Below are 70869 nucleotides of genomic sequence, written 5' to 3'. Positions count from 1 at the left end.
TGGTTCCTTTAAGATATTTAATAATTCTTTTAACTAAAGATAAATGGGACTCTTTTGCACAAGTTTGATAATGTGCACACACACTTACTGCAAATAAAATACCAAGTTTGCTTGCAGTTAAGTAGAGTAGGCTACCTATCATGCTTCGATAATATTTTAAGTTAATTGATTTACCATTTTCGTCACTATCTAGATTAATGTTACTGGCCATAGGTGTTTTAATTTTTTTTTTGAGTTTTCCATACCAAACTTTCTAAGTAGGTCCTTTGTGTATTTAGTTTGATGTACATAGTTACCATCTTTAGTTTGTTTGATTTAAAGATTCAAAAAATAGTTTAATTCACCAACCTAACTCATTTCAAATTCATTTCCCATTAAAGTTACAAATTATTTTAAGAATTTTGAGTTGGTTGAGCCAAATACTATATCATCTACATAGATCTGGGCTATGAAAATGTCAGTATTAAAGGTTTTAATGAAAAGCATAGGATCAATTTGACCTTCTTGTTATGATTCCGCAAGTACACGAATTCGTCGTCAGTAATATATAAGATTCTCGAACCACAGGGACTGTTGATTAAGCATTAGAGATGTCACAAAGTAAATTATCTAGACGGTCAAAAGTTGGCTTTGGCGCTTGCAAACTAACGAGAGTGATTGAAGAGAGAAAGAGAAGGATGAGAGAATCGATCTTAGAGAGAATCGAGCTTTGGGAAATGAATTCTAGGATTTCGGTTTCGTTGTGGTGGAACCTGATGTATCATGTTCTATCTTTTCCTCATTGTCATTTGACATGCATTCGTCGAAAGTTAAAGTTGCTATCTTTAAGCACTAAACTGAGAAAATCTCTATGAAATCCTATTACGGTTAACCCCTGGCACTAAGACACCTCGGTAGATCACAAGAATGCAAATCCAATCAATATCATTAAGGATAGAGATAAGGGTTTAGTTCGGTCTCTTACTTCGTTATGGAGAAATTGCCTCTCCTTTCAAGGGAGTATCCTAGATGTCCATGAACGGGTTACCTCTGTCACTAGGGCCCCTCCGGTGTACGATCTAAGATCCTTTCTTTACAAAATTAACAATTCCTACACAATCGATCAATATGATGAAATAATCTCAGCAAGTCTCATGCATATCAAATAGAAACAAAGCAAGCAAAATCATCCAATAAGTAAAGGCATAAACATGAGTCTTACATCAAACCCTATCTAAAACTACTCCCTACATCCATAGAAAAGGAGATTTACTCCATTGTGAGGGAAGAACAACTCCAAAACATAAAGTAAAGAATACTTACAACCCTTGATGTGAGAAGAAGGGGAAGAAGAGATGCTTGCCGAGGTTTTCGACGTCTTGGGGATGCCTCCTTGCTCTGGAGATGGACGGAACATCAAGGGACGACGATGGATGAAGCTCTAGGATTTCCCCCGAAGGGGGAACCTTTTCCCAATGAGAGGGATGAAGTCTCGAACCAAAGATGCCTCCAAGAATAGGATTCTGGACCCTTTTATAAGTTAGGGCATGGGCATCACACGTCCCATGCCACGGCCGTGCGAGATCCGCACGGCCAACACTTTCCTCCCTTTGGGTTGAGTGGCACGGTCATGCGAGATCCACACGGTCGTGTCTTCCTTCGCCTCTGGCCGCACTACACGGACGTGTAGATATGACACGGTCGTGTTCTCTTTTGTCTCTGGTCATGCTGCACGGTCGTGCCAATTAGCACGGCCGCGTGGATCTGAGGCTCTGCTTCTGGGGCATGGCTGTGCAGGATTGCCCTACCGTGCATTGCTTGGCTGTGGTCGTGGGGGGCACAGACGTGCAGGATTGCACTGCCGTGCATTGTTTGGCTACGGTCGTGGGGGGCACGGTCGTGCAGGTTTACATGACCATGTATGGATCCTCCTCTGTTTGGCCGCATGGCCATGCAAGAGTTGCACAGTCGTGCCATGTTCTTCTTCTATTTGGCCACACGGCCGTGCGAGGTTGCATGGCCATGCTCTTTGCCTCGTTCCAGTGTGTCAACGATTGTTATTTTTTCTCCGAAAGTTGTCCTTGTCAATACAAAACCAAACAAAGAGCAGATCTCCGAACAAAAGAGTATTTATGCTGAATATATGCTAAGAGAGGTGAATATGCAGAGAATATACGTGAATAAAGTAAGTGAATGTGCGTCAAAATATGTGTAAATGATCATAAGATCTACACACATCACTTCTTTAAACCCTTTCAATTTTAGAAAGCTAGATAGTCTTTCATACCAGACCCTAGGTGCTTGTTTCACACCATACAATGCCTTTTTTAGTTTAAAAACATAGTTTGGGTTTTCGAGATCTTTAAAACCAGGCGGTTGACTTACGTAAACTTCTTCTTTAATTTGCCCATTTAAGAAAGCGGATTTAACATCCGTTTGGTATAATTTGAATCCTTTATATGCTGGGTAGGCTAGCAACATTCTAATTGATTCAAGTCTAGCTACCGGGGCATAAGTCTCGTCGTAATCTAGTCCTTCAACTTGACTAAACCCTTTGGCAACTAGTCGGACTTTATTCCTTATGATTTCTCCAAGATCATCTAATTTATTTCGAAACACCCATTTGGTGTCAATGACTGTCTTTCCTTTTGGTGGAGGGACTAGATCCCAAACTTGATTTCTTTCAAATTGACCTAACTCTTCTTGCATCGTAATTACCCAATCGGGCTCTAACAATGCATCATTAATGGTTTTAGGTTCAATTTTGGATATTAGTGCTATTTGACTTAAGTTTCTAAAGGCAGATCTTGTTTGCACCCTTCATTCAGGATTACCTATGATTTGGTCAATCGGATGATTAGGTTTTGATTTTAAAATTCATGGATTAGAATTTTCAGGTTGTTTGATTTGTGTTAATTGTTCCTCTTCCTCTTGATTGGATGAACCTAGTTAAGTAATGATATTATTTTCATCAAAAGTTACATTGATGGTTTCTTCAATTTTCAAAGTGGTCTTGTTATAAACCCTATAGGCTCTGCTTGTAGATGAATAACCAAGAAAAATTCCTTGTTGAGTCCTTGAAGTGAATTTCCCTAAATAATCTTTAAGGTTTAAAATATACACATTACATCCAAATACTTTAAAATATTTTTATGTTAGGAATTTTATTAAAATAAATTTCATAAGATGTTTTATTTTGATTTTTGTTAATTATAATTCTATTTTGGACATAACAAGCTATATTAATAGCTTCAGCCCAAAAATATTTCGGTAAATTATATTCATTTAACATTGTTCTTGCAGCTTCCTGTAAAGTTATATTTTTGCGTTCTACTAGACCATTTTGTTCTGGAGTTTTTGGGCATGAAAATTCATAGTGATACCATTTTCTAAGCAATAATTAGTAAAATATTGATTTTTGAACTCCCCTCCATTATCACTTCTAATTTTCTTAATTTTAATTTCTTTTTCATTTTCTATTTGTTTGCAGAAATTTCTAAATGTCTCAAAAGTTTCAGTTTTATTAGATAAGAATTTAACCCAAGTGTATTTCGAATAATCATCAATAATTACTAAACAGTAAAGGCTTTCATTTAATGATTGTATAACATGGGAGTCAAATAAATCTAAATGTAAGAGTTCAAGTATTTTATTAGTTCTATTTTGATTAGTTAATTTATAAGTTGATTTAATTTGTTTTCCTTGTTGACAGGAATTACAAAACTTATTTTCAGGATTTCCTAATTTTGGTAGACCCTTAACTAATCCATTTTTGTTTAATTTTAGTAAATTCCTAATATGGGTGTGAGCTAATCTCCTATGTCACAACCATGTATCTTCTTGATGTGTTAAAAAACACTTTGGTAATATTTTATGTAGATTAATTGAGTATATATTATTATCTCTAAATCCTTTTAACAATATTTTAGCTGAATCATTATAACTTATTAAACATTCAGAAGAAAGAAATTTGACCTTAAATCCTGAATCACATAATTGACTTATACTAAGCAAATTATAATGAAAATATTCAATAAATAAAACCTTTTTAATTGATATATTAGATTGTAATTGAATTTCACCTGTACCAATTACCTTTAGTTTGTCATTATTTCCAAAGGCAACTGATCCTAGGTTTTTGAACTTGATATTGGTAAATTTGTGTTGATCCCCAGTCATATGTCTGGAGCAACTACTGTCCAAAATATATTTATCGAGAACTTTGGATTCCTACAAAAAACGTAGGATTTAAACCAAAGTTTGGTTAAAAGATGAATATAATTAAGTGGGTAAATTTTTAGAATTTTGAATTATATTGTTGATTTAGTTGTATTAATATAATACTAGGGTTGAATTAGTTTAATTAAGTTTGAATATTATTTAGTGTTTAAAATAATTTTAAGTTTTAAAAATAATTTCTAATTAAGTTTTAAAATAATTTAATTAAGTTTTTAAAAATAATTTTAATTAAGTTTTAAAATAAGTTAATTAAGTTTTTAAAATAATTTTTTAATTAAGTTTTAAAATAATTTAATTAAATTTTAAAAATAATTTTTAATTAAGTTTTAAAATAATTTAATTAAATTTTAAAAATAATTTAATTAAGTTTTTTTAAATAATTTAATTAAGTTTTAAGAATAATTTAATTAAGTTTTAAAATTTTTTGAAATGAATTAATTACATTTGAAAGTAAATTAATTAAGTTTAAATTTAATTTAGTTTGAAATTAATTAAGTTTGAAATTAATTAATTTATTATAGTTTTAAATTATGTTTTTAATTAAGTTTGAAATTAATTTAGTAAGTTTGAATTTAATTTAGTTTGAACGTAAGTTTGAAATTAATTAATTTATTATAGTTTTAAATTATGTTTTTAATTAAGTTTGAAATTAATTAAAATTTGAAAAAGGTTATTGAATCCATGTTAGATTCAAACTTAACTTTGGGTTAATTAAACAAGTTTCTTAAGGATAAGTTTTCAGTTCAGTGGCGAGACATATGACCTTCTTATATATCAAAGGTGGGCCACTTGTTGAATATTTTCCAAAATAGTCCTGCCCAAAAAACTTAATACTAGGTTTTGGTCCAACTAGCCCATGTTTGACTGGGGTAGCTTCGATCAGATTTACTAAGTCTAGTGCACCAGGTAGAATACACAAGATTCAGTCTAGACATGCCTTCGACAAAGCTTCTTTGACGTACTATCATCCCAATACATTCCGATGCTATGTTGTAGAGTTTGGTAAACCTTTTTAACTAACCGTTCTAAGTAAACCTAATCCTAAGTGTGTAAGATTAATTAATCAAGTTGGTTGAACTGTTTTTCTAATTGCTCCCCTTGAGTCATAGCTTAGGTATGGTCTATCTAAGTAATGAATCTGACTTTTAGGGATCAAGTAGATATTTGGTTTAATTGGTTTGGTTAAATATTTTATTTGGACTGATGCTTGGACTTGACTTCTAACATTTTAACTAATTAATGACAAATATGGTTTGTTTGTTTGGTTTGGTTTATAGCCAAGTCCTGATTTATTGTACACGGCTCGTTGCGATTCAAGTACCATATTTAGACACTTGGATCCCAGTTCAAACTTTTCCAACGTTTTCTTGAGTCGCTCGACTTAACCTTTCAAGTTGGAATTTTCTTCCTCAAGTTTTGCAACTTGAGTGAAGTTCTGACTTGAACTTGGTTGGTCGAGTCACTCAAGTTAACTTGATCCTTAAGGTGGTCTATTTCCTTAAGTAGCAAGTTATTTTATTTTTCAAATTTTGATAATTTTCTAAACAAATATTTAACAACTTTAAGTAAATTTGACTTTGAATAAATCGTTACCATATTTGGACCTTCGGAAACGGATGCGGATCCGTGGCTTCTCTCGGACTCGATGTCGATCTCGGAATCGCTGTAGTTTTCGGACTCGTACTCTTCCTCGGAATCGAATTCTTTGTTTCTTGCCATAAAGGCAAGATGGCTAGAATGCTTCGGTTCTTCTGCATCGGATTCCTCGGAGGATGACTCGTCCCATGTCGCATGGAGGGCTTTCTTTCTTCTTGTCGACTTGGGCCTTTCTTCCTTTCGATTTGGGCATTCATTTTTGAAATGTCCCTTCTTATTGCACCCGTAACAAATCATTTCTGATTTGTTTTGCATCTGGTTAAGTGGTGTCTATTTGGCACTTCTTCTGAATTTCTTCTTCATCAGCAATCTTCGGACCATGTTGACTAGTTCTTCTTCATTTGTTGAGTCAGAGTCTGACTCACTTTCTGTCTTATTCTTTGTTCTTGATTTGGTTTCCTTGCTTGGGCCTGCATACAAAGCAACTCCTTTCTCGACATGGCTCACGTTAGATTGTTCGTGTAATTCTAATTCACAAAATAACTCATCTAACTTAAGAATTGAAAGATCCTTAGAAACTTTGTAAGCATCTACAATTGATGCCCACAAAGCATTTCGCAGAAAGGCATTTAGTGCGTACCTTATTGTGTCGCGGTTCTCTAGATTGTGTCCGATCAGATGGAGGCAGTTGAGAATGTCCTTTAGTCGAGCGTGTAGTTGCAAAGCCGTTTCTCAATGAAGCATTTTAATGTTAAATAAATTGTTTAATAAAAGGTCTCTTTTATTTACCTTTGACTCGTTAGTCCCCTCGTGTAGTTTTACCAGACAGTCCCACAGTTCTTTAGCATTGTCGTAGGGGCCAACTCAGTTCAACTCCTCCATTATGAGTCCACACTGAATGGTGTTGATCGCCTTATAGTTTAGTTGTGCCTTCTTGATCATTGGAGGAGTCCACTCTTCAGGTTCTAGTTGTATTCCATCTTTTGTTGGAGGTGTGTAGCCTTTCAGTATCGTAAACCACAGTTCAATATTAGACTTAAGGTAACACTCCATCCTGTTCTTCCAATAGCTGAAGTTTTTCCCTTTGAATAGAGGAGGTCGGATGGTACTGTATCCCTCTTGGTAGGAATTTGACATTATTCACTACAAGAAAATAGCAAAACAAATTTTCAAGACTCTCGTCTTGGGATTAGTAGTGCTGGAAAAGAAATAAGAAAAAGAAAGAGAATATCTTAAAAGAAAAAGACAGAAAGAGTTTTAAAAGTACTATGAAAAACGGTTAAGTATTTGTAGAGTTACAAGGCTCTGATGTCAATTGTTGGATCGAATGAGTGTGATAGAGGAGGGGGGGGGGGATATCGCGCTTTTAAAACTTTTCTTTTACTCGTTAAAAATAAAGTCGTGCAGTGAAAAAATAACGAACAATTCGATTACTTGGTTCGGAGCCTAGGTCGACTTCTACTCCAAGGTCCGCGATCCTTGATCGCACCGATGAACAATTCACTAAGATTCTTCTTTCCAAAAATCTCGAAAAGAAGTAATGCGTACAGTATACAATAATATAAGATAGTAACAACCTACTATCTTATATAAGTTTAAGTACAATGCACAAACAAAATATACCGACAGTATGTGAAGTTGAAACTTGGTCGGCACTTGCTTGCGTATAGATGACTTGTAGAGCAATAGCGTGAATAGCGGCAGTTGGCATAGAGATGGACCCCACAGATTTCGTTACACAGCCTCAAACCTCGAGCTCTCTTTTATAAGAATCATCGATGTTCGATCGACCGATCCCTGGGTTCGGTCGACCGAACCAGCTCCCTTCCTTCCTGGCTGAGATCCGATGCTGATTCGATCTTCGAAAATTAATGCCCATTAAGGGTTCGGTCGATCGATCCCCCTGTCTGGTTGATCGAACAGGCTCCTTCCTTGTTCGTCGAGATTTACCAATATTTGCATTTATTGTGCCTTTAATATTGATCGTTCGGTCGATCGATACTCTGGTTCGGTCGATCTATCAGTGTAGTTTCCTTCGTTGTTGATCATTACTGATTGAATTGATCTGTGCTGAGTCAACCTGGTTCGATCGACCGATCCCTTCGTTCGGTCGATCGATCAGGTCATAACCTGCAAAACAGTGTTAGACAAAATATCCCTGCAACACAAAGGTTAGCCCAGTAATATATAATGCATGAGTAATACTAGACAGTAGAACTTGTCTTGATCTCAACTTGGAAACCTTCCCGGTTTCTTCGGTTGGATCAGCGACTTTATGTTGTTCCCTTCAGGAACTTTACCTCTCTGTCGCTCCTCCAGTTCTTTACCTCAACCTACCTACCAAACATTGATCCTCCAGATCTTGTTTGGACTTTTCACTTAGCCTTGATAGGCTCGCCAAGACTTTTCTCTTGATCTTTGGACCTCCAGACCTCTCGATCATACCGCCAAGCGTCGGGTCCTCTAGACCCACATGGACTTTCACCTGGGTTCCACGATCTGCTAAGATTTTTCCTGCCTAGCCTTCAATTAGGTCTTCCCCGGTTGAGTAAACAGCTTGCACACTTAGTCAACTTGTTAGATCATAACAAAACTTAACTTGAACCTTTGACAACATCAAAACTCAGGTTTGATTCTAGTGCAACTTGCACCAACACTTAGCTCCCCACTTCTCTTGTGTAAGTCTTTTAGTATATAACAGTCTACCCCAGAGTCGGTCAGACCTACGAGACTCAGCTCCCCACTTCGTAGAGGCAAGACTCCTAGTCTATAGCCAGTTGACCCCATGGTCGGTCGGACCTATCATCCCAGCTCCCCACTTCTCCAATACAAGGTTCTCAGCATACGGCTAGTCAGTCCAGAGCCAGTCAAAATCCTTCTAGGAGATAACATTGTTAGAGAATAACAGCTACTCATCAAAAAATATTTCACCATTCTGACATATACATGCAATGGAACCTTCTTCCGACCATAGGAAGACTACCATATATCCTCCACCACCCGACATACTCTAACACCATATATTCTCTGTTGCCTCATTAATATGGAAGTTATGATAGACGGTATAAAAAGGAGGTCATCTCTAAACCCTATCATCCCAGCTCCCCACTTCTCCAATACAAGGTTCTCAGCATACAGCTAGTCAGTCCAGAGCCAGTCAAAATCCTTCTAGGAGATAACATTGTTAGAGAATAACAGCTACTCATCAAAAAATATTTTACCATTCTGACATATACATGCAATGGAACCTTCTTCCAACCATAGGAAGACTACCATATATCCTCCACTACCCGACATACTCTAACACCATATATTCTCTGTTGCCTCATTAATATGGAAGTTATAATAGACGGTATAAAAAGGAGGTCATCTCCATTGACCAAGTATGTTTTTGACAGACAAAAATATCCGCGCATACGCACACACACGGATGGACACTATTATTCTACTATTTTACTATTCATCTTCTTCTCTATTTTTACTCAACTACTATTCTAACTTGAACGTCAGAGTGTATACGTTAAAGACCCCCTCTCTGACCCAATAATTAATACTTTCTCCTAATTTTTATTTTTTTTAAATTAGTCCGCGTCATTAGGATCTTCATCCCCTCGCCATTAATATCAAAGTGATCTAATCAGTACACCATCTGTCCCATGCCATATTCATGCATTCCCGAGCTTTGGAACTTGATTTCAAAGGGACCACTTACAGATCGATGAGTGATTGACTTTGATACTTGTCGTTTTCCCGTCATGTCTCAGTTCTTATGCGCAATGTATCTCATATGATAATTCTCTGAGTTTTTCAGGTCTGCCATGAACAACTACCAGTAACCAATTAAGTGGCCGACAAGCTTGTAGCATGCGGAGCCCCTCTCTTTCTCAAGATCATCCTGCATGCTGAGTCGAACAAAGTAGTTTGTCGTCGAGTAGAAAGATTTCAAGCCTTTTTTTTTTGCAAGGCATGCTGCAAATTTGAGAAAGAGTAAAGCGATCAGCTGAAGTAGTACTTCAGGCAATCAAACACCGAAAGCGAAGACGAGGAGAAGAACAAATTCAGCGATCCGTACGGTAGGTAGAAGAGGAACAAAGAAAATGGTGACAATCTAATCAACTTAGCATGGAATGTATATGGAACTTGTTCTCTTCCAAGTCACGGTTAGGTAAGAGATGTAGTGGTAGGGCTAGGCAAAAGGACGGTGAAAAAAAAAATGGAAAATTATATTAGGTAATTTTAGACTGTAACAACTTCAATCTTTTTTTTCTTCTTTAATTTTTATTTATTTATTATTTAAAGATACATCTGTAAAAAAAAAATGACAATCTTTATCAAATAAATATTGATACGGTGATTATGAGGGGTCCCACCTCACGGTGACGGTAGAGGTTAAAGTTAAGGTGGTCAACTCGTAGATAATATCAGCCGATCGGGCGAAGCATGTCCCGACCGGGAGAGAAGGCCCCAATCTGCCACCTCCTTCGACACGGGGAGGAGTCAAACGACCGACGCTCAATGGATTGTTGGACGTCGAACGGAGGAGGAGACGAGGGGCAGAAGCTGATCCAAGCGACTACCCCGCTCAATCAAACAGCAGAGCTTGACTGACAGAACTTTGGTCGACCGGCTACTCCGCTCGTCCCGGCAATAGGGCTCGACAGTGACAAAGTGAAACCTCGGTCGAGTGGACACAGGCCCAGAAGTAGCGAGGTTCTAGCCAACCGGTGGGGGTACTAGAGCGGCAAGATCCCGGCCGAGCAGCCAACCCGCTCGGCCTTTCAGTACACTCCCTCTGATATCCGTCGACATTCTTTTGGGAGTTGGTGCCACCGACACCGGGCATTGACAGCCAAAAGATCGTATAACGAAAGCTTCCACTGTCACTTTAGAGATATGCTCGGCCTGTTAAGGTACTGTGCCAGGGACACTTTACTGACGAGTCTTTTCAGGAAAAACTTTGAGAAGCGTGCTTACCTTAGGAAGCGTGCACGCACGCTACATGAGCTCTATATAAAGGGGGGTCCAAGCATCGGCAGAGGTATGCGATATTCATTATTTGTGCTACTGTCTTCTTGTTGCTCCACCTTATACTTCACCGTTGGTGACAGATTTGAGCGTCGGAGGGCCAACACCGAGGACCCCTCCCCTGGCTCGGCACTGACGTAGTTTGTGTTGTAGGTATAAGCGGAGTCTATAGGCGGTCAGCGGGAGCGCCACATCCCAGCATTCCATCTCATCGACTTTCGGACAGGATCATATTTGGCGTCGTCTGTGGAAACGTAATCTGCATCCGAGCCGAGAAGATGGAGGACGTTGGACGACTCACAACCGTGACGCTCACCCAAGAAGATCTCGACATGCTGGTGCAAACCCGAGCGACAAAGATGATCGAGTAGCAACAACTACAGGCGTTAGCCGATCGACAAGCCATGCAGCTTGCAACATCGGCGAATGAGAGACAAGTGGGGCAGGAAGACCGAGTAGAGCAAATCTCCATATGGGGGCAGAATAGAAGGCTGACCGGCACACAAGAGGAAGCACCGCCCGGGCTGATCCCCTTTCAGCACGCCTTGTTCCAAACCCCCTCAGAAATAGCCCAGGCGAATCAAGAATGGGGATCGTCTTCGGATGATGCTCCCGTTCGGGATACACGAAAAGGCAAGGCGTCTCGAAGCAACGTGTCACCCCAAACGGATCAATCGGCAGTTCTCCGAGGAGATCTTACAGGACCCTCTGCCCAGACACTATACCCCGCTGGCGAACGGGATATACAACGGATCGACCGATCCAGACAATCATCTGGATAGGTTTGATAATGAAGTCACACTGCACCAGTATATAGATGGAGTGAAGTGCCAAGTCTTTCTCACTACCCTCTCTGGATCGGCGTAGCGTTGGTTCAGAAGACTTCCGGACGAATCTATACATAGCTTCAAGGACTTCCAAGCTGCCTTCTTACATCATTTCGCTAGCAGCCGACGCTACCAGAAGACAAGTGTCAGCCTCTTCTCCCTAAAGCAAGGATCGAAAGAAACGCTCTGAGCCTATATACAGTGTTTCAATCAAGTAGTCATGGACATCCCTTCGGTCTCATCCGAGACGATGATGAACGCCTTCACTCAGGGCCTCGTCAAGAGAGATTTTTTTCGATCGCTCATCAAGAAGTCGCCCAGGGACTTCGACCACATGCTTAAGAAAGCCAACGAATACATAAATGTGGAAGAAGCCCAGGCAACAAGGAAGAAGGAAACGTTGACCGAGCCCACACCAGCGCCCGAGCGACGACCAATGAGCAGCCGCCAACCACCTAAAGGGCCAAGAGCAGAGGGTGCACGGCCGCACAAGGAGGCTAGGACATATGTCATGCAGCATGTGGTCATCGGTCGGCGAAAGACGAAGAGAGGTAAGGTATGGACACCAATGTTCTGCTCCTTACACCAATCGGCGACGCACAACACGCGCGACTGCTACAATCTAATACCGATCAATAGCCAACCGACGCCAAGAGGATGTCGCCGCCAATCTCCAACTCCCGAACGACGGCATAGACGACGATCTACCAAGCAATGAGATGAAAGAAGGACGCTCGAGCGGCATGATCAGCACCAACGGAGGGACAACGCTGATCCTTCTTTAGGTCCGGCCGAGTGAAATAGACACTCTGCTCAGGAAGAAGAGAACAGAAGCAATGTCGCTTGACGAGAAATAGGCATGATCGCCGGTGGGCCTACCAGCGGCGACTCCAACAAAGCCAGGAAGTTGTACGCTCGACGACTGGAGATCCACGCCGTAGGATACAGCAGGGAGAAGGCAGAAGGGCCCAAGATTAGCTTTGGCCCCAGCGATTTGGAGGGAGTAGAGATCCCTCACGATGACACGCTGATCACCTGGACGGTAATTGCTAATTACACTCTATTCACCGAACTTTTGTGGATACAGGGAGTTCGGTGAACATCATCTTCAAGAAGGCATTCAATCGATTACAAATCGATCGAAGTAAGTTGCTGTCTATGATGACCTCACTCTACGGTTTCATGGACAACGAGGTACTACCACTCGGACATGCTCGACTGGCTATCTCGCTCGGGGAAGAGCCATTGAGGAGAACTAGGACCGCAAACTTCATCGTGGTAGACACCCCATCAACCTACAACGTCATCTTGGGTTGACCGGCCCTCAACGAATTCTAAGTGGTGGTGTCTACCTATTACCAAAAGATCAAGTTCTCAGTGGATGACCGGGTGGGTGAAGTCAAAGGTAACCAATTGGCCGCTCCGCGATGCTATGTCGAGATGGTCAAGTCTGAAGCAAGGAACGCTCAGAAGAATCCGCGCTTGGAAGTGAACACCATCACCAAGAAGCTTCATGGGTTAATCTGCGAAGAAAAGGAGGAAGTCCATATTCACCCAAGCCGGGCGGGGCCATTAATCACGGTCGATCGGGAACCCAAGAAGAAGGCAGAGCGGCTGTGTAGCGTAAATCATCTCCAACCCTACAGGGCCGAATGAGAGTTGCGCGAGTGAATTTATATATTTTTGTATGTTTCCTGAAAGCATGGAAAAATATGAATAAAAAGTGAAGAATGCCTCTTGAGATGTGTCTTCACCAACGGTCGAGCGGCGACCTTAAACCCTTGTCTCCATTAACGGTCGAGTGGCGACCTTAAACCCTTGTCTCCATTGACGATCGAGCGACGACTTTAAACCCTTGTCTCCATCGATGGTCGAGCGATGACCTTAAACATGTTGGTGCGGGAAGCATCCGACGATCGAACCTAAGTCTTGATAATGACAAAGGGTTCAAAGTTAAGGTTATTTATGATCTAACATGTTTGAATGAGTTTGCAGGAAAGTCTTAAATGTACTTAGGCAAAAGTCCTAGCTGCGGTTAGGCAGGTGGAAAACCCTAGGGGGTGGTAACCCTAGGTCTTAGGGGGTGATAACCCTAGGTGAAAAGTCTTGATCGGTCGAAGGCTTTAGGCAAAAACCCTAGAGTCAGGAAGTCTTGGTGGTCGCGGACTAGGTGAAAAGACTGGACGGGTCGTGGAGCGAATGTCCAGCAGAAAGTCCTGAAGCCTCGGGCGCTAGCAAAAGTCCAGTCGGTTTGGAGGACCGGCTGACAACAGGTAAACTCTCCTGAGAGAAATAGGTGAGGACGTGTTCCCCGAAGAGGGAACAGTAGGCGTCGGTTCGACCTAGAGTTTCGACGAAACTCAAAGTCAGAACCAGACAGTCAAAGGTTGTCATAATTTCATATTATATGTATATTGATTTTACCTGGACTAACTTTGTTTTGCAGAAAACAAGGGCTAGAGAAAGTTGGTCCAGGCGCCAGAAAGGAGTCTGAGCGTCTGGAGTCGGTCCAGACTCCAGACGCCCGAAACTCAAAGATTATCGCCAAGCTGATATGGCGTGTGCGGAGTTGTCGAGCCACGTGGTCCAGGCACCCGAGGGGTTCCGGGCGCCCGAAATTGCCTATAAAAGCAGCCTCTACCAGAAGCTTCAGAACAACACAATGAACAACTTCCGCTTCTTCGAGCTGCTTAGAAAACGTTTCTACGATGCCCGAAAGCTCCAATGATTGTTCCATCAAAGATTTTCTATTGTCGGTATTCTTTAATTACAAATCACTTGTAAACTCTATTTTGTAATTTTTCCGATTGATTAGTGATTGCCCATCGAAAGTACTCTGACGTGTGGACCTTGGAGTAGGAGTCGCCACAAGCTCTGAACCAAGTAAATCTTGGTGTTTGCATTATTTCTTTTATTCCGTTGCGTAACATTTACTCCGATCGATTGTTTAAAATGACGTGAAAGCCACGAGCGTTATTCACCCCCCTCTAGCGCTTTCGATCCTATAATTGGTATCAGAGTCCGAACTGCCAGAAGGTTTAACTGCTGATTGTGCACAAGAGCTATGGTCTGATTGAGCCATGTGGCTACAATATTGACCTCGAACAAAGAAAGTGGGGACTCCTATGTTCGGATCAAGAGGACCAGACACCAGGCAGGAAGTCCTAATTGCAGCTAGGCAAGGAAGTCCTAGTAGGTCGGGTGGACTGAGGGGCAAGAAGACCTGGTGGGTCAAGGATCGGACATGGGAAGCTTGTGGTCCTTTGTTTGAGGGGAGATTGTTGGGGTTGCAAGGTTGCAAACATAGTCCCACATTGAAAACACATGGAAAAGATCATGTGTTTATAAGAGAAAATATATCTTCATTCGCATGAGACCTTTTGGGTAGAGCCCAAGAGCAAAACCATGAGGGCTTAGGCCCAAAGTGAACAATATTATACCATTGTGAAGATATCTAGATTCTTTACAATCCTACAATATCATACCATTGTGGACTTTTGCCTATTACATATTTTTTCACTTGATTTTACTTGAAACTTGATTTTATGCTTGTACGCATTTATACTACTTTCATGTTTCACTTAACTTTGAATTTTATTGTCATAATAAAAAAGGAGGAGATTGTTAATGCGAGAAGCATCCGACGATCGAACCTGAGTTTGATAATGGCAAATGGTTTGAAGTTAAGGTTATTTGTGGTCTAACATGTTTGAATGAGTTTGCAGGAAAGTCCTAAGTGTACTTAGCCAAAAGTCCTAGCTGCGGTTAGGCAGGTGGAAAATCTTAAGGGGGTGGTAACCCTAGGTCCTTGGTGGTGGTAACCCTTGGAAGAAAGTCTTAGTGAGTCGAAGGCTTCGGGATAAAACCCTAGGGTCAGGAACTCTAGGTGGAAAGTCTTGGTGGTCATGGACCAGGTGAAAAGACTGGATGGGTCATGGAGCAAACGTCCAGCAGAAAGTTCTGGAGCCTCGGGCGCTGAGCAAAAGTCCAGTCAGTCTGGACAACTGATGTGCGTAGATTTTATACACTTGTTTAGCATGCTTTGACGCATATTCACATATTTTGCGCATGCTTTATCTATACATTTTCGTACTTCCAGCTTTGCTTTTAGTATATTTACTCTTTTTATTCGGAGATCTGCTTTTGTGCATTTTCTGTATGCAAGAGTAATATTTGGAGAATAATTTATGATCGAGGCCAAATCTGCAAGCTAACGTAAGGAGGAAGACACCATCTTGGAAGTGCCACACGGCCATGTCTGGGAGAGTGACTTGGGTCATGTGGTGATGCTCACCCATGTAGCATTGGCAGAGTAGAGGAGTGTCTAGACCGTGTGGTGAAGCTTTCCCGTGTAGCTTCTCCAGAAAAGGAAAAGGCCACGACCGTGTGTGCATCACACGGCCGTGCCAATTTTGAAGCCAAGAGAGCCACGGTCCTGTAGATTTACACGGTTGTGCAAGCCTTCCAGAAGCCAAACAAACCCTGGCCATGTCCCAGACATGGTCGTGCATGAGTTCCAGAGCTGGAGGCAACACAGGTCGTGTAGATCTACACGGTCGTGTGAGATGGGCAGTGGCAGAACATGTCACGGTCGTGTGCACCACACGGTCGTGTGAGATGGGCAGTGAAGAGAATGGGCTAGGTCGTGTGAGCTTCACACGGCCATGTCTCGGGGTCGTGTGGCGCCCAATGCCCTACTCTATATAAGGGTCTCTTCCATTATTTGAAGGAGAGTTCTCCCTTTTGGGGAGAAAAACAAGATTTGGGTGATTCCTCACCTTCTTGGAGGGATTTTTCGGCGATCTAAGGGTATATCTTCAACTAATCGACTTCGAGATCGAGGATTGGATCTAAAGACCTTTCTTCATCGTAGATAAGCTTTTCTTCCCTTTCTTTTCTTGGATTTTGGGATCAAGATGCTTATGATCTTCTTGTCTTTGGGTTTCTTTTCTTGTTCTATGGATTAGATCTCTTTGTTCTAGGATGGAGGGAGTATTTGTAATATGATTTGATGTAAACTCTTGTGGATTTGTCAATTTCCTATTTCTATTATTTTGTCTTGTTTGTATCTATTTGATCTTGTGTGGATTGTTACGATTGGACTTAATTACCATACTTGATTGAATGTTTGAGTATCTTGTGGATCTTGTAGAGGTAATTGCTCATTCAATTATCCAAGGGGCATACATGATAGACAAGCCCGTGTAAGGACGATTGAGGGATAATCTTGAAGGTGAAATAAGGTCATTCAAGGGGGTAGGATAGATTGTATGCATTAATCTTTTATATCTTGATATGGGTTGAGAAGTAATGAATTTCTATGTTGATTATTCGAGGGGCGCACGTGACAAGCAAGCCCATGTAAGGACATCATAGGAATCATTCTTAATTGATCACATTTAGATATAGATTTTGGTCTTAAGCCGGTTGTCTATTGCAAGAGAGAATCGACAACCTTCTATAAATATTGGACAATTGAGGAATAAGATTTGGTAGATCATTTACATTGAATAGCATTACAAAGAAACCAAAACTCCTAGAACATCCTTTTATTATAGCCCTTATTCTTGTTTCTATGCTTTACTTTCCATAGTTGCACTTAGTTTTTATAAATCAATTGATTAGTTGTTTAGTTAATTCGTGTTGAGATATCTTTAGTGGTTATAACTAGTCCCTGTGGATACGATATCTTTTTTTATTACTAACGATGTATCCGTATACTTGCGGAACGTTAACAACGACCGGCTGGTAGTAGTTAAACTCTCCTGAGAGGAGTAGGTGAGGACGCGTTCCCTTGTGAGGGAACAGTAGGCATCGGTTCGATCTACAGTTTTCAGAGGAAATCCGAAGTCAGAACCGGACAGTTGAAGCTTGTCGTTCAACCGTAGGTATGCTCCCTCAATCCGATCAGCACAATGAAGGTTTGTACTTGTGAAATCTTTGTAGGATCGAAAGCGCTAGGGGGAGTGAATAGCGCTCGTGGCTTTCACGTCATTTTAAAACAATTGATCGGAGTAAACGTTACGCAGTGGAATAAAAGAAACAATGCAAACATCAAGATTTACTTGGTTCGAAACCTGTGACGACTCCTACTCCAAGGCCAGCACGTAAGAGTGCTTTCGATGGACAATCACCAATCAATAAAAAAGATTACAAAATAGAGTTTACAAGTGATTTGCAATTAAAGAATACCGACAACAGAAAATCTTCGATGGAATAGTCGTCGAAGCTTTTAGGCGTCGTAGAAGCATTTTTTGAGCAGCTCAAAGAAGCGGAAGTTGTTCGTTGTGTTGTTATGAAGCTTCTGGTCGAGGCTGCTTTTATAGGAAGTTTTGGGCGCCCGGAACCCCTCCGGGCACCTGGACCACATAGCTCGGCCACTCCGCTAGCACCACATCAACTTAGCGATAATCTTTGAGTTCCGGGCGCTGGACCGACTCCAGGCGCCCAGACCAGCTCGGGGTGCTCGGACTCCGAGCGCTCGGACTAACTTTCTCCAGCCCTTGTTTTCTGCAAAACAAAGTTAGTCCAGGCAAAAACAATATACATATAATATGAAATTATGACAGCCTCTAACTGTCCGGTTCTGACTTTGAGTTTCTTCAAAACTGTAGGTCGAACAGATGCCTACTGTTCCCTCTTCAGGGAACGCATCGTCACCTACTCCTCTCAAGAGAGTTTACCTATTGTCAGTCGGTCCTCCAGACCGACTGGACTTTTGCTCAGCGCCTGAGGCTCCAGGACTTTCTGCTGGACGTTCGCTCCATGACCGTCCAGTCTTTTCATCTGGTCCAGGACCACCAGGACTTTCCACCTAGAGTTCCCGACCCTAGGATTTTTGCCCGAAGCCTTCGACTCGCCAAGACTTTTCGCCTAGGGTTACCACCCCCTAGGGTTTTCTGTCTGCCTAACTACAGCTAGGAATTTTGCCTAAGTACATTTAGGACTTTCCTGCAAACTCATTCAAAAGCGGAGTCGCTTCGAATTGGTGAACCCGCCATTCAAGCAATTTTTTGTGGTAATTTTTAATTTTCCAGAGTCGATCAGAATCGGTAATATTGTCGCCTTCCGATATGTTTTTATCACAATTGAAATTTTCCCTCGAAACTGGTGCAACACCACTCGAGTTCGCGCATTTATTTTTAATCCCACACTACTAATCCAAGACCAAGTCTTGGAACAAAGTTTTTTGTTTTTGTTTGTGCGATATTTTACTTCTACAATGGCCCACCAAGAAGGCTACAACACAGCCCACCCGTCTCTTTTCTCAAGCGAGGACTTCGTCTACTAGAAGGGTCGAATGGAGTCCTACCTCCAAACCCAATTCAAGATGTGGATGATCATCAAAATCGACATCTCACTACCACTCGACGGCACGGGAAAACCAGTATCATGCGAGAATTGGGACGCAAGTATAATAAAGAAGGTTGAGGCCAACGTCAAAGTAACATGTACTCTTTAATGTGGTCTAACAAAGGAAGAGCTGAACCGAGTTGGTCCATTCTCAAGCATGAAAGAACTATAGGAGAAGCTAATCGAGCTACACGAAGGCACCTTCGAAACGAAAGTAAGTAAGCGTGATCTAATTTTAAATAAGTTATATAACATAAAAATACAGGAAGGCGAGACGGCTAGCCAACTTCACGAGCGGATACAAGATCTACTGAACGGACTCCACGAGATTGAACAAAAGATGGAGAATTTAGACATAATAAGGTACGCACTTAACATCTTTCCGAAGAATACTTTATGGGCATCCATGGTAGATGCTTACAAAGTATTCAAGGATCTTTCATCAATTAAGTTAGATGAGTTATTTTCAAAATTTGAATTGCACGAACATGTTGGGATGTATACTATAAGCCTAGCTTTTGTATGAACATCTGTTTTGAAATATTTTAAAATGAGAATCACTTTGGTCAAATGTCTGCATTTTATATTTATATATATGTCGATGCAGTTGTCCATTTAATTTATATTGTAGATAACATGGTGTGTAGTGTCACACAGAAGATCATGTTATCGGTTCCTTATAAATTATAAATAGTAGCTCACCACCAAGATGGATAGGGACAAATCATTAGAACGGTTGTAGTGTAATTTGGTATTAGTTTATCTTGACTATATAATTATACTAGTACACTATGTGTGTATTGAGCAGGACCATTTGAGGTTGTTCGATTTATACTGACTATATAAAAGAACATAACCTCTATTATTATGGATGTGCGTACTCTTAATCCCGATATAATAACAAATACATATACTTAGTATTTATTTCTTTAACTTATCAATGGGTGATATTTATTCGTTAAATCAATAGGCTCGATAAGTTAGGAGATAATACCATTTATATGATGTATTGTTGATTATAAAAGAAAACTGTGTCCTATTTATTTAGGTTGATGATGTCCCCTTGAGGAACTCATAAGGATTATCATGTAAACCCTGCAGGTGGACTTAGTCCGACATGATAATAAAGTTGAGTGGTATTACTCTTGAAGTCAGATGTGTTGGTGCAATATCCCTCAGGTCAAGGTTGACCTGGGTAACCAAGCTGAGTCTTGGTTTGGGTTTAGATGTTTGACAATAAGATATTGATTGAAGAAGAGTCAAGTAGGTCAAGGTTGACTGGATACTTGACTGGGAAGTCCTAACTGGGATGTTAGGCAGAAGAAAAGTCCTGGTGAGTGAAGCCAGGCAGAAGAAAAGTCCTGGTGAGTGAAGCCAGGCAGAAGGAAGTCCTAGTGAGTGAAGCTAGGCAGATGGAAATCCTGGTGAGTGAAGCCAGGTGAAAGTCCTAGTGAGTGAAGCTTAGGTGGAAAATCCTAGTGAGTGAAGCTAGGTGAAAGTCACGGTGAGTGAAGCCAGGCAGGTGAAAGTCCCGATGAGTGAAGCCGGGCAGTAGGAAAATCCTGGTGACTGAAACTAGGTGAGAGTCCTAGTGAGTGAAGCCAGGCAGATGGAAAATCCTAGTGAGTGAAACTAGATGAAAGTCCTGGTGAGTGAAGCTAGGCAGATGGAAAGACTTGGTGAGTGCAACCAGGCACGTGAAAAACTAGGTGGATCAAGGTTGACCGGACACCTGGTGCTGGGAGATCCAAGTAGGTCAAAGGAGTAACTGGATACTTGACACAAGGAAATCCAAATGGATCAAGGATGACTAGACATTTGGTGGATGAAAGTCCAAGTGAGTCATGGAGGACTGGACACTTGGCACGAGACGATAAGTCCAAGTGAGTCAAGGTTGATCGATCACTTGCTGCTTCGCGCGATAAGCGCTGGATCGATCCGTGGATCGATCCAGGCGCGTTTCCAGAACACAGAGGTGCTCTGGATCGATCCGTGGATCGATCCAAAGCCGCCCCGATCGATTGGGAACATTCGAATCGATCGGGATCCGACCGTTGGCGTCGTTTATAGCTGCAGGCGTTCGATAGCTGCGGCATTGCTTCACGGATTCACCCCAGAGCTCTCGCCAACTCCTCCACAGTGCTCACAAAGCTCAGATCGCCAGTTCTTGAAGGATCTTGGAAGCCCTCCAAGTCAAGAGGCGGATCGAAGCCAAGAAGAGAAGCTAGGGTTAGGCTTTTGTACTCATTGTAAGCTTGTAAGCTTGTATTTCTTGTATCCTTTCCCTCTCTTCTTGTATTGAGTCTTGTAGGACTTCTCCGCCCTTGGTAGTTACCATAAAGGAGAGTTTTATGTAGTGGAGGGTGTGTGTGTTGGTGTGGATCCTTGGATTAGTCACCTCTTGTGAGGTGGATACCAAGTAAAACCAACCGTGTTAGCGTTGTGTGTTTGTTTCTGTATTTTCCGCTGCACATCTTTGAAGGAACAAGCAACGCCGAGCACCGAGCGAAGCGCGACGAGCTATTCACCCCCCCCCCCCCTCTAGCTACTTTTGGTCCTAACAAGATGTTAATTAAGTGAGTTGTCAGTAACTCATTTAATTAACGGGCATACGATATCTTAAACACAGGGAGATTAACGCACTCATGATAAGTAGGAACCCATATTGTAATATGAGATTGGTGCGGTAGTTCAATAATGACCCTTTAGTGGTATGGATTATTATTGATGAACTTGAGTTGGGTGTTTGGGTCAAACACAGGAAGCTCAAGTCTATCAGGAGGTCAAAACCAATTCCTCCTCCCGATCCTTGTTGTAGCCTCTATAAAGCCTCGCATTCACCTGTTTTCGTTTTGCTTCCTACCCAAGAAAGGTGTTGGCCACATCCTTGCTTGGTGCCCAAGCAAGGGGCCGGCCAAGCCTTGCTTGTTGCCCAAGCATAGGGTCGGCCAAGCCTTGCTTGGTGCCCAACCAAGGGGTCGTCCACAATAAAAGAAAAAAAAGGAAAAAAAAAAGAGTTATGAAAAGGGAGATTTTTTCTCTCAACAAAATTCTAAAAAATCTGTAATTTTTTCTCCTTTTTTATCTGGCGCCAAGGGTTATAAAAGGAGAGGATGTTGTGTGACAAAAACATCAAGTAAGAAGTGATAAGTTTTTCTCCACAACCAAAACCCTCTCCTTTTCTTTCCTCTAGGGTCAGCGCCCAAAACCCCTCCCTTTCTTTCCTCTAGGGTCAGCGCCCCATCCCTTTCTTCCTCCCTTTCTTCCCTCTAGGTCCGGCACCCCATCTCCCCTTGGTGGCCGGGGCTTGGAGGAGAAGAAAAACAAGAGAAGAAGCACCTAGGTGGTCGGCGGTTTGGAGGAAAAGAAGAAGAAGGAGGCACCCTTTTGCTTTGCATTCTTTGGTAGTAGGCGGCTCGGAAAGGAAGAAGAGGTTCGGGTGTTTTGTCTTGGTAGATTGTCGCCCACACGACATCCAAGAAGAGGAGAGGAATACGGCAGAAGATCAAGAGGTTTTTAGCTACGAAGAAAAGTACAACTAGTTCTTTAATTTCGCTGCGTATCTAGTTTTGTTTTCTTCGTGCCGATTTTGGATATCGATTTTGAATACCAACACAAGAGGCCAGCGATCTTGTGCTTCGATCAAGGTACACTTTGATCAATCAAGAACTTGCTTGATTGATCAAACACATGTCTGATCGAGCATGTGGGTTGCTAGGAAATGTTCTGTGCTTGTACAAATTTTTGTACAGGAGATTTACACAGAATGAAATTCCAACGCCCTTCAGAACAGACTAATACATGTCCAACCGAGAAAGGTATTGCTTTGGCTATAGGTACAGCAGAACCCAAGAACCAAAAGCAAAGCACAAAACCAAACCTGAGTCGGAAGATGAATCAGACTCAGAAGATGACGACGACAAGATCACAGCCGAGATCGACAACCTAGTATGCAAACTCTACAAAAAGAAGAAAGGATTCACGAAGAAGGGCATCAAGAAGGTGATTCAGTCCAAGACAGTGCAAGCCAGTCCAAAAGTAAAGTTCAAAGTTACATGCTACGGCTACAACCATATGGGACACATCAAAGCCAACTGTCTGAATCAAAAGGAAGCAAAGAAGCAAAGGAAGAAGAAAGCACTATAAGCAACATGGGATGAGTCTTCTTCAGAAGACTCCAATGAAGAACTCGAACAGATGAGCTTCCTCGCATTGATAGCCTGGGAATCAGAAACCGAGAGTGAATCAGAAACCGAGTCCGAGAAAAGCCACGGATCCGTATCCATTTTCGAATGGCCTAAACCCACTGTAAGTATTTCTCAATTAAGTAAACTACATAATTTAGTTAATTACCATATGCGTAAATTAGCCAAATCCAACCTCCGAGTCAAGTCACTCCAAAAGGAGGTAACAATCCTTAAGGAGGAGACTAAATTAAATCCTTTGACTGAACCAGTTCAAATTGGAGGTTCAACTAAAGTCCAACAACTTGAGGAAGAAAACTCCAATCTGAAAACTCAAGTCAAAGAACTTAAAGACACGTTGGAACGATTCACTTTGGGTTCCAAGAATCTTGATTTGATTCTTGGAAAACAGAGAGTCGTCTACAACCGATCCGGACTTGGATTTAAGGCTAAACGAAAATACAAGTATTACCTATCACTTGTAAATATAACTAATAGAAAATTAGTCCAAACATGGGTCCCTAAGTCAAACTTGATTAATCAAGTTGGACTTGGACAATATTGGATTCTCAAGGATCAAATCCACTACCTTGATAGACCCTATCGAGGCTATGTTCTAGGGGGAGGCAATAGAAAAACTATTTTTATAAATAGAATTATTTAATGCTTGTTTTAGTGCTCTTATTATACATGCTTAGATTACACTAGATAAGGACCTAGGCGTGATTTACACTTGACTGGTTAGACCTAGGAGTTTCAAAAAGAAAATTAAATATCCAATTTCTTTGAAAGACTTTGTCTATAAGTGGTGGATGATCTCATACCCAAGAAGGTCTAGTGCCTCGCCGCGACCTGGAAGCCAATCTTTGAAATGAATATTTAATTGACTAATTTAAAAACCTAAGTCTAACACAAATGTAACTCAATCCTTAGATGATAACCTAAATCAAAGATAAAATTAACCATCTCACAAAAACCTATAAGGTTTCTTGATTGACAATCTAGACTGGTGAGATGGACTCAGGTAAAATTTTAGAATTAATTAATCATTTAATCTAATTTAATAAACCTAATAAATCTAACTTAATAAATCTTAATTTCAAAATCTAATTAATTTTCAAATCACAATTAAATTATAATTATTTTCAAATCATAATTATTTTTAAATCATAATTAAATTACTTTTAAATCATAATTATTTTCAAATCATAATTAAATTATAATTACTTTCAAATCATAATTAATTTTAAAAAGTTAATTAGTTTCAAATCATAATTAATTTTAAAAGTATAATTTGTTAGGATCCTTCGTACTCGGCTAGAGAGGGGGGGTGTGAATAGCCGCCCCAAATCGATCGCGTTTCTTCCTACAATTCGTTAGCGCAGCGGAAAAACAAACAAGGAAACGAAAACAAGAAGATCAAACCTCAACGCGTCGATGTAACGAGGTTCGGAGATGATACTCCTACTCCTCGGCGTGTCCGTAAGGTGGACGAAGCCTCTCAATCCGTCGGTGGATGAGTCCCCGGAGAACCGGCTAATAATATACTCCTTGTGGGTGGAGAAACCTCACCACAATCTTTTGCAACAGCAAACAAAGGAGTACAACAATAGAGACAACAAACAAGAACAATAGAAATTGTAAAACACTTGCTTGCCTCTTGTTGTCGACTGGAACCTTGATGAAGCAGCAGCTTCTCAGATCCAACAGCAGTGGAGTAGGGAGCTCAGCAAAGCTCAAACACACACCAAAGCTCAGCAAGAAGAAGCTGAAGCAGAAAGAAAGTCATACTGTAGAAGCCCTCGGCCCTTTATACCGCGAAGGAGAAAGAAGAAACTAGCCGTTGTGACTCACAACGGCTAGGCCTGGACTGATCAGGCTCCACCCTGATCGGTCCAGGGTGCTGCTGATCTGTCATGGGGACCGATCAGGCCCTAGGCTGATCGGTCCCCAGACCGATCAGCTGTTCTTCCAGCTCTGTTGCCTTCTTCTGATCGGCCTCCTGATCGGTCCCAGTCCGAGGACATGTCCTGATCGGTCTGTGGACCGATCAGCCTGCTTTCTTTTCGCCTCTGTTCGCTTGCTGATCGGTCACCGAACAGAGAGCTTCTGTTCGGTATCTGATCGGTCACCAGACCGATCAGAGCAAACAAGGTATCACTGGATCGGTCTGGTGATCGATCCAGAGCTTGGTTTTTGCCCAAACCAAGTCCCAAGACTTCCAAACCAATATCCGGTCAACCTTGACCTATTGGTACTTCATCCCGACCATCTGGTCACTCCCTTGACTGCTAGAACTCCGCCAAGTATCCGGTCAATCTCTTTGACCTACTTGGACTTTCAACACCAGGTCCGATCATCCCCGATCCATCTGGATTTTCCTTGCACGGCTTCACTCACGGGACTTTCACCGGCTTCACTCAGGATTTCCACCGCCTAACATCCATTAGGACTTTCTCCTTTCCGGCTTCACTCACGGGACTTTCCTGGCTTCACTCACGGGACTTTCCACAGCCTAACATCCAGTTAGGACTTTCCCATTCACCTAGCTTCACTCACTAGGATTTTCACCGGCTTCACTCACCCAATGCCTGGCTTCACTCACTGGGACTTTCACCTAGCTTCACTCACTAGGATTTCCATGCCTGGCTTCACTCACCAGGACTTTCCCACTGCCTGGCTTCACTCACCAGGACTTTTCCCCGTGCCAAACTCCCTGTTTGGACTTTCCCCGTGCCAAGTCTCCATACTTGGACTTTTCACGTGCCAAGCTCCCTGCTTGGACTTTTCCAGTGCCAAGTCTCCATACTTGGACTTTTCCGTGCCAAGTCTTCATACTTGGACTTTTCCCGAATCAGGTCAACCTTGACCTACGGTTGCACCAATAATCTCCCAACCATCTATTCTTGTCCCATATCAAGAATAGAACTCTCTCACGAGTGTCAAACATCAACATGCAACTCAACTAGGTCAACCTTGACCTAAGGTTGCACCGACAATCTTCCCAAGTCAAACATCAAAATACAACTCGAGTCAAGTCACCTCGAGTCGGGTCAACCAGGTCAACCTTGACCTAAGGTTGCACCAACAATCTCCCCCTTTTTGATGTTTGACAAAACTCATAATCAAGTTAGGTTAACCCGATAACCTAACTTAGGTTTTCCAACCATCTTCCAATGTCCAATGTTCTTTCCTTGAACATTCTCTGGACATTTCTCTGGACATTCTCCCCTTAGGTTAACCCGATAACCTAACTTGGGTTCTCCAATAATTCTCCCCCTTTTTGACACACATCAAAAAGAATTCCAATGTTCTTCCTTGAACATTCCTTGACATTCTTTCCCTAGCTTAGGTTAACCCGATAACCTAACTTGGGTTCTCCAATAATTCTCCAATGAACACTCTCCCCTTTTTGACACACATCAAAAAGAAAAAGGAGGGTATCAAGGTCAAGAGTTTCTTCCTAATGAAAGTCTCATACCTTTCATTGAAACTCTTAATTTCCCCCTTGATACTAAACTCAACAATCAACTTAGTGATAATCCCATATCACTAATCCTCAAAAGTCTTAAGGAGTAAAAACTCCCCCTAAAAGTCAACTCCCCCTTGACAATTAGGTAAAAACTCCCCCTAAAGGTCAACTCCCCCTTGACCATTGCACCAACAATGTCTTGGAGAGTTTCAAACCTTTAGAAATCCACAAAACCTAACTTCCAGCTGAAATTTCAGACCAACAGCTGAAAATCAGAAACTGGCACGCTCTGATCGGTCCCCAGACCGATCAGAAACCCCCTGGATCCCAGTCGAAAAATCGCAAGATGGCACGCCCTGATCGGTCCCAGACCGATCAGAACCTCCTGATCGGTCCACAATTCTGATATCAGAATTTCAAAATTTCCTTCCGAAATTCAGAAACTCCTAGAAAATTCCAGAAAATTCGAAAAATTGTGAAATTTTGAGGATACATTCCTCATAACATATACTATCATGGAAAAATAGTTTTAGATGAAAATAACTTCCATTTTCAAATCTTGATACAAAATTCAAAAACTTTGAAATAGTTCAAAGTTAAGTCAACTTTGTATCACAATATTCAATGATGAATGCTATCACTAGGAAAGCTTCATCAAGGTTTTTCAAAACAATTTTGAAATGATTTCAAACCCTTTAATTTGGGACCACAATCTTAGGGCTATATGCACATGACTTGTACACAAGCTTTCCCTATGATCCCAATTTTCTTGAATTAGGCTCATCTAGGTACAAGAACTATGCACCTTGATCCTAACTCATGATCCTAATATCTCACACACATTTAAAGTGTATCAACACACATCCAAGTCAATTTTGATGTGAGATATGGGTTTAGGTATCTTAGACTAAGGTCTCATGCATTTTCTAAACACAAATTTGATCTCAATATCAAAGTGTGTTTTTCATCCTTAAATCAATTCAATTGATTACTAATGCAAGAGATGATGACATGGCATAAAATGGTATCATCAATGAAAACATGTGCCAATGTCATGATGTCATGGCATAAAGTTTGAAACAAAACTAACACATGACATATAGATAACCTAAGCATTATCATGACATTTCAAATGATAATAAAATAAATATGATGTCATGGCATGGCATATGACAACCAATCATGGCAAGTTAGCACAAATAAAATACCTAAATCCCTATCTAAGTATCCTTAGCCTTAGCTAACTTAAAATCTAACCCTAGATTGCCCATATATCCCTAAGAGAAAACCAAAATCCCAATTATGGTATTTCTCTAGGTTTTCCTCAAATTGTGCCACTTAAGATTAAAATGATATTTCCACCATTAGGCACATTTAGCTCTTCAAAGGAGTAAATGATAATTCCATTTCATTTTCAAAGTTCTCAAAACCTTGAAAATGCTCCTTGAGTGTCAATTTCCTCAAAGTTGGGTTAACTACCCTTCTTATTGGAGTTGACACTCTCTAACCCATTTATGGGGTAGAGAAGATGCTCCTAGGAACCCAATACCTATTTGAGCTCATTGGGTTCACTAAATATTCACTAGGGATAACTTCCCTAGCAACCCTCCTAATGACCCTCTTAGGCTTTAAAGCCTTGGTCATTTGGGTCTCATCAAGGTCAACTATAGGGGTGACTCCCCTTGTGACCTTGATAATGGTCTTCCTAGCCCTAGGTTTTGTTCCATAATCAAATGGAACATTGTGGTAAGTGGGCTTCACCATTTGGGACTTAGGTTTGTGACCCAAACCTTTCTTGTCCTTGGACTTGGGTTTTTGACTCTTAAACCCTAGAGATGACTTCTCCATGTTTTTAAGAGCCTTTTCCAAAGTATCAAGTCTTGACCTCAAGACTTGATTCTCCTTCTCTAATACCTCAATTTTTGATTTGTCATTTTTCTTTGAGGCATTCCTAGGCATGTGTCTAGTTGATTTGGGATTCCTACCTAGGTTCTCCTTAACCTTAGATGAGGTAATTCTAGGGTTGGCTTTCCTAGTGTTATCCTTATCTAGGCTCACATGTTTGGCACCTAAGCACATGTATTGATTCCTAAGGTTATCATGCTTGTTATTATCGACAAGTGCAATAAAATTCCTAGCATGCATTTTATTAGAGTTGCAAAAATGAACCTTAGAGGTTACCTTAGGGTTTGCCTTAGCTCCCCCTATCGATGTGCCCGGTCTCTTGCCCTTGTGAGGTTGCCTCCCCCTCGGACAATGACTCCTATAGTGTCCCCTTTGCTTGCATTGGAAGCACACGATGTGCTCCTTGCCCTTGCGTTTCGGGACTCCGGCTTCCTTGAGCTTTGGCGCCGGTGGAGTCTTTCTTACCCTCTTTGGACACTTACTCTTGTAATGTCCAAATTCCCTACACTCGAAGCACATTATGTGTAATTTGCTAGAAATTAAAATGCTTGAGTTACCTAGGGTTGAGGATGGATGAACGCTCTCATCTTCATCCCTTCCGGAGGTAGAAGCTTCTTCTTCTTGCTCCGATCTTGAAGAGGAACTCTCCTCCTCTTCTTCTTTAGATGTTGAGTGGCCCTCAACTTCTAAATCTTCTCCTCCATGATGTGAGCTACTTGGCTCACTTAGCTCCTCTTCATGGCTTGAATTTGAGCTTCCCTCATGGAACTTGGCCAAGTTATCCCATAATTCCTTGGCATTGTTGTAACCTATCTTACACAAGATGTTAGTAGGCAATGAAAATTCAATTATTCTCGTTACCTCTTCGTTGATTTCGGATTTGTGAATTTGTTCTCTTGTCCACTCCTTCTTCTCAAGTGGTTTTCCTTCCTTATCCACCGGAGGAGTAAAACCTTCTTGTACACAAAACCAATTCATTATGTTAGTCATAAGAAAGTACTTCATCCTTACCTTCCAATACGCGAAGTCGCCGCATTCATAGAAGGGTGGAATGGTGATGTCTTCTCCATAGAGATCCATCTCTAGCCCGTGCTCCCCCGGGTGTTGATCCGTCGAAGAGCGGCCTCGCTCTGATACCACTTGTTAGGATCCTTCGTACTCGGCTAGAGAGGGGGGGTGTGAATAGCCGCCCCAAATCGATCGCGTTTCTTCCTACAATTCGTTAGCGCAGCGGAAAAACAAACAAGGAAACGAAAACAAGAAGATCAAACCTCAACGCGTCGATGTAACGAGGTTCGGAGATGATACTCCTACTCCTCGGCGTGTCCGTAAGGTGGACGAAGCCTCTCAATCCGTCGGTGGATGAGTCCCCGGAGAACCGGCTAATAATATACTCCTTGTGGGTGGAGAAACCTCACCACAATCTTTTGCAACAGCAAACAAAGGAGTACAACAATAGAGACAACAAACAAGAACAATAGAAATTGTAAAACACTTGCTTGCCTCTTGTTGTCGACTGGAACCTTGATGAAGCGGCTTCTCGGATCCGGCTAGAACACCGGCGAAACTCACGCGAGCTTGGCGATGAGAGCTCAAAGCTCAAAGCACACCGGCTCGGTCGAAGCGAAGCTCAAGAAGAAAGGAAGTACCGCCAGAAGCCCTCAGCCCCTTTATACCGAGAAGAAACAGCGAAGAAACTGGCCGTTGCGTCGCAACTAGAACTCGATCGGTCTACGGACCGATCGGGACTGTCTTGTCGGTCCCGGACCGATCGATCGATCTACGAAACCTATGCGTACTCGATCGATCGTGGACCGATCGGGACCTGGATCGGTCCACGGACCGATCCTAACTCAGGCCGTGCTTCCGCGACATCGTCTCTGATCGGTCCCAGGCCGTCGGGACATCTGATCGATGCGTGGACCGATCGGCTGCTGCTTTTCCGCCTCTGCGCTTGCTAATCGGTCACGGGCCGATCGATGCCGAGAGAGCTTCGATGTCGATCGGTCATCGGACCGTCGAGAAAATATCCGGATCGATGCGGTGACCGATCGAGCAATTTTGCCCAAACCAAGTCCCAAGACTTCCAAACCAATATCCGGTCAACCTTGACCTATTGGTACTTCATCCCTAGCATCTGGTCACTCCCTTGACCTGCTAGAACTCCCTGCCAAGTATCCGGTCAATCTCTTTGACCTACTTGGACTTTCCAACACCAGAAGTCCGATCATCCCTGATCCATCTGGATTTTCCCTTGCCTGGCTTCACTCACCAGGACTTTCACCTGGCTTCACTCACCAGCTGCCTGACATCACTCACCAGGACTTTCTCACTGCCTGGCTTCACTCACCAGGACTTTCCCACTGCCTGGCTTCACTCACCAGGACTTTCCACACTGCCTAACATCCCAGTTAGGACTTTCCCATTCACCTAGCTTCACTCACTAGGATTTTCACCTGGCTTCACTCACCAGGATTTTCCCGAATGCCTGGCTTCACTCACCAGGACTTTCACCTTCACCTAGCTTCACTCACTAGGATTTTCACCTGGATTCACTCACCAGGATTTCCCGACTGCCTGGCTTCACTCACCAGGACTTTTCCCCGTGCCAAACTCCCTGTTTGGACTTTCCCCGTGCCAAGTCTCCATACTTGGACTTTTCACGTGCCAAGCTCCCTGCTTGGACTTTTCCAGTGCCAAGTCTCCATACTTGGACTTTTCCGTGCCAAGTCTTCATACTTGGACTTTTCCCGAATCAGGTCAACTAGGTCAACCTTGACCTACGGTTGCACCAATAATCTCCCAACCATCTATTCTTGTCCCATATCAAGAATAGAACTCTCTCACGAGTGTCAAACATCAACATGCAACTCAACTAGGTCAACCTTGACCTAAGGTTGCACCGACAATCTTCCCAAGTCAAACATCAAAATACAACTCGAGTCAAGTCACCTCGAGTCGGGTCAACCAGGTCAACCTTGACCTAAGGTTGCACCAACAATCTCCCCCTTTTTGATGTTTGACAAAACTCATAATCAAGTTAGGTTAACCCGATAACCTAACTTAAGTTTTCCAACCATCTTCCAATGTCCAATGTTCTTTCCTTGAACATTCTCTGGACATTTCTCTGGACATTCTCCCCTTAGGTTAACCCGATAACCTAACTTGGGTTCTCCAATAATTCTCCCCCTTTTTGACACACATCAAAAAGAATTCCAATGTTCTTCCTTGAACATTCCTTGACATTCTTTCCCTAGCTTAGGTTAACCCGATAACCTAACTTGGGTTCTCCAATAATTCTCCAATGAACACTCTCCCCTTTTTGACACACATCAAAAAGGAGAAAAAAAGGTCAAGAGTTTCTTCCTAATGAAAGTCCCATACCTTTCATTGAAACTCTTAATTTCCCCCTTGATACTAAACTCAACAATCAACTTAGTGATAATCCCATATCACTAATCCTCAAAAGTCTTAAGGAGTAAAAACTCCCCCTAAAAGTCAACTCCCCCTTGACAATTAGGTAAAAACTCCCCCTAAAGGTCAACTCCCCCTTGACCATTGCACCAACAATGTCTTGGAGAGTTTCAAACCTTTAGAAATCCACAAAACCTAACTTCCAGCTGAAATTTCAGACCAACAGCTGAAAATCAGAAACTGGCACGCTCTGATCGGTCCCCAGACCGATCAGCCCTTCACCAGTTCGCACTCGTGCTACTGGAACTCACTGGATCGGTCTGCAGACCGATCCACAATACTCTGGATCGGTCCGCAGACCGATCAGAACTTACCTGGATCGGTCCCCAGACCGATCCAGACTCTGATAGGCAGATTTCTGAAATTTCCTTCCCGAAATTCAGAAACTCCTAGAAAATTCCAGAAAATTCGAAAAATTGTGAAATTTTGAGGATACATTCCTCATAACATATACTATCATGGAAAAATAGTTTTAGATGAAAATAACTTCCATTTTCAAATCTTGATACAAAATTCAAAAACTTTGAAATAGTTCAAAGTTAAGTCAACTTTGTATCACAATATTCAATGATGAATGCTATCACTAGGAAAGCTTCATCAAGGTTTTTCAAAACAATTTTGAAATGATTTCAAACCCTTTAATTTGGGACCACAATCTTAGGGCTATATGCACATGACTTGTACACAAGCTTTCCCTATGATCCCAATTTTCTTGAATTAGGCTCATCTAGGTACAAGAACTATGCACCTTGATCCTAACTCATGATCCTAATATCTCACACACATTTAAAGTGTATCAACACACATCCAAGTCAATTTTGATGTGAGATATGGGTTTAGGTATCTTAGACTAAGGTCTCATGCATTTTCTAAACACAAATTTGATCTCAATATCAAAGTGTGTTTTTCATCCTTAAATCAATTCAATTGATTACTAATGCAAGAGATGATGACATGGCATAAAATGGTATCATCAATGAAAACATGTGCCAATGTCATGATGTCATGGCATAAAGTTTGAAACGAAACTAACACATGACATATAGATAACCTAAGCATTATCATGACATTTCAAATGATAATAAAATAAATATGATGTCATGGCATGGCATATGACAACCAATCATGGCAAGTTAGCACAAATAAAATACCTAAATCCCTATCTAAGTATCCTTAGCCTTAGCTAACTTAAAATCTAACCCTAGATTGCCCATATATCCCTAAGAGAAAACCAAAATCCCAATTATGGTATTTCTCTAGGTTTTCCTCAAATTGTGCCACTTAAGATTAAAAATGATATTTCCACCATTAGGCACATTTAGCTCTTCAAAGGAGTAAATGATAATTCCATTTCATTTTCAAAAGTTCTCAAAACCTTGAAAATGCTCCTTGAGTGTCAATTTCCTCAAAGTTGGGTTAACTACCCTTCTTATTGGAGTTGACACTCTCTAACCCATTTATGGGGTAGAGAAGATGCTCCTAGGAACCCAATACCTATTTGAGCTCATTGGGTTCACTAAATATTCACTAGGGATAACTTCCCTAGCAACCCTCCTAATGACCCTCTTAGGCTTTAAAGCCTTGGTCATTTGGGTCTCATCAAGGTCAACTATAGGGGTGACTTCCCTTGTGACCTTGGTAATGGTCTTCCTAGCCCTAGGTTTTGTTCCATAATCAAATGGAACATTGTGATAAGTGGGCTTGATCGTTTGGGACTTAGGTTTGTGACCCAAACCTTTCTTGTCCTTGGACTTGGATTTTTGACCCTTAAACCCTAGAGATGACTTCTCCATGTTTTTAAGAGCCTTTTCCAAAGTATCAAGTCTTGACCTCAAGACTTGATTCTCCTTTTCTAATACCTCAATTTTGATTTGTCATTTTCTTTGAGGCATTCCTAGGCATGTGTCTAGTTGATTTGGGATTCCTACCTAGGTTCTCCTTAACCTTAGATGAGGTAATTCTAGGGTTGGCTTTCCTAGTGTTATCCTTATCTAGGCTCACATGTTTGGCACCTAAGCACATGTATTGATTCCTAAGGTTATCATGCTTGTTATTATCGACAAGTGCAATAAAATTCCTAGCATGCATTTTATTAGAGTTGCAAAAATGAACCTTAGAGGTTACCTTAGGGTTTGCCTTAGCTCCCCCTATCGATGTGCCCGGTCTCTTGCCCTTGTGAGGTTGCCTCCCCCTCGGACAATGACTCCTATAGTGTCCCCTTTGCTTGCATTGGAAGCACACGATGTGCTCCTTGCCCTTGCGTTTCGGGACTCCGGCTTCCTTGAGCTTTGGCGCCGGTGGAGTCTTTCTTACCCTCTTTGGACACTTACTCTTGTAATGTCCAAATTCCCTACACTCGAAGCACATTATGTGTAATTTGCTAGAAATTAAAATGCTTGAGTTACCTAGGGTTGAGGATGGATGAACGCTCTCATCTTCATCCCTTCCGGAGGTAGAAGCTTCTTCTTCTTGCTCCGATCTTGAAGAGGAACTCTCCTCCTCTTCTTCTTTAGATGTTGAGTGGCCCTCAACTTCTAAATCTTCTCCTCCATGATGTGAGCTACTTGGCTCACTTAGCTCCTCTTCATAGCTTGAATTTGAGCTTCCCTCATGGAACTTGGCCAAGTTATCCCATAATTCCTTGGCATTGTTGTAACCTATCTTACACAAGATGTTAGTAGGCAATGAAAATTCAATTATTCTCGTTACCTCTTCGTTGATTTCGGATTTGTGAATTTGTTCTCTTGTCCACTCCTTCTTCTCAAGTGGTTTTCCTTCCTTATCCACCGGAGGAGTAAAACCTTCTTGTACACAAAACCAATTCATTATGTTAGTCATAAGAAAGTACTTCATCCTTACCTTCCAATACGCGAAGTCGCCGCATTCATAGAAGGGTGGAATGGTGATGTCTTCTCCATAGAGATCCATCTCTAGCCCGTGCTCCCCCGGGTGTTGATCCGTCGAAGAGCGGCCTCGCTCTGATACCACTTGTTAGGATCCTTCGTACTCGGCTAGAGAGGGGGGTGTGAATAGCCGCCCCAAATCGATCGCGTTTCTTCCTACAATTCGTTAGCGCAGCGGAAAAACAAACAAGGAAACGAAAACAAGAAGATCAAACCTCAACGCGTCGATGTAACGAGGTTCGGAGATGATACTCCTACTCCTCGGCGTGTCCGTAAGGTGGACGAAGCCTCTCAATCCGTCGGTGGATGAGTCCCCGGAGAACCGGCTAATAATATACTCCTTGTGGGTGGAGAAACCTCACCACAATCTTTTGCAACAGCAAACAAAGGAGTACAACAATAGAGACAACAAACAAGAACAATAGAAATTGTAAAACACTTGCTTGCCTCTTGTTGTCGACTGGAACCTTGATGAAGCAGCAGCTTCTCAGATCCAGCAGCTAGAACACCAGCAGGAAACTCACGCAGAGCTTCAGCAGCGATGAGAGCTCAGCAAAGCTCAAGAGCACACCAGCAGCTCAGTAGTCGAAGAGCAGAAGCTCAAGAAAAAAAAGAAGAAATCCCCTGTAGAAGCCCTCAGCCCCTTTATACCTGCGAAGGAGAAACAGCGAAGAAACTAGCCGTTGCGTCGCAACGGCTAGAACTCTGATCGGTCTACGGACCGATCAGGACCTGTGCTGATCGGTCCCCAGACCGATCAGTCAGTGCACAGAGCCTACTGTGCGTACTCTGATCGGTCTGTGGACCGATCAGGACACAGCTGGATCGGTCCACAGACCGATCCTAACTCTGGCTGTGCTTCCGCGACATCGTCTCCTGATCGGTCCCCAGACCGATCAGGACATGGCCTGATCGGTCTGTGGACCGATCAGCCTGCCTTTCTTTTCGCCTCTGTTCGCTTGCTGATCGGTCACCAGACCGATCAGTAACCGAACAGAGAGCTTCTGTTCGGTATCTGATCGGTCATCAGACCGATCAGAGAAAACAAGGTATCACTGGATCGGTCTGGTGACCGATCCAGAGCTTGGTTTTTGCCCAAACCAAGTCCCAAGACTTCCAAACCAATATCCGGTCAACCTTGACCTATTGGTACTTCATCCCTAGCATCTGGTCACTCCCTTGACCTGCTAGAACTCCCTGCCAAGTATCCGGTCAATCCCTTTGACCTACTTGGACTTTCCAACACCAGAAGTCCGATCACCCGATCCATCTGGATTTTCCTTGCTGGCTTCACTCACGGGACTTTCACCGCTTCACTCACCTTTTCCACCGCCTAACATCCAGTTAGGACTTTCTCCTTGGCTTCACTCACGGGACTTTCCCACTGGCTTCACTCACCAGGACTTTCACCTGCCTAACATCCAGTTAGGACTTTCCCATTCACCTAGCTTCACTCACTAGGATTTTCACCTGGCTTCACTCACCCGAATGCCTGGCTTCACTCACCAGGACTTTCACCTTCACCTAGCTTCACTCACTAGGATTTTCACCTGGATTCACTCACCAGGATTTCCCGACTGCCTGGCTTCACTCACCAGGACTTTTCCCCGTGCCAAACTCCCTGTTTGGACTTTCCCCGTGCCAAGTCTCCATACTTGGACTTTTCACGTGCCAAGCTCCCTGCTTGGACTTTTCCAGTGCCAAGTCTCCATACTTGGACTTTTCCGTGCCAAGTCTTCATACTTGGACTTTTCCCGAATCAGGTCAACCAGGTCAACCTTGACCTACGGTTGCACCAATAATCTCCCAACCATCTATTCTTGTCCCATATCAAGAATAGAACTCTCTCACGAGTGTCAAACATCAACATGCAACTCAACTAGGTCAACCTTGACCTAAGGTTGCACCGACAATCTTCCCAAGTCAAACATCAAAATACAACTCGAGTCAAGTCACCTCGAGTCGGGTCAACCAGGTCAACCTTGACCTAAGGTTGCACCAACATAATTAATTTCAATTAATTCTAAAATCCTTAATCAAAGTAAATTATTTTCAAATGATTTGATTTTTAAAATCTTAATTATTTTTAAATATAGTTTAAAAGGTTTTTAAATTGAAAATTTAATTACGCAAACGTATATGTTCTCAAATTCAATTTTAATCATTCTGAAACTTAAATTTAAAATATTTTTGTCTTCAACATTTTGAAATCATTCAAAATTCAAACTTATACTTTACTTTTAAAATCCAAATTTAACTTAAATTATTTTAAAAATATTTTTCAAAGGTAAATCAGCTTAACTCCGTCTCTCACACACTCATAAGTTGAACATGCTTGATAACATAGAATGAGTGCGATAGAAAATTAGGAAAATAAATAATAACTTTTATGTTTGTTTTATATACTTGGACTCTAGGACTCCAAAAATTTTTTTGGCATTAATTAAGGGAGAGTGCAAAGAAGTTTAAGACATTATTTTTTTTATTTTGTTAGAGCATTGTTTTTCAAAAAAGAGGAAGTTCAATTTTTTACTATTTTTGAAAAGAAAAATAAATTATTTTTAAACTAAGTGTTTTTCAAAATATTTTTAAAAGCTAAGTATTTATCAAAATCTAAGTACTAAGTGTTTTTCAAAATATTTTTAAAAGCTAATTGTTTATCAAAATCTAAGTATTTAACTAAGCTTTTATCATTTTTATTTAGCTAAGTACTTAACTAAATTTTGATCAATTTTTTTTTTTGAAACTAAGTTTTTATCATTTTTAGCTAAGTACTTAACTTAGTTTTTATCAAATTTTTTAAACAAAGTTTTAATCAAAATCCTTTTTAAGATAAGTACTTTTAACTAAGCCTCTTTCAAAACCTTTATAAAACTACATTTAGCTAAATTTGTTTTAAAGCTAAGTTATTTTCAAAGCTTAAATCTAGCTAAGTTTTTTGTAAACCCTAAGTCACTTTCAAAAGCTTAAAAATTTGCCAAATTTTTTCTTCTTCTTAATTAAAGTCTAGTTTCAAAACTATGAACTTAGTTAATAATTTTTAAGTAAGAGCTACCTTTCAAGGGAAGCTAAAAATTAAAAAAAAAAAAAAAAAAAAAAAAAAAAGATAAATTTCTTATCTTTCCATCTTTCTTCTGATTTTTAAGTAATATTTTTTTGATATATGATAAAGGCCGAAAGGAAAGTAAAAGTTAAGTAATTAAATAAGTGAGGTACAACAAGTTGCAACTAAATAATTTTTTTTATGCACATACATATTTTTTTTTCACTTGATTGCACTTAAAACTTGATTTTATGCTTTTATGCATTTATACTACTTTCATGTTTCACTTAACTTTGAATTTTGTTGTCATAATAAAAAAGGAGGAGATTGTTAGTGCGGAAAGTATCTGATGATCGAACCTGAGTTTTGATAATGACAAATGGTTCAAAGTTAAGGTTATTTGTAGTCTAACATGTTTGAATGAGTTTGCAGGAAAGTCATAAATGTACTTAGGCAAAAGTCCTAGCTGCAGTTAGGTAGGTGGAAAACCCTAGGGGGTGATAGCCCTAGGTCCTAGGGGGTGATAACTCTAGGCGGAAAGTCTTGGCGGACCCGAAGGCTTCGGGCAAAAACCCTAGGGTCAGGAACTCTAAATGGAAAGTCCTGGTGGTCGCGGACCAGGTAAAAAGACTGGACGGGTCATGGAGCGAACGTCCAGCAGAAAGTCTTGGAGCCTCGGGCGTTGAGCAAAAGTCCAGTTGGCCTCGGTTCGACCTCGAGTTTCAACGAAACTCAAAGTCAGAACCGGACAGCCAGAGGTTGTCATAATTTCATATTATATGTATATTATTTTTGTCTGAACTAACTTTGTTTTGCAGAAAACAAGGGCTGGAGAAAGTTGGTCCAAGCGCCCGGAACTGGTCCGGGCGCCCGGAACTGGTCCGGGCGCCCGGAATTGGTTTGAACGCCCAGAACTGGTTTGGCCGCCCCGAGCTGGTCCGGGCGCCCGGAGTCAGTCCAAGTGCCTGGAACTCAAAGATTATCGCCAAGCTGATATGGCGCGCGCGGAGTGGTCGAGCCACATGGTCCAAGCTCCCGGAAGAGTTCCGGGCGCCCAAAACTGCCTATAAAAGGAGCCTTGACCAGAAGCTTTAGAACAACACAACGAACAACTTCTTCTTCTTCGAGCTGCTAAAAAAACGCTTCCACGACGTCTGAAAGTTCCGACGACTGTTCCATCGAAGATTTTTTGTTGTTTGTATTCTTTAATTGCAAATCACTTGTAAACTCTATTTTGTAATATTTTCGATTGATTAGTGATTGTCCATCGAAAACACTCTTATGTGCAGGCCTCGAAGTAGGAGTCATCACGGGCTCCGAACCAAGTAAATCTTGGTATTTGCATTGCTTCTTTTATTCCGCTGCGTAACGTTTACTCTGATCGATTGTTTTAAAATGACATGAAAGCCACGAGCGATATTCACCCCCCCCTCTAGCGCTTTCGATCCTATAAAGATTTCACAAGTACAAACCTTCGTTGTGCCGATCGGATTGAGGGAGTATACCTACGGCTGAACGACAAGCTTCAACTGACCGATTGGCTAGGAGTGGTCGCATCCCGATCAGAAACCAAATAGTGTTGAAGGCCGATCGGGTGGAAATCTGCTCAAACAACTGTCCAGTCAGTCGGACTTACAGCCTCCTTCGACAAGATTTGAGAGGGAGGCATGTGATGCGGTGATGATGAGGGGCCCCACCTCGCAGCTACGGTGGAGGTCAAAGTCAAGGCGATCAACGCACAGATAGCATCGGTTGGTTAAGCGAAGCATGCCTCGACCGAGGGAGAAGGCCCCGATCTACCGCCTCTTTCGACACGGGAGGAGTCAAACGACCGACGCTGGATTGTTGGACACTGAACGGAGGAGGAGACGAGGGGCAGAAGCCGATCCGAGCGGCTACCTCACTCGGTCAGACAGCAGAGCTTGACTGGCAGAGTTCAACTTCGGCCGAGAGGCTACTCCGCTCAGCTCGGCAGCAAGGCTCGATAGTGACAAAGTGGAACCTCGGTCGAGCAGACACAGGCGCAGAAGTAGCGAGGTTCTAGCCGACCGGTGGGGGTACCAGAGCGGCGAGATCCCGACTGAGCGGTCAACCTGCTCGACCTTTCAATACACTCCCTCTGATATCCAGCGACATCCTTTTGGGAGTTGGTGTCGTCGACACTGGGCATGGACAGCCAAAAGACCGTACGGCGGAAGCTTCCACTGTCACTTCAGAGATATGCTCGGCCCGTTAAGGTACTGTGTTAAGGACACTTTACTGACGAGTCTTTTCAAGGAAACTTTGAGAAGCATGCTCACCTTGGGAAGCATGCACGTGCGCTACATGAGCACTATATAAAGGGGGTCCAAGCATCGATAGAGATATGCGATATTCACATTTTGTACTACAGTTTTCTTGTTGCTCCACCTTATACTTCACCGTCGGTGACTGACTTGAGCGTCGGAGGGTCAACGCCGGGGACCCCTTCCCTGGCTCGACACTGATATAGTTTGTGTTACAGTTCCGGGTGAAATCTATAGGCAATCAATGGAAGTATCACATCTCTGATATTCCATCTCATCAACTTTCAAACGCAATCAAATATCTAAAAGAAATACTTAGATTAAGAGGAATAATTTAAAAGTGAAGAAATAACGTTTTTAATTGACCAACATATCCAATTTCGAAGAAAGAAATTTGTGCATTCATTTGTTAATTCTTTGGAAAAAAAACACTTAAAGCAAAGGTTTATATAACATATGTAATCAGATGAAACGTTAAGTGCAGTCTATTGCCAATATAGTTTTTTGAAAATAAAATAGGAATCATCGCGTTACAAACTAAAATATATATATATATATATATATATATATATATATATATATATATATATATATATATATATATATTAAAATGGTATTAAATGGGAGTGGAAAGTGAACTGAAAGCTCATGTTTTCAAAGAGGTGCGTTTAATTTTAAAGTGACTATCGTCTTCGATCTGTCGCTCACATTCCCTCAAAATGTTTTTCTTATTGGACCGGACTTATAATTCAACCGGAGATGTGAACCCGCTTTTTTCAAAGTCAAATGAATTTGTACAGCTAGTCGTATGTTAGTTATACGTTTGTATCATAGCTTTTCGGTCAGTCTACGGTTCAATTGCTTGAACCGTCAAACCGGTAACGGTTTGATGGCCGGTCTGGTTGTGAGAACCATCAACCATGGCGTTTCGGGCATCTACGTACGCAAAATAAAACCACCACCCCACTCCGCCTCTCTCTTTCCTCTCCGGCTTCCCCTGTTGTACTTTTCCTTCACTCCAACACTTGCATCTCCTACCTTGTAAGTCTCCTCCTCCTCTTCTTCTACTTCATAGCTTGCTTCCCACCGCGCCTTTCGGTCTTGTTGAGGTTCTTCATCTCCCCTGACAAGGAAAGAAGAGATCTTCCAGGACCCCATAAGAAAGCTGGCACCTTTTCACCAAATATTACTCTTTTTCTTCTCCGTCTCAGGATTCCTCTGTTCTTTGGTAGGCTTGTTGCCTCGTTTCATCTTTGTTTCTTTTTCCTGTCGAGTTGGTTGGCGTTTTGGTTTCCCTAAAGGACCTTCCCTTTTGCAATTTCCGATGCAATGCTTTCGGTTCTTGTGTGTGTGTGTTTTTGTTGGTTGGTTTCACTTGTACCTGTAGTTGAAAATTGGTTTCAAGTGGTTAATTTGATAGATGAGACATTTTTACTGTACTTCTCTGTTGCATATGCGGTTTTGCTTAATCTCATTTGTCGAAGACTTAACTTCCTTTTTTTCCCCCTTTCTAAATGAAGGTTGGATTGGGATTTTAATTCCGACAATTTTGTGACGCGCTTTGCATTGTTGAGGTAACCTCTTCGGTCGTCGGTCGATGTTGAAGTGATTCCATTTGATTTCTAGTATTTATATGCTCTTTTTATTTGACTTCGAAAATTTAGTTAATGCTGGTTTCTTAGTTCCAGAAGGATGGGAGACCATCTTACTTTGCTTGTGGACCACCTGCTTACTGAATCAACTCTGCAAGCAGCCATTGGGAATAGAAAAGGATGCCAGAATTCTTCGACTTCGACATCCTTGGACGAAGGAGGCAAAGGGTTTGCGCAGAAGAGGAGCTTCAGGGATGAGGATTCTGTGGGGAAGTTGGTTGAGTGCCGAATTTGTCAAGAAGATGATGTAGATTGCAACATGGAGATACCTTGCTCTTGCTGTGGCAGCATGAAGGTAAAGGCTTGTAATTTGTCTACACTTGGTTTATAGTTACATTAGGGTTCTATTCTTTTTTATTGTTGTGTATGTTGTTCTTGGAAAATTTATGTTCATTTTTTTTGGTAGCGTGAAATCTTATACACCGAAGGGAAATTTTTGTTAGAAAGGAGACAGAGAGATGATTTTTCTCTGAAAAGAAGGGTTTCAAAAGTATGGTAGGGAGAAAAACACACTTAAAAAAATGTAGTCTAGCAGGAGGCAGGAGCTTGTAATACATCAATGGTTTCTTTTGTCTTTGGAAAACCAATTTGTTTCACTGCGAAGAAAAATTTAGCTTAATTTCCTTCTGATCTCATTCAGCCCTTTCCTTTTTCACTTTGCCCCCTGGACTTTATTGATTTTTTCATTTGATCCCCGCAAGTTATAAAAAGTTTACCCCTCAGAGTTTTAGAAGCCATACCACTTGCATAATAACACCTTGTATAAGAAGTTGCATTGCAAAGGTATTTTTAGTTCATTTTGGATTTATTCTGATATTCTGGTTATGAACTATGATTCATCGTTCCTTTCTACTGATATGCCTTAATGAATTTATCCATATTATTGACTAAATGAAAACTTGTTGATGCTCAGTTAAGACAGTATGTTTGAACTTTGTGCGTAGATGTATAATGGTTGAATCCTACATATTTACTGCCCATTGTTGGAGAAAGCATGAATACCTTAGCTTACAGACAGTGATTTATATCACTAAAACACAGTTTGAGATTGTTTATAGGAATAAAGTAAAGAATTATGCCTGTGTGTCTCCAAATTGTGATCGAGACCATTCATTTATTTTAGTTCTTACTGACCGGAGCTCTTTTTTGGGAACCTTCCTAGGCTAAGCTATTATTACAGTAGGAATGAAGCAGTAAGCAGAAGTTGATTAGATGTCTTGTATCGGAAGCATTTGTAAATTCTGCATCAAATAGTTCATCAGAGACTCAGAGCATTTGCTTTTGAAACTAAAACCAATCATGGAGGAGCTTTTTTCCTGTTGAAGGATTAAATATTCAGCTTTCTTCAGAAAAGAAAACCAGTCAGGATAAGTTGATCGACAAATATATTTCCTTATCCATAATTGTGGAGAGGCTGAAAATAATCTCCGTTAATTTGAGCAGTGATAATGACAAGCATCTAACTGTTATTCCATCTGCATTGTTTTTCTTCATTCTGCTACCTGTTTGGAAGTTCTTCTGCACCACCCCTTTCTTTGCTAAGTTGTTTTGTATCCTCTCCTTTGAGCCAACATAGCATTGGTTTTAGGCTATACATTTGTAGAAATATGTATATATACTAACTTGTTTTATGAAAACATGTTGGCAGAAGAGCTCCCCACCATAGTTAATCACAATCAAATATTAATAGTAGTCATTTTCCTATCTAGTACTCAAAAAGGGTGTGAAATACAATGACTACAAAGTGAAAGGTCTAGTGTTCACCTAAGTTTAAGATTGTTATTGAGCCATTCTTATACTGAGGCAGCAGAATGGGAAATTCAGTTTTTTCTCATAAATAGGGCCTTGGTTTGTTTGGTTCTTGGTTTTTGAGCCAGAGCTAACAGCTTTAAACATCTAGGGACGAAATGACAATAAGCTGATGAACATGTTTTGTTTTTTCTTAGCTTTATCGGAAAAGATTCCCTTTAGCATATTCAACCACATACTTCCTTCTTTAGCTAACACCTGTTTTCCACTTTGCATCGAGTCTCCTGCAGCTTTGCTGGTAACTTTCTGCACTTTATATGCTAACGTGTTTATTGAAGTTTGTTTTCTTGTCATTCATATTCATATAAACAAGCAGTTCTTTTATGACCTCCATACTTATTAAAGTCATAATTCTTGTCTTTACATTTGCAGTTTGCCCATCGTGAATGTGTTCAAAGATGGTGTAATGAGAAGGGTGATACTATCTGTGAGATTTGCCTGCAGGTGAAGTCTTCTTGCTGGTTTATCTGTAGTTTTTGATCTAAAATTCTGATATCCGGAATCTTACTATGACACTCAATGTCTAGGATTTTGTCTAGATATTCATTTTGATGTAGATTTGGCTTCACAATAATTCGTTATCTGGTTGATTGTTATTTTGTTGTTCACTAAATTTTAGTTATACTCAGCAATTTAAGCCAGGTTACACAGCTCCGCAAAAGTTGCTTCAGTACGGGAGTTCTCCAATGAACTTTAGGTATCCATTATACATAAGCAACAATTTTTCAAATTGATGTCTCAGCAAGATTTTCTTTTTCTTTTTAAAGAAACAACTCCTATCGTTGCTTGCAGAGGAAATTGGGACATTATGCGACGAAGTTTCCGTGATTCTCAAATCTTAGCACTAGTTCCCTCTGAACGCAACAACATTAATTCAGGCTATGATGATATTTTAGTTGGAGGCACTAGAAGTACATCCTATTGCCAGTCAGTTGCTGTGATAGTGAGTTCCGTTCTGTTAGATAAGTATCAAATTGAAGTTAACTCCCGAGTTATATTTTTTATCTTGTTCTTTGATAAGTATTTCCTTTTATCCAGTTTATGTTTCTGTTGTTCCTCCGCCATACTCTTCCTCTCATGATCACGGGAGCTGAGCAATACTCGTTCACTCTGTTCTTGGTAAAATCATTAAATCTTAGAAATGCATTCTTAGCAAAATCGTTGAGCCTGTTATCTCCTGGAGCTGGTTGTGATGCAGTTCTTGTTTACTTGTACATAACAAAATCAAAGATAATGGTGTTGAGGGTTGCTGGATTGCTTTTGCTATTCTTTGTAATGGTTAAAGCAGTAAGGACATTTCGACATCATGGCCGCCGCCAACTGGTAAGTTGTGCTGGTCACAAACTATCTGTCAGTTATTTGTTGGAGACCTATTGCCTCACATTTGTATTGTACTGCAGGGAGTTTGGGAAATGTTCGATCAATCTTATGTAGAAGACAGTGATTGAAGCAGTCCATGCAGCTAGTGCAGTCTCAGCCTCATTAGAGTGGCAGATCGAAGGGCCAGAGCCAGAGAATGATGCCAATGGAGCATTTGGGAAAGAACAAGAGAAAGTGGAGAATAGAAAAATGTGCCTTTAGTTGGGTCTATAATGACTCGGCTATGTACATAGAATGGTGAAGGAACGCGTGTTTTCAATTGCTTGAAAAATGAAGAAAAAAATTTACCCTTTGGCCTCTCGTTAAAATGCTTCATTATGCCACTTATTTTTTTACTTGGTGGGTTCAATAGATTCAGAAGAAAAAACTCAATAAAATTAAAAAATATCATAAATTTTATATCACATCAAATACTAATTTAAAAAATATTTTAAGAAAAAAAAAGGTAAAAGGACCTTGATCAGTTCGCGTGATGTCAGCCTTGATATTCAGGCATTAAGCCATTAATTGCAGTGGTTGCGGACACAATTCCATTTCCTTCTCAGAGTTAGAAAACAATGCAAGGAACAAGCAGAGCCTCAACGAAGCAATGACAGAACACAAAGCCAGTGATTGAACAAAGAGTGAAGCAAGATTTCAAATTATTTATTTATAGTAGTCAAGCGAAGTGGTGAAGATGTTAGCACAGCTACATGCAGGAAACAAGGCATGCATTTACAAAGAAAAAATAAAAGAAGAAGAAGAAAAACAAGTTCTTGGCTTAATTTGTTCGCGGAACCTCTTCAATGGTGTCCAACGCCGGTTTCCACGAACCCTGCCGCGACGGTCTCTTGGTCCTCTCGGGGTTTTCATTCCTAACCTGCTTTGCTTCGGCCGGTATCAAGCAGAATTCACTCAATACCGGAGAGATCCTCCGCCCAATGTAGCTCTTCGCCACCGCCCCTGTTCCCCTCTTCGTCACCGCCGCCGCCGCCAGGCTCGCGAGCGCCTCCATCTCCTCCTCGGTGAGCACGGAGAAAAGCATGTCCATCGGCAGAAGGAAGTAAAGGCGCCGCCTTTCCAGCTCCTCGTCCGCCGCCAGCCCTGGAACCCGGTACCCCACCCCGAGGCGCCCGAAGTCGCACACGAACTGCCCCGGGTGCTCCACCATGACTTCTCCTGCCCGCACCGGGTGGCGGCCGACGTACTCCTCGACGTCGCCGGCGTCGTTGATGACCTTGGCGGAGGCGGAGTGAGGCGCGCACGCGGCGTTCCCCATGGTCGCTGATGTAGTGGAGGACGATGGGGAGGGACTTTAAAAGGGCAAATTTGTAGGAAATTGTTAAGAGGTCGCTGTTGATGGCGGAATAAGATTAACAGGGGCAGCACATGGGATTAGGTCATGCATGGGAAGCAGACAAGCCCAGGATGCAAACAAAGAGATGGACAAACAGCCTCAAGCGGACTTCGAGGGCGGAAAATGATACATTTTTGGCTGCAAGGGATGTGACCGCTTCACCTAACACTCGCATTCCTGGGCGAAGTCTTTCTGCTCGACGGGCAATTTCTTGTGTAAATTTCTCACTGACCATGTGAAAAAAAGAAAGCAAAAGCGCATAGATTTTCAAGTGGACCTCTCCCAATTTGCAGTTCAAAAGCATCACTGATCGTCTTTTGCTGGTAAGCTGTCATCAAATATGAATTTTTAACTAATTTCATGTGAATTCGATCACGTCAACGCAAGTAAAATCACTCAGTTCTTTTTTTTCTCCGTCAAAAATGGTTCTTTTTTTATTTAAGAGGATGAGTCCAAACATAGGAGGACATGCAGGCACACTGGAGCCTACTCATTCGTGATCGTGGGTGTGCCGATAGACAGTTTTCCTGAAGGCACTGAACAGCAACGAATGGAGTATGGGCAGTGATTGATGTTAAGTGGCAAACTGGCGACTCCAGCTTTGCTTTCAGCCATAGAGCCCCTTGTTTTTTAGGATTTGGCCCCAGTGTGTCTTCATTAACCGTGAGTTCTTCAGGACTTTCAAGCTGTCTCTCTGCTTGTCCTCACCACCAAACGATGCCCGTGCCATCCATCCACCTCACTCAAAGTATGCTGGACTGATCTTAGTAACTACGTTAAATTAAAATATTAATCAATATAGGAGGACAGCCTCTTCGATGTTGAATGCAAGCTCTATTTAAATTTTAATGTTTTTTCCCAGTGGTGGTTGGGTTGGGGAGAAAGTAGTCTCTTAGTTCAATGATTAGGGGAATCCTGGAGGCAATTGATTGGAATGGGTACGTGATTTATGTAATCCAAAGATTTCTTGTAGGTAGTCTCTGCAAGTTGGCACGGAATTAATGATTAGAGAGCGTAATCATGATCAATGAAATTCGGGGTCAAGCAACTTTTTTTAAGTAGACAGACTGCGGGGAGGAAAGGAACGGAAAGGAAAGGCTTTTGGTTCATATACTAGTTTATATAAAAGCTTCGCTATCCATCAAGCCAAACACAGCTGTTTCAAACAAAGAAACTGATGATGATGGTCTATCCTTACCTTAGTTGTTTTTTTAGTGTTTGATTACTTCTTTGGATGAGGAATCAAGATCAACAGTAGCTTAAGGTCACTCAGATTAAGCACTTGCACAATAATCATCAGCCCAATTTTTCATCAAAATTATAAAGCACAAAAATATTTTTAAAAAAACCTTAAATTACCGCTCTAATTTTTATATGACATATATTGTTCATTTCATTTAGGGGTATATTGAATCAAGAGATTAAATGATTTTCATTGATTTTTTTTTAATGATAAATTTTTGTGGACTTGATTGATCTTTATTGACTTGTATAGAATCTTGCGTAGTTGTGAAAAAAATTCTATGAAATTTTATAGATTTTTTTGCAAGACTTTTACATATGTTTATAAATTTTTTCATGTAAACTTATGGATTTATGAGAAAGAAAAATTTATTTCGTTATTGCCAATATGATAAACATCGCTCAACATTCGATTCACTATTGTATCTTTTCATATTGACATTTGCTCGTTGTTATTCTTGAGTATCAGATAATTGATCAAAGCAATAGGCACCATGAACTTGTTCTGGTAAGGATGATGAAATTTTATTATCTAGTTCAACTAGAAATTCATTAGAACAACATTCCTTGCGAAGGAAATTATACAATCCGACACAAGTCAAATTTTTTATAATAAAAAATTTATTTTAAAAAAGATCGTAAATTTTAAAAAAACTTAAAGAAACATTAAAAAACGGTAAACTAAAAAAAATGATAAATTAAAAAATCGTAAGCTTAAAAAATGTAAAGAAAAAACATAAACTTAAAAAAAAAAAACTTAAATTACAAAAAAAACGTAAAGTAAAAAACGTAAAAATTTAAAAAAAAACATAAATTAAAAAAAACGTAAAGTAAAAAACTTTAAAGAAAACGTAAATTTCAAAAACAAAACGTAAACTTTAAAAACAAAAAAAAAAAAAAAAAAAAAAAGAGTAAAGCATAAAATTCAAAAAAAATAATAAGAATAAAGTTAAAAAAAATGTATAATTAATTTTGTAACAAAAGATAACACACCCAAAAGTAATCTCTATGGTAGATCATCGACGTAATCAAGGTGGTGAAGGAATAACATCGACAACAGTGTTAAATTTGATCAAGGTGGTGAAGATTCTTTATTGAATATGCGTCAAGTTGGACCATGTACTATTGTATTGATAGGTTCTGGAAAGAGAAATGACTTATTCGTAAAATGATTTGAAGTCTATAGAAATCTAAGGATGAAGAGAAGACTTTTCATTTTATATTTAAACTTGTACCAAGTATTTTAGAAAGCTCTCATTGGTTAAAGAATTCTAAAAAAATCTATAAAAATTTATTAAAATTTTGAATACCAAAAAATTTTTATAGAGTTTTAAAAAGTCAAATTTAAATATCACATGATTTTTTAAAACTCTATAAAAATTTAATTTGGATACCATTAAATTTTTATAGAGCTTATAAAAGTCTAGATTGAATACACCTAAACTTTTAAAAACCACAAAAATCATTCAGAATAATTAAAAATTTAACATTAAATACACCCCCTACATTATAATTTATTTTTTAATGTCACAAGGAAAAATACAGATAAGAAGAAAGTGAGAAAAGAAAAATAATACTTGACTAAAGGGAAGGTTTATTCAGAGATCTATTTGATATGGGTGGTGATTTAAAAAGTTATTTCTATTCTTTTCCCACGAATTTCTCTTCGAAGCGTGCCTATGATCATGCGTAATCGTATTCTTTTTTCCCTTTTTTCTTTTAATAGTAATTTGTTTATATAATTTTTGTAATCGATATAGAATTGAATTGATATCGTAAATTGAAGAAGAAAAACAAACAAAGGGGGCAAAAAGCCGGTGGAAAAATATCATTTGAATACGAACAGGTTGGACCATTGAGAAGACGGTCACGCGCGTCCGAAGCGACGGGATTATGGCGGCGGAAGCACTACCGGCGACGAAATTGGCCTATTTCGACGACATGTGGGCTGTTGAAGCTACCGCCGTCCTCCTCGCCCAGCTCCAAGTAAGCGTTTGCGACTCTGCAATCGTCCCCTGTTGCGAAAGTAGAACCCTAAATTTTGTTTCATTTTTTGTGTGGAAAAGACCGACGACGGCCGCATCGCGCTGATACTGGATTCTACCATCTTCTACCCCCAGGGTGGGGGGCAGCCAGCCGACACCGGGTTCATCTCAGGGCCTGCCTCTGGCTTCAAGTTCGTCGTGGAGGACGTGAGGTTGAAGGACGGGCTGGTGAGTAAACTATTCTTTTCCTGATCCTTTAAATTCGTTAACGGCACAACACAAGGCTGTTCTAAGGATAAATTGATAGAATGACAGAAAATGAATCTTTGGAGGCTATCATTTCGTGACAAACTGTTTATGAACGCTGGCTGAGATATTTTGTTCCCCCGTCACTATGGTGATATGTCTGAGACAAATACGTGTTTTAGAGCTTAAAAAATCTGGCTTCGGGTTGTACCATGCCAGAAACTTACTATGTTAGATTATTAGGATATGGTATGCTAAATAGGTAGATGAATGGTATGCTTGATATGGTATAGCTTGTTAATTCAATTATTTAACTATGTTTTTTATTTAGTGGACCAATGGCCGTAGACCTTTGCCACCTTTCAAAAGTTTGATGGCTTTGATATCAACATACCCATGCCTGACTTAGATCTTAGTCATTGCAATGTTCTTTCTCTGTTTTTATTTTTCCTTTCTTCTATCCTTTGTCAGGTTTACCATTATGGTTTTTTAGAGGGTCCTCAGAGTGATTGTGCTGTCGTGCCAAAACTTGGAGACGAACTTAACTTGCATGTCGACCCCCAAAGACGGGACCTTAACTCAAGGTATTAAATTTTATATATAGCAGGAGTTTGTCGGACTTGACATATTAATTCTGACCGCATATGATGTCTATATTGTTTCTTTTCTTGTTGTGACACTTTGTTTGCTCTAACTTGATGTAATTTTCCATTGATGAACGGATTAGTTGTTATCTATTTTCAAGTTTTAAAACATTCCAATACTAGAGTGGAATGGTTCTAGTTGTTGTTGGACAATCACTGACTATTTAAAGAGGTTTTGGATTGGATCAAGATGTCTCATGCAAGGTAGCATTGAAATTTAAAACCCTGTCATTTGCATACATTGCAACTACTTTAGAATCTAGTTGCAACAATAACAATGCACTACATTTCACTTACCACTAAGGGCAGAAACAAGGATTTCATGTTTAATATTGAATATCTTGATCAACATGTGTGGCAAGTAAGATATCACCAAGTCCATATGCTAGCTATCATGTTAACTCAGTTTGTTCTGAGATTTTGAATTCCAAAGTATGCCAACTTTGTATTGGTTTGTAGGAATGTCCAAGTTAAACCCTAGCATAGCTGATATGGTTAAGCTGGCTATACAACAGCTCTTGTAGCCTGATTGCTTCGAAACAATAACTTGCATAGTAGATATATTGATCCACATTTTTATTTCATCCTTATTTTGCTTGTTTTCTAATCAACAACAAGTGTAATGGTTGATGCCAACAGTACTCTGTTCCATGGATTAAGTATCTAATTTAGCATTAGTTTAGTTATATTCTTGTTTATCAATAGTTGATTAAGCTTATGCAAAATTCTCCATCGATTTTTTGGATTAAGCCAGCTATTGGTGGGATATTTCCCCTTTCTCCAAAAGTATAATATTCTCACTTTTCTTGGTCATGCTTCACATGATTAACATCCCTCATGCTTCACATGATTAACATCCCAACCATCTTATACTGCAGTATAAGACTTAAATTCTGCTGATGGGTATTCTCACTTTGTTTTTCTTCATTTTCACAGACTTCACTCGGCAGGGCATTTGCTTGATGTTTGCATGCACAAAATGGGTTTGTCTCATTTAGAACCAGGAAAAGGTTATCATTTCCCTGATAGGTATCTGCTGCATTTTTTGGACATGCTTTTTATAGTGGTTATTACTTTATTCTTGTACTAAATATGGCCTAAGTTCACCTTCAATAATCGTATTAGCTTGCCTTTCTAAGCGATTTTCGTACTTTTGTGTCCTTTCTTTTGATGCTGCTTGTGCAGTAGATTTGTATTTCTACAACTCATTTCACTTCCCATCATATCTATGCACTAAGGTTGGATTCTGGAAAAATTTAGATTTTCTGTATGCCAGATTTTATTTTGCGGTGATTATCCATATGGGTATTGCTAGAAATGTAATCTTGAATAATGGTCCGTAGCATTATAAATTAAGATCCATGTAGCTGGGTACTAACTCTTTGTTGTTATTTTTGTAGAACCTGTGTCCTATGCTCTTTATTTATTTATTTATTTTTTTCTATAGTATGAGCAGCAATCTGTGGAGTGATTCTGGTGTTCACATTAGGTTTCATATTGCACATAATGTAACATCCTAAAAACTAGTAGCCAAATACCATTTATTCCATTATATTGTCCTTGCTTCTACCTTGTAACTAGTTTCATATTGCATATAATGCAACATCCTGAACATTAGAAGCCAAATACCATTTATTCCATTATATTGTTCCAGACCAACATTATTTATAATGCCTTTTTCCTTTTTATTTCATGTTCATTAGTATTCTTGTAGACTATCAATGCCCGGTGTTCTAAATGGCAGTTGAGGCGGCCGCCTAGGCGAGAGGCAGACCTCAACCACACCGTCTTGAACCGCATTGCCTTGTGTTTAGGCGGCTGTAAAGTGTTTCCGATCCGGACTCGGGACTCATTGTCGGGCCAGGCAACGGGTTCGAACTCGTCGTCGGGCTCAAGCGATGCGTCCGACGCCAAAGTGCCTAAGCTGATCGCCGAATAGAATAGGTTTTTTTTAACTTAGGATTTAATTGAAACTTTAATTAATAATTTTAATCATGATTGGGATAATTTAAATAACCTTAATTAAAACCCAATAAAATTAACCTATTATATATATATATATATATATTAAAAATTATTATTATTTATTTTTTTAAAAAAATAGATTTAACTTTTTATTTTTTGTTAATATATTTTATAGTATTTTTTAAAATTTTTTATCCTTTAGTTAATATATTATTTAATTATGTATAAAAATAGAAAAAAAAAAATCAACCGCCTAGGCACTGCTTAGGCACCGCCTAGGTAGCCAAGGCGGTAGGCGGTCACTAACCACACCGCCACCGCCTACTGCCATTTACAACACTCTGTCAATATCATAACAAGAGTTTATCTAACAATGTACTCTTGGTATATTAATTTATGGTGCTTAAAATGGCTCAGAAAACATGGTCCTCAAAATATGTATATACTTTCCTTTTAATGGGACTCAAACTCTTTGCTGGGAAATCGTAGTTTTTGCTGGTATGATTTTTGTTCTACCAATTTTTCCAAGTAATCACATTTTTCTTCAGGCGTATATTATAGGTAGACTACCCCATGTATCTCTTCCAATTTTTAAATCTTCATTTGAACCCCTCTATTAATTGATTTTGCAAATTTAGATGTGTAATTTAAGAAAATAAAACTTTAGAAGCTCATGTTTCCTACATGAGAATTTTTTAAAAAAAAAGTTATCATGTGTACTTTTTTTTGTTTTTTAAAAGGATATTTATCAGATTCGATTAACTTAACTATAGTGTCCAATTAAGACCTATAGTGGATTATGGAACTAACAGTGGGTACGTGAAAGACACCAACGCTTCGAAGGGTCTCTTGAATCCCATATTTTGACACAATTTTTTTGTTTGTAGTCTTGATGCTAATTACTTGTTGTCTGCAGTCCATTCGTCGAGTACAAAGGCCTAATCCCACAGGATCTGTTCCAAGTCAAACAAAAGGAATTGGAGAAAGAAGCAAATGCTTTGATTTTAACTGGAGGAAAAGTTTGTACAATGCTATGAATCTAATCCATTTATAGGCTCCTTGAATTTGTTTTAGGATTTTTCTGATACTATATGATATTGTGTGATTATTGTGTTAGATTTCAGCTTCCATCTTATCATATGATGAAGCTTCTAAGTGCTGTGGTGGTGTTCTTCCTAGTTACATTGCAAAGGTACTTATGATTATAACCAAAATTGCTATGGAATAATCTGTAATTTTGTTACCCCTATAAACCTTTTTTTTTAATGGCTCTGCTAATGTCTATTCTCAAATAACTTGTTGCCCATTTGCTATAATCAACTTCATTTTGAATATCATACTATCATAGTACTCGTTAGAAGATTTTTTTTTATTTAATAATATGAGATAATCATTCACGGTATTGTGTCATTTCATCCTGAAGGAAGATTTACTTTATTCATCACACATGATCTTCGTATACATATGTAATTGTCCCAGAATGTGTTTAACTGGAGATTGTTGTACCTCTATTTGTTAATGATCTTTTGGTGTTTCATAAAACTATCCAGGATAGCAGTCCACGAATAGTGAAGTTAGGTGACCATCCTGGTTGTCCTTGTGGAGGGACTCATGTTGAAGACATTGCTAATATAAGGAGCATGAAAGTAAGTTTGACTTGGGATTTCAGTTAGTCTCCATCTTACAATTCCAAATCATATTTACAGTCGCTTATAATATCTTGTACACCGCCCAAAAAATTAAGTTTCTGATAAACTCAAAGCCTATGCATATATGTTTGGTTTCCTATTGGAATGGGGAATGGAACTGGAAATGTTGTTATGAAAAATAGAAAAGTTCGGAGCTCAGAACTTTAGGATCCTATATAGTCTAAATAGCAGATCCGAAGTCATAATGTGGAAACCTACTGTGATTCTGTGAAGAACATATATGAGGAACAAATGACAATTAATGAGATAGGATTCTGATGCAACTTTGGTTTGTTTTGCAAGGTCATTTTATTGCTCTCGGAGTTACTTTTTGGATATCTTTATGATGCCCACATGTTGCTCCATGCCTTTGTATTTCTGAATACAATTTGTCATGTTAATTTTCTGTCATTTGAACCTGCCAACATCTGTTAGTTTCCAATGGTTCCAGATCACCCAGATCCGAACAAAGAAAGGAAGCACTAGAGTTTCTTATAGCATTGGCGCTTGATCATCAGCAAGCCTAGTTCATCTACAGATTCGGTACGAATGAAATTTGATACTCAAATAAACTATGTAACAACACTAGCATTTATCCAAACTCTTCGTATCTGTCATTTCCACCAGTGTATCTCTGGTCTGGTTGGTTATTTGTATTTTATGAATCTGAAATAACAGGTGAAGAAAAACAAGACGATATTTCTGTCATTATAGGCCTACGGGAAACTATGTGAATGACGCTGAATAGTGATTTTTTTTTCTTATGCCAGAACTTTGGGTCCCCTCTATCAAATCACTGAATTTTTGTAAGGTTTAAAAGTTACGTTGTCTGTTTTCGGTTTTAACCCTTTTAGGCGAGTTTCTGGTTTTCGATTCCTTTTGGTGGTTTCATATAGTGATATAAAAGGGGAAAAGAAAAGTTATTTGTGATGAAACAATGAGACTTATTTGAAGCCTTGTGAAGTTTTTCCATGGAAATTTGTATTGGTTTTGGAGGTTTAATGCAGAGGTTTTAAAACAAGGGTAAAGAATTCAAGCCTGTGAAGTCGAAGGTGTTTTTCCAAGGTTATTACAATGTCTCAAAGAGTTCTCCATTGGAGGCTTTAACTTGTGCTCTTATTAAGATAAATGAAAAGTCTGTTGCAATAATTTAGGATCTACGATCAGTAGTTTCAGATGATGCAACTAAGGGAGGGTGCTAAAGGTGAAGCTTAGGACCATGGACTTTGGTGACGCTAAGAATTTGGTGCTGTACTGTTGAATCACTAACAATGGAGATGTCTATGCTGGATAAATACAGTGTGGACGAATAAGGTGGAGAGCAGCATATATCACATGGGCTGTATAAGGGAAGTGTTAGTGATTGAAAAATGATGATGATGTTCCGGGACGAAGATCTGTAGAGTGCAGGTGGTTGGTGAATTAATAATCTAGCAGCCAATGCAAATCGATGAATGATGGCGATAGGCAGAGATTCTTCAACAAATGATGAGATGTTGCAATGAAGACGGGTTTCTAGTTCTGTCAAAGTGAGGCAAGGTGCGAACAAACTTGCAACGACAATTGTGGCATAAAATGTTCAACAATTAATAACGTAATATTATTTTATGCAGAACTGATTTTATGAATTTCGCTTGTTTTTCTTCTTCTACTTCTTCTTTTGTTGTGATGGGGAGTGTTGCCGTGTTGGACGTTTATTTCTCAATTAATTCAATTTTCCCACCCACTACAAAACCAATCATGACTAGGTCACTGGGCAAAAGTCTAATATTGGAAAGGAGCTCGTCAGTGCAAGACAACTTTGAATCCACCCCCTCGATCTAAGTTGACTGTTTCTTATTTATTTATTTATTTATTTATACAATGCGTTAAAAACAATAAATTTGACCCAGTCAAGTTGACTCGATTGTTTTATTAAATCAAACTGTATTAATTTTATTTCACACCAGTTATTTTCTCTCTGTAATTTCCTTCCCCTTTCACTACGCTCCATACAAAAACAGGTTTAGATTTAGCTAATTGTAATTGAAGACGCCAATGCATTTGCAAGCAACTAGATGAATAAGTATCGGATTTATCATGTGTTGAACTATTTTCATTTTATTATTCTTGTTTGTTTAATTTCGCAGCAACTCAGGGTTGATTCCATTCATAAACGCGTCATCTCTGATGGCCACATCATTGTCAGTATCTACTTTATCACTCATGATATCTCGTTTTAAAAAATTAAACTTTCAGCGAGGACATTTTTCATTTCTTCTTTTTGCTTTTTCTCTGGTTCGAAGCAATGAGTTTAGGGTAATTTGACGTATTTAAATTTTTAAATTTATCAAAAAGAACCTGCTATTTTATTATTTACTAAATAATATATTTTTTCTTATTCTATCCTCTAGATTATTTTTCTTTTTATTTTCTCTACCATTTTTCTTTTTTTTTTCTTTCCTTTTCCTTTTACGCATGGAATATTTTTTCTCTTTCTTCTCCTCTTTTATGTAATAAGTCATCAAAATTTTATACGTTGAGCCCAAAGTGAAAAATTTTGACGATTCTTTCTTATTACATTTTAATATTTCTAATAAATCGAAATAAACAATGAATAATATCTGTAAACTCCTTGTAATCTCAGAATTTACTAATGGACTTAAAGAATTTTGATTGTATCTATTTCAATTTTTGTTGATTTCTGAGATTGTAAGGAGTTTACAGATATGATCCATTATTTATTTCGATTTTTCAGAAGTATTAAAATATTTTTTTTAGAAGAATTGACATGAAAAAAAGAGAAAAAAAAATAATAAAATGATAGATAAAATAAAAAGAAAAAACATACGAAGGTAAAATGAAAAAAAAATACTATAAAACACAGATGAACCCTTTGATAAATAACAACAAAATAGTACGTACTGTTTGAATACGCCTTTTTTATAAATTCTCATATTGAGTTTAAGCTAAATTGAGACGTTTAGTTTAGTATAGAGTCGAATATTTGCTTCGGTGCCTTCTTGGCCTTTAGTCAGTCACATGGCACCGCCAGTTATCCATGGCCAAGTGGTGGCCATTAGAGACTCCATGCATCTACCAGACAACTAGCCTAAATTACGGAAGGAACGAAACAAAAGATGGTTGGATTATTTTCTGAAAAAAAATATATTTTTAAAATTTTTTTTGCCCTACAAAATTTTTTGGACCTGACCTTGTACTCCGTTTCACCCACCCATAAACCTCGCTGGTGCGTGCGGATACAGAAATCCTTTTAGAGATGTTTGTGCTTCTTGACTTCTCCCAAGTGAAGAAGATGGTAAAGTTTTGAGCAGTCTTGGAGGAGCGCATGCACTGGGTTGGCTGAGAAGATGAAGGTAGCTTCCATCTACAGAAGAGGATTTGATCTTCTTAGTTTGGGAGTAGGCGTGCTCATCGGATGCTTCCTGGTCTCTCTCACCTATGTCACCATGTACAAGTCTGACATGCTTGCTACGAGTATGTTCTTATTTCATTTGCTGTTAAATTTTAGTTTTTTGGTTCTTTTCTTTGTTGTTGCTCAAAGATTAATGGTTGTGGCAGTGGCTTCTCAGATGTCGAAAGCAGATGCCTATTCTTGGATTTCTCAACAAATAGGTGAGTGGGAACAGAACCAAAAATAAAAATAAAAATGATAGATCTATGCTTTGAGCTGTTCTAAGTGGATGATCTTGGTGTAGTCTTCAGATTTCTGTGGCTTACTGTTGTTTCTCTTTTACAATCTTTTGGAGACAGATTCGGAGAGCAAGCCAAGGTGCAACCATGGCAGCGCAGCATCGTATCTTTGCGAAAATAGTGAAACCATTGAGACAGCAAGGGTTTCTTCCTCTGCAGGATCTGAGATTCCCTCTCAAAGAAATGAGTTTTCTGCAAGCGAAACCACGCGAGGTAGTAAAACCACAGAACAGATTTTTGTTATGTTTTTTCCCATGAGAAAATGGTCCCGATTTCTCAATGTTCAAGAAATCTTCAACTGGATCTACGTGGTTGCACTTCTCAGCTTCTTCCCCTGCAGATGGCAAGGAGCAGAGCGCCAAGCTTCCTTGTGATCCAGACTCCGTTGGATGCACAATAAATAATGGAAGTAAAGATGCATTTTCTCCTCCACCTACTTCGGTCGATGTTCACCGCTCGCAGGTTCCTGTCAAAAGCAGCGCTTGGAAATCTGGTGAGTTCCTAGATTTGTCCCCACTTGTTGACGGAGATTTGATCTCAAAAATTCGATTTTTCTTCCTTATTGTCTCGACATTTAGATCCGGCGGAGTTCGACACGAAGCCTATGTGCGACACGTCGAGCCACCGGTGCGACCTCTGCGACATCCACGGCGACATCAGAATCATCACCGGCAAAGACTCGCCCTCCGTTCTCCGCGTCACCGACTCTTCGTCCACCGACCACCAGTCATGGCAGGTGAAGCCCTACGCCCGGAAGTGGGACCATGGCGTGATGGGCTACATGAAGCCTGTCACTGTTCGCTCGACTGCCGACACAGCCGCCACGCCCCGTTGCGACGTCACCCACGCCGTCCCTGCCGTTGTCTTCTCCATGGGCGGCTACGTCGGCAACCACTTCCACGACTTCACCGACGTGCTCGTCCCGGCGTTCCAGACGGCGCGCCAGTTCGACGGCGAGGTCCAGCTCGTCGTCGCCCGCCTCAACCGGTGGTGGATGAATGCCAAGTACGGCCCCTATTTCCGCAAGCTCTCCCGGTACGACGCTATCGACCTCGACAACGACGCGCGCGTGCACTGCTTCGAGCGCGCCATCGTGGGGCTCCGCGCCGACGCGGACCTGATGATCGACCCGGCGAAGTCGCCGATGGGGTACACCATGTCGGACTTCCGGCAGTTCATGAGGAGCACCTACGGCCTCAACAGAGACTTCGCGCTGAAACTAGCAGAGCAGACGGAGAAGAAGCCGCGTTTGCTGATGATCGCGAGATCCGGGAGCAGAAAATTCATGAATGCCGACCACATCGTGAAGCTGGCCGAGAAGCTCGGATTTGAGGTGGTGGTCACGGAGGGCGCTTTGGACTTGGCGGAGTTCTCGCAGACAGTGAACTCGTGCGACGTGATGTTCGGCGTGCACGGCGCGGGGTTGACCAACATGGTATTCCTGCCGACGAACGCGGTGGTGATCCAGGTGGTGCCGTTCGGCGGCCATGAGTGGATCGCCAGCACCTACTTCGGGAATCCGGCGACGGGGATGGAGCTCCACTACTTGGAGTACACCATTACCGCCGACGAGAGCTCGCTGACGGAGCTGTACCCGAGGGATGATCCGGTGTTCACGGATCCAAAGTCGATCCACAAACTTGGGTGGGTAAAAATGGGGGAGATTTACTTGGACAAGCAGAACGTGAGGTTGGATTTGGATAGATTCCGGCCTGTTCTGGAGAAGGCTCTTGACCTTCTCAGGAAGTAGAAACTCTGTCTAGATTTTGCTTGTTTATGTTATTGGTAGTAACGGAAAATTCACAGATAGAAATTCATAAATCTGTTCGATAGAACTCGCTCGACCTTCTTCGCAACTCATGACAGCACATGCGATTGAACTGATTAAGGTTATAAATATAAGAAATCTGTTTTTTTATGTGTTTGCTGTAATCAACTTATGATAATTAATAAAAGGTCTCTCTCAATTCATTCTATATTCAAAGCTTTTCTGCTATATGATGATAGTGAAATGAATAGGTGAAACAATATGAAAAATCCTTCAGGTCGACAAAATCTAGTGACATGCAATCAATCAAATCTGTCGACGCTTTTATTTAATTAATTAATTGGGCGGCATTTGTCTGATGGAGGTTTTGGGATTCATGATGAATGTGCAGTTTGGTTGTATTATTTTCAGCATTATTTTCATATTTTTATGATGAGATTAAGATTGATCTGGTATTCTGGTTAATTACCAAGTGGTGGTCCACGTGGAGTGGGCCATTGCCACTCGAGGATGCACGCATTGATTGAGAAATAGATTTCGAGGCGATCAATAATGATCGACGGTGCCAAAGTTGCAAATCATGTGGCAACTACTGCCTCACAATGCCCTTTCAACCTGAGCAATCCAATTGAATGTATCAAGTCAACTAATTCGGCTGACACATTCAGATTAATTAGGCTACTTGAACTGGCTCGATAAGCCTTACTCGACTCATTCATACACGTCTTAATTAGTCTTAATCGTAGTTGTTTAATAGTAGTTGTTTTGTAGTTGGAAATATTGGTGATGCGCAGTAGTTTGTGGTAGTTGTCTAGTTGATAAATAAAAGCACACTGGAACACAAAGTTGTTTGTTGGGAGCTGGTCGAGTGCAAGTAAATTAAAAGAGGTAGAGTTGTCGCCACGAGACGGTGAGTTGGAAGTGATTAAAGTTGTTCAACAGTTTCGAAAATAAATAGTTTTCCAGTGGTTCCTTTGGCAGTTGCTGTAGTTTTGATAATTTACCAAAAGATGATTTTTTTTTTAAATTTATCAAAAGAACTTACACTACTTTTATATTTTATCAAAGGGACTGTCCTTTGACCGTCTTTTTTTTCTATTTAGGACAAATTTAATTATTTTTTATTTTTTTTCTCCTCTATTTCTCTCTCTCTTCTATTTCTTTCTATGGAACATTTCTTTTCTTTTCTCTTTGGTATGCATAACATAAACTTAAAAAGCTTTCTGAAAAGTTGATTCTTTAACCGAATTTTCTAAAAGTATTTTAACATTCATGAGAAGGCAAAATAAATAAATGGATAGCACTGTTTGATAAATGAATAGCACTGTTTAACTCCTTATAATCTCAAAAATTCATAGGATCTGAAATGAGTTCAATCAAACTTGTGTATGTCCATTAGTGGATCCTACATAAGTCCAATTAGACCTATTTCAGGTCTTATAGATTTTTGAGGCTATAAGGAGTCAAACAATATTATTTATTATTTATTTTGGTTTCTTAGAAGTGTTAAAATATTTTTAGAATAATTGGCTAAAAAATCTCATATCATGTTTATGTTGGGCTTGATATGAAATTATATCATGCCTATGTTGGGCCTGATATCTCTCTATATTAGCCCAATATGATCTTGATATGGGTGATATCAGCCTCAATAAAAAGGAAAAAAAAAATAGAGTGGCGAGGTGAGGGTGGAGAAGAGAGGGAGATGCACAGGCACAAACCCAAGCAAAGGAGGAAGAAATGAGGAAAATTAATTAATAAAATAGGGTAAAATAATATCTACATCTTTTAGCCGTGTTTGGACATTTTCTTTCCATCATTTTAATGTCTAATCCTTAATTAATTTAAATTGGGACACAATACTTAAACTCAGAAAATCCATCTTGAAATATTGAATTGACAAAATTCTCTAATTTTTTTTTTTATTTTCTCTTTATTGGGCTTTGTATCTCCCTATATTAGGTCATATGTGAACCTAATATGGGAAGATATTAAACCTACGTTAGACCTGATATGGAAAGATATTAGGTCAACATGGGCCTCATCTCTCATAACAGGTTTGAGAAAAAAATAAAACAAAAAAGAGAATTTATTTTTTTTTTACTTTTGAACCATCACTAAGAATGTTGAAAATAGTATGTGCAATTGGACCTTTCTAGCTCCATCCATAGATTTTGACATAAAATTAATCTAATTGGACCAAAATTCATTGATAGACCTAGATAGGCTCAATATGCACTTAATATGATTCTATATCAAGCTCACGTTGGCCCTAATATGATTCCATATCAGGTCCAACGTGGACATGATATGAGATTTTTAGTTGAGTCTTCTAAAAATATTTTAACACTTCTGAGAAGCTAAAATAAACATTGGATAGCACTGTTTGATTCTTTGCAGCCTCAGAAATCCATAGGACCCGAAATGAATCCAATTAGATATGTGTAGGCCCGTCAATGGATTTTGACCGAAACCTACTTATGGACCTACACAGGTTCGATTGGACGTATTTTAGATCTTATGAATTTCTGAGACTGCAAGGAATCAAATGGTGCTATCCATTGTTTATTTTGACTTCTCAAGAATGTTAAAATATTTTTAGTATAATCGACTAAAGAATCGGCTTCTTCGAAGGCTTTTAAGTTCACGTTATTATGCAAGCAAAAGAGAGGAAAGAGAAAATAGGAGAAGAAAGAGAAGAGATATTTCATGTATAGGAGGAAAGAGAAGAGAGAGAAATAGAAGAGAAAAGAAAAATAAAAAATAGTCAAATTTGTCGAGAGTAGAATGGGAAGAGCATTATAAAAAGATATTTTCTTTGCTAAATATCAAAGTAGTGTATATCTTTTGATAAATTAAAAAATCTAAGTACATCTTTTGATAAATTGCCGTTGTAGTTTTTGATAACGTGATGAAAGTTGGCGTTTGTATAACAATGATTTTAAACTCCATTTCCTTCGGGACAATGGTACCGTGACCGAATGTTTTCTTAAATTTTTATATATTTATTTAAGGATCGAATTTTAATTTTGATAAATTAATAGATAAATTTGTTAATAGACGGCTGATTTAAAGATATTAGAATGAATTCGTATAAATTAAATATCTAATATTAATTAATAAAATAATTTTAAACTCTTTAGTTTTTTTTTTTTGTTTTTGTTTGTTTGCATTAGATGATGCACTTATTTTTGAAATGCTACATAAATGTTCAGAATCACATGACACTTGTGGGGAAAGCCCTGAGGAGTTGGGAAAGGCAACGGGGAAAAAAGCAAGACAATTTGAATGGGCCATTACTATCTGGTCCTTGCCGTTCGGTGACTATAGAAAGGAGACAAAGTACACTGCTTGAACTATTTTTTTTTTTTATTGTTCTTCTCCTTACGATTTAATTTATCATTTTAAGCATGCTCCATTTGACAGACATGGATGGTGCATAGACCTTCCACCTATCACCCTGGTACGGATGAGTGATTAGTACATAGTAGAGTTACTATCATAGGATAAGAGTTCGAATGTTGATAAAGTTGAGAAAAAAAACCCTCCTCTATATTGACCAACTATAATTTCTCGATTTACTTTCTCACATGTAATCGTGGGACCAATCGTATGGAGCCACTAGGATAACAGATTCCATCTTTTTTTACTATCATGGACCTTCCACCTTTCAAAGTTGTTAAAATTTTTATTTTCAAAAATTTGGGTCAGAGATACAATTTTAGAATCATCGCTAACATTTTTGGATCCCAATTGGATTTGGGCCATAATTGGATTTGGCCCATAAATAGTTTTGTGGCATGAAATTTAATGTGCTATTTTAAATAAAAACAAAATATGATGTTAGATTTGTTACAAATTATGTTAGATTTATGTATATCTAAAAGACAATATATAAAAGAAAAATAAACATAGGCTATTAAATAAAAATATGTTATGATAACTGTAAATTGTGAAAGAATTCAATTATAAAACAATGCTGCTAGGTATAAATATACAACATAAGCATTTGCAATAAGATTATTATTTTTTTCAAAATTATACTTTTTCTAAGAAAAATATTTCTACCCTTAAAAAGTTTAATAAACTCTGCATATCACTTTCTCATGCCTGTCTTTTTAAAATCAACGAGAATGATTCAACTCCCACCTCTCCGTTTCAATACGTGGAAAGGCAAAAGTGGGAAGGCAAACTTTAAATTATTTTTCAATAGTCAGAAGTTGTGGCTTTCATTGACAGCTGCTGAGGCTCCATGGCACGCAGATATTGTTACTGAATTAATTACATCCACAAATTTCCAACTTTGTTTGTGTGCCACTCAATGTGCTATAAATCTCCAAGAGAAAAAGAATAACACTTCAATTTATGATCAATAGATCATAAACGGGCTTAGAACATCAGAGGGGATTCTAGTGGAATTCTAGAATAGGATCGATCTACTTGAAGCTTGGTAAGTAATTGCCGTGTTAAAACCGGGGAAGCAGATACCAAATCTATCGAAATCCAGTCATTTACACAAGATCGAATTTTTAAATGCACGTTTTCCTCGAACGACCAGGAACCTCATGAATGAGCATTGAAATCTTCAACCCCAGCAAATTAAGAAACCATTAATACACAGCTCGTGCAGCTGCAGATGAAAGTCCAAAGTGGTGGTTGGAATTGGTATCCATGTTCCATAAGACTATACGACTCCCATTTTGATGGCTTCCTTCCTTGCTTAGAGAAGAAGCTTAAGATAATGCGTCCCTCCACCAACCTTACTGGTTAGCTTTTAAAGGCTGGACCAGTAGTTCGTGGAACAAAGCAAGATGGTGAGGACCCACCTCTGCCAACCACCCCCATTAGCTTAGTTTCACAAAATATTGTTTGAGCATATATTTTTTTTCTTTCCTTTTTTCTCGATCATGAGGTTGGCAAGATACAGCTTTCAGGCTCCTTGGGAAGTCAATAGATAAGAAAGAAGCAGACTCCAGCTGGGAGACGGAGAGGAAGAAGGAGGAGGAGGAGGGATGGCGAACAAATTGAAAATGTTCCGAAACACCAATCAGACGCAGAGATTCAGATTCGTGGTGCTTGTAATAGGATGCTTGGTTGTCTCCATGACCTTCATAATGATCTCCAGGCCTCTCGATTTTCCCAGTTGTGAGTTCCTTTGATTTTTTGGTTATGAGAAATATTTGATTTGGGGGAAAACGTTTTTTTTTTTTTAATATTAATTGTTGATATTATTCCAGTTGGTTTGAAGATTAGAAGAGCAGGACCATCAGGTAATTCCCATGATGGTTTTTGCTGTTTCGTGTGAATTCTATCTTACAATAGCAGTTTTAAGATTTCCAATTTACTGATGCATAGATGTGGAAGGAGAGAAAATAGCTCCTACTCTGAGAGATGACGATCAGTCTTCTAAGGAATCAGGTGAGAATCTCTGCTAGATCTGACTCAACTCATGATGGATTTGGAGCATTTATCATGTTTTCTGTTAATCTGTGTTCTGTGAGACGGCATTAGATGAATTCCTAAGTCAGCGAAAAGGTCACAGATTTGCTTCGTGTTTCAGAAAAATACCAAGAGGAGAATGATCTCCAAGGGAAGAAGGTGGATTCCATCACTGATCCAAACAAGGATGAGAAACCGGAAACTGACGAAGCATTCGGTCCGTACTTGGAATTGGTCGAAGCGTATTGAGTTTTTCATCAAGTTTGTTTTTTTAAAAAACATCTTCCTGTTACAGAGAGCACGAGTGAAACAGAGGAGGAAGGCACAAAGAATGGGGGCAACTCGGATCAGGATGAATCACACAGTAGAATGACCTTACCAACAATTTCAAATTACACCATTAATGATCTTGCTCAGGTGGAGAACAAGACCACGACACCCGAGCAACCAGGTAAGTCAACAGCCATTGAAGTTCACCATGATACAGGGACACAATGAGGATTTAGAAGAATAATGTTTTTGCCTGTTTCGACTTTCAACAATTTTATTGCAATTTTAGATGACTGATAGATTTTGTTTAGCAACCTTTTGATTTGATAGATTTGAAATTGATATGGTATTCTGATCGCGAAGCAGCGCAAGAAATCACGAATAATGTGGAGAAGAAACTTTCGTGCGAATTCTCCGACCCTCGAGCCGACGTATGCGAAATGTCCGGCGACATCCGCATCCCCGGCAACTCCTCGGACGTCCTCTTCGTCGACTCGAACGAGCGCAACGAGGAGTTCCGGTTCCGCCCCTACGCCCGCAAGGGCGACGCCGCCGCCTTCAGCCGCGTTCGCGAGCTGACTGTCAAAGCCGCCGGCACCACGGCGCCGCAATGCACCGTGACGCATGCCGTCCCGGCAGTCGTCTTCTCCGCCGGCGGATACACCGGCAACCTCTTCCACGACTTCACCGACGTGCTGATCCCGCTCTTCCTCGCCTCCCGCCACGTTCACGGCGAGGTCCAGTTCGTGGTCAGCGACATGAACCCCTGGTGGGTCTACCGCTACCTCCCTGTGTTCCAGAAGCTCTCCAAGTTTCCGGTGATCGACTTCGACAAGGACAAAGAGGTGCACTGCTTCAGCAAGGCCGTCGTCGGGCTCCGGGCGCACAAGGAGCTCAGCATCGACCCTGCGCGCGCCCCCAATGGCTACTCCATGGTCGACTTCGCCAAGTTCCTAAGAGAAGCCTTCTCCTTGGAGAGAGACTCCATTTCCAACATCGAAGACCTCGCCGGGAAAAAACCCAGAATTCTCATCATAGCAAGGAAACAATCCCGGGCATTCACAAATCCACACGAAATAGCTGAATTGGCGGACCAGTTAGGATTCGAAGTGACCGTCAACGACGGCGAGGTGGGCTCCGACGTGGCCCAATTCGCTCGGCTGGTGAACTCGATGGACGTGATGGTCGGCGTGCACGGCTCCGGGCTCACCAACCTCCTCTTCCTGCCGCCCAACGCGACGGTGATCCAGGTGGTGCCTTGGGGAGGCCTCGAGTGGATGTCGATGCTGGATTTCGGGGATCCGGCCAAGGATATGAAGCTCAACTACGTACAGTACAGCATCGGCATAGAGGAGAGCAGCTTGATCGAGCAGTATCCGAAGGATCACCCGGTGTTCAAGGATCCCATGTCCATCCACAAGCAAGGATATCCCGTGATGAGATCCACCTTCATGGACAACCAGAATGTGAAGATCGACATAAAAAAGTTCAAGATCGTGCTGTGGAAAGCACTGGAGCACATCATCCAATAGGTAGCAGAAGTCATGCTGAGGCAATTTGTTTTTTATTTTATTTGATCAGTTTAATTATTTTCTTGTCAACTGATAATGCTTCAGAGTTTTTAAGAGCTTCTGTAATTAAATTAAAGTGGTGATGACTCTGGTGTCAGAATGGCATATAGATTCAAACACTTTTACATGATAGGGAGATCTCCATTTTTCGTGGTTAATTAAGACCGAAATAATATTAGATCTAACCAAAATAGTATTAATTTTCTTAAATTCCTCGCTAACAGGTATTAATTCTCATGGTAAAATTCTCAAATTCGTCACGGAAACTACTAACCTTTTTTTTTTAAACCACTAGCAATTGCGATAAATTTCGATACGATATGATGTGGTTAGTGACAAAAACGGGTAAACTCCTAATTCGTCGATAACCCTATTTTTTTAAAATAATTTTATTTATTTTCATTCATATCTAGTATACAAATTTACAAATTCAAAAACTCACAAATAAATTTACAAACAAACTCACAAACAACTCATATCTAGTAAATTTGAATTTACAAATTCAAAAACTCACAAATAAATTTACAAACAAACTCACAAACAACTCATATCTAGTATACAAATTTACAAATTCAAAAACTCACAAATAAATTTACAAACAAACTCACAAACAACTGATACTTCAACATCATCAAGTTCACAACATTCACAAACAACTCATACAACTCTAACAAGTAACACAACAAATAAGTAACACAACGTACTCCAACAACAAGTAACAAGTTCACAACTCTAATAACAAGTAATACAACAAACAAAGCTCACGACTTTAACAAAAGTTCACAACATCAAATTCTAAGATTGAGGAGCAGGTAGAGCTGAATATGAATCATGGATCAAAAATTATAATGCTCTAGGTGTCAACCAGTTAAGAATTTGTTTGAGCATATCTTATCTTGATCTCATTAATATCAACTCATCTTGGGTGTTTGCTAATTGAACATGAGTGTTTGTTAACTTTTCTTTTGTGTCTTTTAGTCATTGTTCGGTGGATTCAAGCTTTTCACTCAATGCTATGTTAGTTGATCTGGATAAGGTGACATATGAAGAAGTGGACCTAATTAACTTTGACCCACTTTCAATTCCTCTAAAGTATCCAGAACGAGTAAGTAGGACCTGATGTAGCATACAATAAAAAAATTAAGTTATGAAAATTTAATTCAAGGATAAAAGATAACCATAACGAGAGAAGTGCAAGTATATGAATTTTGTTAAAAGTAGTAACAAAATCAAATTATACTGAATTATACAACATTCTCCTTCACAAGTAAATGCCACTTGTGCGTATATACTCATGTATGCAAAAAAGACGAATTTAAGGCTTCTACATTTTTGGATAACACACACTATACGAAAAGCTTCATATGAGGTGTTTGTTAATATATAACATAAACAATACAATACAACAGTAGAACAAACGTGTTGGTCTAGATTTTCAATACCTACGTCACCAAAATAATACAAGTTTTGAAGATAATAAAACATATGATATGATGATATCTCGAGCATGTGGATAAGATTTAACTCATTTGAGTATCTCAAATGACCAACATAGAGCAATCAAATATAAGCACGAGGTCTTTTGGGGAGAGCTCAAGAGCAAAGCCATAAGGGCCTATGTCCAAAATGGATAATTGTTGAATCGTGAAAGTCGATAAAGGGGGGTGTGAATATTGATCGAGAAATTTTAAACGAGTACGCAGCGGAAAATTGAAAATAAAACAATGCTAACACAAACCAATTTACTTGGTTCGGAGCCTTGATTGACTCCTACTCCAAGGCTCGCACTCGTCGAGTGCTTTCGTTAGGCAATCACTAATAGTTCGCAAAAAGGTTTACAAAGTTGAGTACAAGAACAAAAAAAACAATACCAACAACAATAAAGAGAAATAGAGTCGTAGGTTGTCGGGGAAGCAGCGTCGCAGAAGCACAGCGCAGTAGAGCAAATGTCGTTATTATATTTTGCTTCAGGACTCACCCTCCTTATATAGGAGGCTTTGGGCGCCCAGATCCCTTTCGGACGCCTGGATCGTGATGTCGTCGGACTAATTAGCGCGCTCCAAGCTATCGAGGATAAGTTTTACCTTCCTAGCGTCCGGACCAGTTCCGGGCGCCCAGACCAACTCCGGGCGCCCGGATCACCTTTCTCCAGAATGCCCTTCTCCTGCAAGAAAGAGTTAGTCCGAGGCAAAAATAATAGTTTAAACTACCCTGCAAAACAGTAATAGAAAATGAATAGTAATTAAATTCCATCTCCTCGAGACCGAAATCTAGTCACGATCTCAACCTAGATTTCCGAAATGGATCTAAGTTGGATCGATGCCTAAGTTCCCTACACGGGAACGCATCCTCACAGTCACTCTCCTCTAGTGACTTACCTTAACTTACCTGCCAGACGTCCGATCAGCTCGTTGATCCGTCTAGACTTCGTGTTAGCTATCAGGTCAGCCCGTCGACCTAGCTGGACTTCGTGTCAGACATCTGGTCAGCCCGTCGACCAGTTTGGGCTTCGTGCCAACTATCAGGTCGACCCGTTGACTTAGCTGGATTTTGTGCTAGACATCTGGTCAGCCCGTCGACCAATCTAGGTTTCACCTGCACACTTAGTTAAAGTGTTAAATCACAATAAAACTAACTTAACCTACTTTGTCATTTATCAAAATTTGGGTTATATAGTTTAAGTTAAAAAGTTTTAAAAAGTTTAAGATAATTTTTAAGTTTAAAATAATTTTTAGGTTAAAATAATTTTTAAGTTAAAAAGATTTAAAATCATTTTTAAGTTTAAATATTTTTTTTAGGAAAATATAAAATAATTTTTAAGTTTTAAAAGATTTAAAATAATTTTTAAGTTAAAAATAGATTTAAAATAAATTTTAAGTTTAAAATAATTTTTAAGTTAAAAAATAGATTTAAAATAATTTTTAAGTTAAAAAATAGATTTAAAATAATTTTTAAGTTTAAAATAATTTTTAAGTTAAAATGATTTAAAATAATTTTTAAGTTAAAAAGATTTAAAGTTAAAATAATTTTTAAGTTAACAAGATTTAAAACAATTTTTAAGTTAAAAATATTTAATTTTTAAATTAAAAAGATTTAAAATAATTTTTAAGTTGAATTAATTTTAAAATAATTTTAAGTTATTTAATATACTATAATATAATATAATATAATATAATTTAATTTAATTTGGTTCGATTCGATTCGATTCGATTCGATTCGATTCGATTCGATTCGATTCGATTCGATTTGGTTTGATTTGAAGTCCTTAGTCATCTCAACCGATCTATGTTCTCAATCAGGGAAACCTATAATTTTTGTGAGATGAAGTTATGTTCAATTTTAGGGTTTGGTTTAATTTTGTGTTAAATTCAGGTTTAGCTTTGAGCTCAACAAATAGACATTAATTCTCTGGATAAACTTTTGGGCTATGGTGAGTCACTTGGACATCATTAGAGTAACCATGCCTTCGAGGTTTTTCAAATAGTTCTATCTATTGAACTTAGTACAAAACCTTAGTCTAACTAGTTAGGATTCGTAAGGGGTAGTTTCGGTTAGTTCCACTAAGCCAAATGCACCAGGTCAAAGCCATATCTTCCTAGACATGCATAGACAGAGTTTCCCTAACGTACTATCATCCAAAACTTCACCAGTGTCGTAGTTTAAGTTAAACTTTTGTCTCTTTTTAATTAGTCATAATTACCCTGCCGGGTAGGTTGTTTTTAGTTACCCTGTCGGGTAGATTATTTTTGAAGATGCCAACTATTCTGGAGCCTCCCCCTGATTTATTGATCTGATTTAGATTTTAGTTTTGGGTTTATGTCAATTACTTTTATAATTGTATTTAACTTGATGATAGTCTGATTTTTGGTAGGTTCTAAAATAGTTTGTCTTTGGTT

The 70869-nt window shown here is 39.8% G+C and overlaps 5 protein-coding genes across 19 annotated transcripts; 4 read left to right on the top strand and 1 right to left on the bottom strand.

Annotated features, from left to right (window-relative positions):
- The first annotated feature begins 41199 nt into the window (after positions 1-41199).
- LOC121996954 lies at positions 41200-45423 on the top strand. Of its 13 annotated transcripts, none has more exons than XM_042551132.1 (10): positions 41200-41326; positions 41422-41513; positions 41806-41859; positions 41968-42232; positions 44119-44190; positions 44376-44443; positions 44539-44689; positions 44785-44865; positions 44977-45069; positions 45147-45423. In XM_042551132.1, exons 4-10 carry the CDS (start codon positions 41978-41980, stop codon positions 45192-45194), a joined length of 768 nt encoding a protein of 255 aa, XP_042407066.1. In that variant the 5' UTR covers positions 41200-41326; positions 41422-41513; positions 41806-41859; positions 41968-41977; the 3' UTR covers positions 45195-45423. The 13 variants fall into 13 exon arrangements, with proteins under 13 accessions (XP_042407066.1, XP_042407064.1, XP_042407071.1 ...); XM_042551130.1 differs by having other exon boundaries at positions 41215-41326; positions 41417-41513; XM_042551137.1 differs by lacking the exon at positions 41422-41513 and having other exon boundaries at positions 41219-41326; positions 41950-42232.
- Positions 45424-45886: 463 nt separating this feature from the next.
- LOC121995053 lies at positions 45887-46384 on the bottom strand. The gene has a single exon (XM_042548898.1). The coding sequence runs from the start codon at positions 46382-46384 to the stop codon at positions 45887-45889; it is 498 nt and encodes a 165-aa protein (XP_042404832.1).
- Positions 46385-49341: 2957 nt separating this feature from the next.
- Positions 49342-54940, top strand: LOC121996953 (alanine--tRNA ligase-like). The gene is made up of 8 exons (XM_042551125.1): positions 49342-49690; positions 49771-49917; positions 50407-50519; positions 51516-51608; positions 53461-53563; positions 53662-53736; positions 54095-54190; positions 54684-54940. Exons 1-8 carry the CDS (start codon positions 49598-49600, stop codon positions 54741-54743), a joined length of 780 nt encoding a protein of 259 aa, XP_042407059.1. The 5' UTR covers positions 49342-49597; the 3' UTR covers positions 54744-54940.
- A 2485-nt stretch (positions 54941-57425) lies between these two features.
- Positions 57426-59901, top strand: LOC121996951 (beta-1,2-xylosyltransferase XYXT1-like). 2 transcript variants are annotated; one of them, XM_042551123.1, is made up of 5 exons: positions 57426-57709; positions 57794-57847; positions 57986-58138; positions 58251-58418; positions 58504-59901. In XM_042551123.1, exons 1-5 carry the CDS (start codon positions 57583-57585, stop codon positions 59673-59675), a joined length of 1674 nt encoding a protein of 557 aa, XP_042407057.1. In that variant the 5' UTR covers positions 57426-57582; the 3' UTR covers positions 59676-59901. The 2 variants fall into 2 exon arrangements, with proteins under 2 accessions (XP_042407057.1, XP_042407058.1); XM_042551124.1 differs by having other exon boundaries at positions 57427-57709; positions 58266-58418.
- Positions 59902-64475: 4574 nt separating this feature from the next.
- LOC121996950 (alpha-1,3-arabinosyltransferase XAT3-like) lies at positions 64476-67131 on the top strand. 2 transcript variants are annotated; one of them, XM_042551122.1, is made up of 6 exons: positions 64476-64838; positions 64931-64963; positions 65049-65111; positions 65254-65349; positions 65428-65583; positions 65769-67131. In XM_042551122.1, the coding sequence occupies exons 1-6, from the start codon at positions 64706-64708 to the stop codon at positions 66932-66934; spliced, it is 1647 nt and encodes a 548-aa protein (XP_042407056.1). In that variant the 5' UTR covers positions 64476-64705; the 3' UTR covers positions 66935-67131. The 2 variants fall into 2 exon arrangements, with proteins under 2 accessions (XP_042407056.1, XP_042407055.1); XM_042551121.1 differs by having other exon boundaries at positions 65766-67131.
- The last annotated feature ends 3738 nt before the right edge of the window (positions 67132-70869 follow it).

This window comes from Zingiber officinale, chromosome 6A (assembly GCF_018446385.1).
Source record: "Zingiber officinale cultivar Zhangliang chromosome 6A, Zo_v1.1, whole genome shotgun sequence".
Taxonomy (NCBI): domain Eukaryota; kingdom Viridiplantae; phylum Streptophyta; class Magnoliopsida; order Zingiberales; family Zingiberaceae; genus Zingiber; species Zingiber officinale.
Note: the sequence above shows the minus strand (reverse complement) of the source record. Positions and strands in the feature narration are given on the sequence as shown.

Coding starts and splice junctions, on each gene's coding strand:
- LOC121996953 (XM_042551125.1), top strand. CDS start 49,598: ATGGCGGCGGAAGCACTACCGGCGACGAAATTGGCCTATTTCGACGAC. Junction 51,609..53,460: donor GGTTATCATTTCCCTGATAG/GTATCTGCTGCA, acceptor TGTTGTCTGCAG/TCCATTCGTCGAGTACAAAG. Junction 54,191..54,683: donor CTAATATAAGGAGCATGAAA/GTAAGTTTGACT, acceptor CAATGGTTCCAG/ATCACCCAGATCCGAACAAA.
- LOC121996951 (XM_042551123.1), top strand. CDS start 57,583: ATGAAGGTAGCTTCCATCTACAGAAGAGGATTTGATCTTCTTAGTTTG. Junction 57,710..57,793: donor GTCTGACATGCTTGCTACGA/GTATGTTCTTAT, acceptor TGGTTGTGGCAG/TGGCTTCTCAGATGTCGAAA. Junction 58,419..58,503: donor AAGCAGCGCTTGGAAATCTG/GTGAGTTCCTAG, acceptor CTCGACATTTAG/ATCCGGCGGAGTTCGACACG.
- LOC121996950 (XM_042551121.1), top strand. CDS start 64,706: ATGGCGAACAAATTGAAAATGTTCCGAAACACCAATCAGACGCAGAGA. Junction 64,964..65,048: donor TAGAAGAGCAGGACCATCAG/GTAATTCCCATG, acceptor ACTGATGCATAG/ATGTGGAAGGAGAGAAAATA. Junction 65,584..65,765: donor CACGACACCCGAGCAACCAG/GTAAGTCAACAG, acceptor CTGATCGCGAAG/CAGCGCAAGAAATCACGAAT.
- LOC121995053 (XM_042548898.1), bottom strand. CDS start 46,384: ATGGGGAACGCCGCGTGCGCGCCTCACTCCGCCTCCGCCAAGGTCATC.
- LOC121996954 (XM_042551132.1), top strand. CDS start 41,978: ATGGGAGACCATCTTACTTTGCTTGTGGACCACCTGCTTACTGAATCA. Junction 42,233..44,118: donor CTTGCTGTGGCAGCATGAAG/GTAAAGGCTTGT, acceptor TTACATTTGCAG/TTTGCCCATCGTGAATGTGT. Junction 45,070..45,146: donor ATCATGGCCGCCGCCAACTG/GTAAGTTGTGCT, acceptor ATTGTACTGCAG/GGAGTTTGGGAAATGTTCGA.